We start from the raw sequence: 72,089 nt of genomic DNA, 5'->3' as shown, positions 1-72,089 counted from the left end.
TCATATGTCCAAACTCATGAAATTATATATGTTAAATATGTACAGTTTTTTTTAAGTCAGTTACACCTCAATAGAGCTATCTTTAAGAAAATTCAATATACTACTGAGAAAAAGAATATTATACTTTCTGTGTGATTTGTTTCCCATCGAATTAATGAAAGTTTAACAGGAATAATATTATGGACTGGGAAGAGTGATAGAAAGCAAGTATTCTCATGTAATGCTGGTGTCAGTCTAAATTGGAAAAGCCTTCTTGAAGGGGAATTTCATGGTGTATATGAAGCCTTAGGCTGAATATACATTTTGATCAAGAAATTCCACTTCTGAGACATAGGTACAAACATTTACACACATATTCATGAGAAATATATGCTGGTGTGGTTTCTTAAATGTTTTTTATTTATTTTTGAGGGAAAGAGCATGAGCGGGGGAGGTGTGGGGAGAGGGGGTGACAGAGGACCCAAAGCAGGCTCCACACTGACAGCAGCAAGCCTGATGTGGGGCTCGAACTCATGAACCTCAAGATCATGACCTGAGTTGATGTCGAATACTCAATCGACTGAGCTACCCAGGCGCCCCTATGCTGGTGTTTTTTTCTAAAACATTGCAATTAAAGGGGCACCTGGGTGGCTTAGTTGGTTAAGCATCCGGCTTTGGCTCAGGTCATGACCTTGCAGTTTGTGGTTCAAGTGCCTTGTCAGACTCTGTGCTGACAGCTCAGAGCCTGGAGCCTGCTTCAGATTCTGTCTCCTCTCTCTACTCCTCCCCCGCTCACACTTTGTCTCTCTCTCTCAAAAATAAATAAACATTAAAAAAATATTAAGGGTACCCGAGTGGCTCAGGTGGCTGAGCGTCTGATTCTTGGTTTCAGCTCAGGTCATGATCTCACAGTTTCATGAGTTCGAGTCCCACATTGGGCTCTGCGCTTACAGTGTGGAGCCTGCTTGGGATCCTCTCTCACCCTCTGTCTCTGCCCCTCCCCTGCTCACACTGTCTCTGTCTTTCTCAAAATAAATAAATAAAAACTTAAAAAAAAATTAAATAAATTAAAACATAGCAATTTTAAAAAAATTGTAATATCTCTAAATATTTCAGCAAGAAAATTGACCTCCCCACCACTGAAACTATGACATATTCATACCATGGGACACTATTCGGCCATTAAAAAAAGAGTAAGGTTAGCTCAGGGGTCAGCAAACTATGACCCACAGGCCAAATTTGGTCTGTGACCTGTTTTGTGTGGCCTCCAAACTAAGAAGGTTTTTCATATTTTGTAATGATTGTAAAACACAACAACAAAAAAGAAGTGACAGAGACTACATGTGGCCCACAGAGCCTGAAATTATTACTATCTGGCCCTTCACAGAAAGTTTCCCAACTCGTAGATCTTTATGTTCTGACATGAAAAGATTTCCAAGCAAAGTTCTGAACTGCTGTTAACCATACTTATGTGTGTTTTGTTTGTTTGGTTTGTTGTTTTGGGTGTTTGGGTGTTTGTTTGTTTGTTTTTAGGGATCTCTACACCCAATGTGGGGCTTGAACTCGTGACCCTGAGATCAAGAGCGCATGCTTTACTGACTAAGCCAGCCAGGTGCCCCATTTATGTTTTTTTTTGTTTGTTTGCTTTTCATCTCAGATATGTGTGTTGTACCTATAGAGAGAGATACGTGTACAGTCAAAATGTAACGCAGAGGCAAGGTAAATTGGTGTCCGTAATTTCCTGACAGGAAATAAGTTAGGAACTGAGGTGAACATTCACTTTTTACTCCATAAGTTTGTTTTGTTCTCATCTTCTGCAAAGTGAATATATTCATGTGTATTACTTTTATAATTTAAAATAATAAAAAGATAACAATAAAAATGCCCTGGGAGCGCCTGGGTGGCTGTCGGGTTAAAGGCTGATTTCGGCTCAGGTCATGATCTCACGGTCTCTGCATTCCAGCCCCGCATCGGGCTCTGTGCTGATGGCTCATGCTCTGTCTCTCAATAACAAACATTAGAAACTTTTAAAAAATAAACATAAAAATACCTTGACCAAACATTCCGGAGTGCATGTGGCAGATTAGCGCTAAGCATGCATTCTAATCTCTCTCTAGTGTGCCCCCCCCCATATGAGATGATGAAAAGATTAAAGAAAAAAAAAATCCTACATTTTCCAAACCCCCTTGAGCTAAAGCCCTGGCTATGATTTAGGCTCCTCAAATCAGATTATGAGGTAAGAGCCCTGCTTTTGTTGTTTCTATGCTCCTGTTTCATAAGTGGTCGCAGAGGTATGCGGTTTATCTGCAAAGGTATGTGGTTTCTCTCCGGGCACTGCCGTCAGATGGCAGGGTCTACTGTCATAGGTGTGCTGTGGTTCTGAAGCCGGTAGCTGTGGAGGCCGACCTCCAATTCGCGATGCCTTCATGACGGAAATAACAATGGCATGACCTCCCGACCAGCAATCCTCGTGCAGCTTCCCGATTGAGTAGATGGCCTCCTGCCCACAGGATATGCAGCAGCTTCCGGGGTGTCCTTGTTCTGCGGTTTGGCTTTGAGACTCCTTTCTAGACGCTCAGTATGCAATCTGTTTCTTCAGCCCTCCAAATTGTGATGACTCTTCTACCAAAACCAGCTTGAGTAGATTCTGATCTCTCTGACGAACCCCAACCTTTATGGCAACCCATCTACATCCTGTGACAGAGGGCTCTGACAGTAAAAGCAGTAATCCCAGGGGCACCTGTGTGGCTCGGTCGGTTAAGCGGTTAAGTGTCTGACTCTCGATTTGGGCTCAGGTCATGCTCTCTTGGTTTGTGAGGTCGGGCTCTGTGCTGACGGTGCAGAGCCTGCTTGGGATTCTCTGTCTCCCTCTCTCTCTCTCTCTCTGCCCCTCCCCTGCTCTCTCTCTCTCTCTCTCTCTCAAAATAAATAAACATTAAAAAAAAAATTCTAAGAAAGAATTCCAGGGAGGCCATACATATCCATACTAATCGTCACAGCAACATATGAGATAGGATTTCCATTTTAGAGATGAGAAAATAGGCAAAAAGGGATGAAGTTACCGGGTGAAGGTCATATAATTATTAAATAGCAATATAAGTAGGAATTTGAGTCCATTACCATTGAGTACAAAACCCACGCTTTCCATATATACAATAGCACGTTAAGTCCACTTGGCTGTCACGATCCTCAGGCTCATTAAGGTGGTGGTGACACCTGTTGCTGTTACCATTATTGTTCTAAGTACAGTCCACACGAGATTAGAAACAGGACAGAGGTTGCATGTAGGTAGCTTTATATGATGCCTTGGTTTCTGTATTCTTAAAGTATACCAATAGTTTTTGATCTTTTGGGGGTCAGATTCCCCAATAAGAATCTGATGAAACTACAAATCCTTTCTTTTTTTTTTTTTTCGTTTTATTTATTTTTTGAAAGTAATCTCTACGCCCCACGTGGGGCTCAAGCTCAGGACCCCAACATCAAGAGTCGCATGCCCCACCTGCCGAGCCAGCCAGGCACCCATAACTAGAAATGCTCTCTTGAAAAACAGTCTGCATCCAGTTTTAGGCACTTTATGTCCCCAAGTTAAGAACACATTCAATAAATGCTATTTCTTTGAGTTTTCACTGAGTCCTAAGGTTCTAACAGCTTACATAGTCTTAAAGTTGCTCTCTCTGAATTTGATTCCTTTAAAGAATTAAGTTACACTATCACCTGGCTGAGTTTTTCTTAGCAGATTCACCTTTTCAAATCATTCCCAATGCTAGGCTTTCTTCAGGATGCCAAGGAGCCCTCACCTCTGTGGCATTTTCACTGTAAGTTTCTACCCAAGTTCAACCATGATGGCTCCCCCAGTCTCCCATCATATCTGCCATCATGCTTCGCTTTATGGGGAAATATCCCTTTGTGTCTGCTTCACCAGGGAATGGATTAGTGTGTATCCACTCAGCCAAATTAAGCAATTTAGAGTACATGGGGAATAATCACAGCTGTCTTAGCATAATGCATAATTTTCTGGGCCACACCAGTCAAGACAGACAGTGTCTAAAAGGAGGGCTTCAATTCCATTCTCGCCCGTGCTGTGGGAATTCCAGGCCTCCCTCAAATTCCTCCCAAAGGTGCTGCTCATCTCTGGTGGGTGCCTTCAATGTATTCTTGAAGCAACCCTCCATTTGCCTCACTCCACATTTACATCGGGCACCAGGGCCTCCGAAGCTACCTCGATGTCGCCAAGATCTGATGTCCTTCCTGCTCTCACCCCGTGAGTCACTGCGTCCACTGCCTTCCCCAGCAGCATCCAGTGAGGAAAATACCCTTTTGGGTGGAAGTAAAAATAGTGAAGAGCAAGCTCACAGCAGTGACTTCTACCTTTCAAGGGGCTGTGTCCATGCACAGTTCATATCAAGAGACAAAGAATTGTCTCCTCTGCCTCTTTGTACATGCAGACGCCGGTGAGGGAGAGCAGAAAGGAAGACTGAAATTTCAAAAACACAGCATCTCTAGGTCGCTATGCGGCATGTTACAAAGAAGGTGGTGCGTTGCTTTGGTGGAGGTATAAATTCGACATCAGCTACAAGAAGAAAGGCCTGAAGAATGAAAGGAGGTTAGAGAATTTAAATTGGTGGCGAGGCAGGTAATACAGAGAGTGGGTGTCTTGGTTTACATTTTCCCAAAAAGCAGCCCCCCCAGGAGGGGCGTAGGTGCAGGCAGTTTGTTTGGGAGGGGTTGCTAGGAAGCAGAAGAGAAGGCGGGAGTGAAGGGAGCTCTGAGCCAGAGAGCAGCCAGTGAAAGATATGCTAATGAGCGGATTACCGGTGTGGGCAAGTTTGTCTGGGTCCCACTGGGACCCCTGGGGAGCTGTGTGGAACTGCCCCAGAATTGTCCCAAGCAGGGTTAGAAAGCTGGGGTGGGGGGAGTGTTATGTACCTGTCTATGTCCCTCATCAGTTGGAGGTTGGCGCCGACGCATTCAGCCCCTGGGCCTGGGCCTTTTAGGCAATGAAGTATTTAGGCCCTTGAGGTGGAACCCACGGCCCTCTTGGTAACTGGCCACCAAAGTGGAGGGTGGGTAGGGAGTGCAACGGGGGCAGGATCAGAGGTGGCCATGGGAAGAGCCTGTGGGACATCAAAAGAGCAGGGTGCGCTCAGATGAGGCTTCGGAGTACTCTCTCCCGCCCCTTTGCACGTCTGAGGTTACAAGTGGATCAGCTCTGTCCATTTCCACTCGATGTTAAGTGCAGCTCCTCCTCCCAGGACTCAGGAGCGCAGCCCAGAGAGCAGTCACAGAGGACAATCTGAGTGACAGACACCCACCATGCTGTCCTCAGAAAGCCCCTGGCCCCCAGCACTTGCTCTCTCACTGTCTTTGAGCCAAATCAGTGAATTTCTTTTCCACGAGGCTCCTGATGCCCAAAGCCCCGCCCCCGGCACCTGCCAGCCTCCCAGATCATGCCGCAGCAAGTCTGAATCCTGGATGAACCCAGCTGAGGCTGTTGAGGGATCCCTGCTACCTTGGCAAACCTGCCCGTAGGGTAAATGGGCTCAGCCTCCCAGCAGCTGGCTGAGGCTACCTCACTGGAATAAACTGCCATGTCAGCAGTTCCATTCGCCCTCAGAGACAGACCCTGCAGTGAGCCAGAAAGAGCTGTTTTTCTATCCACTGGAAAATATTTCTAAGACAAAGCCTGGTCCTCTGAAGCATTAGCTAGGATTTGGTGCCACGGGCGACTTAATCACATTCCTGCACAGTGGGCTCCACGGAGGGAGAGCTGGCAGAGTTGCTAAGTTACCACTGCAGTGCCTGCGTGACGTCAGCACGATCAGGGCAGGTCACAAATTCCAGATCCTGCCTCCAGATGGGGAAGGAGTCCCTAATATTCCATCGCGCTCGCTTCTCAGAATTTCCAGGCGTGGACTGAGTCAGATTTTCTAACCTTTCCTTTCCTCAATCATGTTCTTTGAATGCTTACCAAGGCCTCTTGTTGAGACTTCCTAATTCTGCAGTGTCTCATCCTGCGGCTGCAGCCATTCTTGTGAAAAGATATGTAAAAATCTTCTTTGGAAACAGAACAGTCGTGCAGCTGTTCCTGGAGTCAACAGACAAAAGCCAATGATTACCTGCCACTGTTCCTGCCACAGGAGACACAGAAAACTATGGGACACAGGGAGAATGCACGGTGGGTGACACGAACTCCTCCCTCAGCCACATAGGAGACATGTTGTCACCAATGTCTCGCTGAGAAAAGCTGCTATCAGAATTCATTAAGCATCTTTTAGATTTTGTTACACTAAAAAGTATCCCATGGGCCACCCGGCTGGCTTGGTCCTTAGAGCATGCATCTCTTGATCTCAGGGCTGTGAGTTCAAGCCCCACCTTGGACGTGGAATTTACTTAAAAAAGAAAAGAAAAGAAAAGTATTCCTAAGTCAGATGGGCTGAGTTCTGCTACAGTAACAAACCTTAAAATGTCAGTGGCTTAAAACAGGAAAGATTCATTCCTACCTCACTACCCATCCATCCTGCCTTGGCTGGAAGATTTGCTCCAAGTTTACTTCCTTTGGGACTCGGGGGGCAAGACAACACACCCTCTGGAACACTGTCTCTCTGGCAGAGGAAAAGAGAGAGTATGGTGTTATGGACCAAATTATGAAAGAAATAAAAAAAGAGAACTCCCTTTTCTCCCTATAGAGTTGCTTCACGTTAAAAAAAAAAAGGCAGCAAACCAACCTTTCTGAAACCTCACTAGTTACTAGTGCTATTACAATGGCTTTTATTTTTTTCTATTAGTGTCTTTCCAGCTCTTTAAAAATAAATTTCACCGTCTCGGATCTCGGCGCTCAAAACCCTCCCTCACTAATTAAACTCCAAATCATCTGGTCTGCATCTTCTTAAATTTTCCAGTGACTTCCTTGTTGCTTAAACCAAAGAATACCTTTCCCATTGTGACCTACTGATCATCTTTGAAATATTTCAGTCTGACATCCCTACTTCTCTTTAAATCTTTTAGTTTAGTATTAGGACACTGGAGTATTTTAATTACCCAGGTATCATAAGATTGAAACTGTAAGTACGTCAGCATGCATTGATAACTAACACAACAATTTTTCCATGATCATCACCTTACTCACTACTAACATAAGATTTTTGACCCACCCACTTTCCCATTGTCATACCTGGTAAAATTAACAAGGGTTCCTTTACTTATCTAATACCCAGTGCATATGAAAATTAATCTGATTGCCAAAAAAGCAGTCAGGATTCAAATAAGGTCAACACATTTTATTTGGTTATGTTGTCCCTTAATTCTCTTTTATTTTATAATATTTTTTCTTAACCCTTTCTTCCTCACACTTATAGATTTGTTGGCAAATCATTTATCCTTTAGAATGTAACGTACTTTGAATGTGGCTGATTGCTTTCTCATAATGTCACTTAACATTTTTTTTTAATGTTTACTTATTTTTAAGAGAGAGGGAGAGAGAGAGAGAGAGAGCGCGCGTGAGTAAGGGAGGGGCAGAGAGACAGGGAATCATAGAATCTGAAGCAAGCTCCAGGCTCTGAGCTGTCAGCACAGAGCCGAACATGGACTCGAACTCCAATTCACAAACCATGAGATCACGATCCGAGCCAAAGTCAGATGCTTAACCAGCTGAGCCACCCAGCCACCCCTCCCATAATGTCATTTAACTTTTTATCCATCCCCTGCATTTTCTAGAAAGCAATAGTTACATCCAGAGACTTGATTAGATTTGGTTCAATATATTTTGGGCAGGATTATTCCACAGTGATGCTGGGCCATTATCTGTACTAACATTAATTGTAGACTGCAGTTTAAAACTTCTTTGCAAGCTCTTAAATTATATTCCATAAGGATGTGCAGGCAAAAGATTATATTTTAAAGTCTTTAAAGTGCTTTTTTTTCTGTGTGTGTATATGCTACCAGCTTGACATACAGTTAGGTTCATTAATTTCAGTTTGTTTTCGATTTTTTTTTTTTTTAGGTAAACTCTATGTCCAGTGTTGGTCTTGAACTCATGACCCCGAGATCAAGAGTTGTGTGTTCTGCCCACTGAGCCAAACAGGTACCCCAGTTCATTTTTAATATTAAAGGATTGTTCTTGAAGGACACCAGAATATGTCACCCCAAAATATGCCACATGGACATATTGGATAATTTGTACTAAAGGCATTTGAGAAAGAGCCAGTACAAGAAAAACACTCTGACCCTCCTATGTCCTCCTGAAAGCAGGAGATACATTTCTCATGTGAAAAGATGCCCTCCCTGTGCCAGGAGGAGAGAAGACATTCTTACTGGAGACAGGGGATTTGGGGCCAAGAGATGGGTACACACAAACCTTGTTCACCTAACTCTTATCTTCCTAATTAATACTTCACCATTTCCCACCCTTAGCTGAAACCCAGTTTTTCACACATTTCTGCTTATGTTGTCTAAAAGGTATAAAAATGTCCTGCTCTGGTCACGTCGAGGCTTCATTCCCTTGTGGAGGTTCCACTGTAAGTGTAAAGACTTAATAAAATTTTATACTTTTCTCTTGTTAATCTTTCAGGGTTATGTCAGTTTAACTCTTGGACCCAGCCAGAGACCCAAAGAGGATATTTGGGTCTTTAATATTCTTTTCATTTGATTCAATGTTTTTAAATTATTTAAAACAATATGGTTTTTAACAAAGATTCTTTAATCAAACTTTAGTCAGTGGCTCCTGGGTGGTTCATTTGGTTAAGCAGTTAAGCAAGCATCTGACTTTGGCTCAGGTCATGATCTCATGGTTCCTGAGTTCGAGCCCTGCGTCGGGCTCTGTGCTGATAGTGCAGAGCCTGGAGCCTGCTTCACACTCTGTGGCTCTCTCTCTCTCTTCTCCTCCCCTACGTGCGCTCTCTCTCTCTCTCTCTCTTAAAAATAAACAAATAAACATTAAAAAATTTTAAAATAAAAAAAAATTTTAGTCAGGCTCCTGAAACTTCTCCTCGGCCCATCTGTGCACTTCCTTATAAAATCTGGCATTAGCAAGAACCTTGCTAATTCAGCTTAGCGAGAGTCCACTCTCCTCTGTGGGTAGGATCCAAACCACTGTTTGTCTAATATATCATGCAATTTGTCCTTTCTAAGGTGAGTCATGCTGGGTAAACCATACACAAGGACTTGAGAGGTAGACTTAGGAGCAACCAAGCAGCCATATTGCTGTTTCCAAAGTCCATCTAAGTGGATTAAACATCCAGCTTTTTCCTATCCAGTTCTTTCTGAGACTGAAGTTGTTACTCAGGCCTTGCACATCTCTTTTATGACTTCCCTAGAGGTCATCCTGAAGAAGTTCTCTCCCTTGAGGAGGATGAATAAGCCTGCCAAGGTCTAGAGCCTTGAAATGGGACCTAGGGGCATAGTCCCAAGGCTTGGAAATCGCTTGGTTTCTTGAATGTTGGAGACGAGTCTGCTAATTTCACACATGTATTAGCTATTTATCATGGTGGGGAATTCTCCTAAGGTGACTTAGCAGGAGTTTTGCTAAAACTGACTTCTACAAGGAAGAATCATTATTGAGGAAAAGGTTCATGGGGAACCCTAGTAATGTTTAGTCAAGCAAAGAATCTTGGTCAATATCCACACACATACATACATACATGCATGCATACCCTGTCTTCCTCAAAAGATAGCATGCTATAATGCAGTTCTGGACCCACCTTTTAGTACTAACGTCTATCTTGCTGAACACTTTCTGTGAGGACAGAGAGATCCTCTTTCTTCCTTTTTCACCTGCGGAAGACTCCATTGTGCAGAAGCACCATTATCCCATTGACTTCGGTGAGTCTCCTATAGAGCAGAGCATTGAGTTAGCTTGTACGATGGCACCAAATGGTTTATAATTTTGGGATGTGGTTACCAGTTCTACGCCACATACGTATGACATTTCTGTGAACGGCTGCCATAGAAAACGTTTCCTTCCACTTAAATTATGTCATAGTTGGAATAAGCAAGACGGAATGCTGGGAAAGCAGTAACCTTATCCGTTGCATGGTTTGCACACCATCCTGAACGTTGTTGCTGTGCAAGAAGGTGTCTTAGCACACGGCCAGGAATTTTCAGAGAAACCTGTCTCCAAAGTCCAGTGAGACTCCACTGAAGATGAGGCGAATACACATTGTCTGGGAGTGGTCTCTGACGTCTTACTGCTCTTTTACAGCTTAACTAAAAACAAGTTGATGCTAACGCAGACTGGGCCGATGCAAAAATGCTCCTCAGCACGTGAACGGTGACCTCACTCGGGGCTCTTGGCAGTGACATCCCCCTGAGGGTTTCAAAGTGACCGTTAGTCACGTGACCGCCACAGGTTCAGGGGAAGGGCCTTGTGTGTGTTTCCACCATTCAAAATCTTCACACGAGCCACCGAGTTTGTTCCCATTCTGTGTTGGGATACTGCCATTGTAACCCCAGCACGAGTAGAGAAGCAGGAAACGAGGAGCCAGGCCATCAGGACCTGGCAAAGCTCCACTTTGCTTTCTTCTTTTTTTTTAATTTTTAATGTTTTTTATTTATTTTTTGAGAGAGGGAGTAAGCAGGGGAGGGGTAGAGAGAGAGGGGGCAGAGGATCTGAAGCGGGCTCTGTGCTGACAGGCTGACATCAGTGAGCCGGACACGGGGCTCGAACCCACGAACCATAAGATCACGGCCTGAGCTGAAGTCAACTGCTTAACTGACTGAGCCACCCAGGCGCCGCCCCCCCCCCCCCCCCCCCCGGCCCACAGCTGCACTTTTCTGAATCTACATCCTACCTGACATAATCATTCGGAACGTGAGATGGGATACAATTACATGATTTCTCTCATATCCCAGAAGCAACCTCAGGAGGTTACAAGCTGTTACCTGCGACTCTCTATACATACAGGCCACTCTTGTGCTTCCAGCCTTCTGAAGAAAGTCCACCGACTTTCCTTTATGCCTTGCCTTCTTTTTTTTTTTTTTTTTTTTTTTTTTTTTTAACGTTTTATTTATTTTTGAGACAGAGAGAGACAGAGCATGAACGGGGGAGGGGCAGAGAGAGGGGGAGACACAGAATGGAAGCAGGCTCCAGGCTCTGAGCCATCAGCCCAGAGCCCGACGCGGGGCTCGAACCCACGGACCGCGAGATCGTGACCTGAGCTGAAGTCGGACGCTCAGCCGACTGAGCCACCCAGGCGCCCCTATGCCTTGCCTTCTTAATCACGTCTGAGCTACAATCCTCCTGAATAATGAATTTATCAGACAATGAGTTTAGGGAAATAATGATAATACAGAATGTCGGCTAATGAGCTATAAAAATGATTGTCTTTGGTTTCTACTCCAAGGACAAAGCAAGATTTTCTTCTAGTTTGTTTTCTTTCGTGATAGCCCTCTAGTGTTAGCCAAATAATCACCACATGCCAGGGACTGTATTAGACAAGTCAATTTATGTGTTTTTTCCTTTTTATTTTTTTATTTTATTATTATTTGTGTGTGTGTGTGTGTGTGTGTGTGTGTGTGTGTGTGAGAGAGAGAGAGAGAGAGAGAGAATGCACATGAGCAGGGCAGAGAGAGGGAGGGAGAGAGAGAATCTTAAGCAGACTCCATGCTCAGCAAGGAAGCAAACGCAGGGCTCGATCCCTAGGATGCCACAAACCGTGGGCCTCGAACCCACAAACCGTGAGATCATGACCTGAGCCGAAATCAAGAGTTTGACTCTGGGGGCGCCTGGGTGGCTCAGCTGGTTAAGCGTCTGACTCTTGGTGTCGGCTCCATCATGATCTCACAATTTCATGGGTTCTAGCCCCACATCGGGCCCTGTGCATCGGGCTCTGTGCTGACAATGCAGAGCCTACTTGGGTTTCTCTCTCTCCCTCTCTCTCTCTCTCTCTCTCTCTCTCTCTCTCTCTCTGCCCCTCCCCCACTCGCGCTGTCTCTGTCTCTCTCAAAAATAAATAAATGTTAAAAAAAAAAAAAAGAGCTTGACACTCGACCAACAGAGCCACCCAGGCACCCCTTTCTTTTTCATTCCATTCTAACAAAAACACTGTGAGGTAGATTCTCAGGTTTTTTGTTTGTTTCACAAACAAACTTATTCAGGTTACTTCACAAAATGCGACTTTGTTATAATGATCCTTTGAATGATGAAGGTGTCATCATTTTTCAAGGATTCTAATATGGTGTGAGAAAAGTGAGCTACACTTGGGATAACATATAACAACAGACTCAAAGCAATAGTGACCTAAACTCATTCAAGGCTTATATCTCTCAAGAAACAGTATGTTTGGGGAGGTAAAATGTTGCTGACTTCCCTTGAGTGCCTCAAGAAGTTCAAGGCTTACGGGTGCGTGGGTGGCTCAGTCGGTTAAGCATCCGACTTTGGCTCAGGTCATGATCTCACGGTTTGTGGGTTCGAGGCCCACATCAGGCTCTGTGCTGACAGCTCAGAGCCTGGAGCCTGCTTCGGATTCTGTGTCTCCCTCTCTCTCTGACCCTGCCCCCCTCATGCTCTGTCTCTCTCTCAAAAATAAATAGACATTAAAAAAAAAAAAGCTCAAGGCTGAGACCTCCAGGATTCTAGACTTTTTGTAACTTCTTCCCTGCACTTCTTGTTCCATTATAGTTCCAAAAAGCGGCTGAAGTTTCATTCATCTTGTTGACCTTCCAAGGCATACCTCTGAAGCACAGCCAGCTTTCCTTGAAGCCCCAGCCAATGTTTTCCACATAAATCTTAGTGGCCATTCTCAGCTTCAGGGCAAGCTGGGAAATATAGTGTTTTATCTGGATACACTGCTGTCCTAAATAAAATTGTGGCTCTGGTGATGAGAAAGAAGGAAGGAATGGATTTTGAGGAGGCAATTGTGGTCACTGCTGCTAAGTGAATAGGTGCTAATAGCACCTCATCAACAGATAATTTAACTGGAAAGTACCTAGGGCAAGGCATAATAGATGACGAGTAATAAAGAACATAAGCATGTATTGAGACCTTACTGTTTATGTGCTTCACAGATACTGTCTCATTGGAACCTGACGACAACACTGTGATACAGGTAATATCATTATCATTCGCCAGATAAGAAAACCAGGGTTTGGGGAATTTGTGAAACTTGCTGAAAGCCATTCAGCCAATTAGTGGGAGAGCAGTCAGAACTAGAATCCAGGTTCTCTTAAAGCCCAGATTTTGCAGTCAATATGTGCTGGTTTCCCCTCTTGCCCTGCATCAAATGACTAATCACTAAATCTAGAGTCTGTTCTAGAGAGCAAGGACCCCTCCTAGAAAATGTGTGGTCAACACCTTTCTCAGGACTCTTGATCTCACAGTGCAGTGTTACTTAATCAATCTGACTCTGCTTTTTCTCCCAGCGAATGATTTTTCAATACCATGTCCATGTTCTGTTTTGGCCACGAGTGCCCCGGTCTTAGCATTGATCACCTTTATGTGTACTGGCACCGTAATGGTTTGGGCGAAGTTTTCCCAGGTAAGTTCCCAAGTGTGACATTTACTGCAATACTTTGGTAGCTGAAATCACAGGAAAGAAAATAAAATATTAAGTATGCTCTTTAAAGTGCCATAAATTTGTATTCATTGGCATTGGCGAGAGCTCCTGAATTCTAACTGAAGCTATAAACTTGCAACTCTGTTGCTAACTGACTCTGGAGGATGCAAGAGAAGCTTTCATTTTCCCACCTAATATGCTTATAATTCAACAAAATTTCTTCTCACTTTGCTTCCTGGACCTCATAAAATTTAAATGGAAATATTAAATGGTTTAATAACTGGGCAACACCAAATAGCATGCTTGGCGTGACTTAGCATTTTAAAAATATGGAGTCTCATTATATTAAATGTGTCTCATTATTGTAATTATGCTGCTACAAATGTAGTGGATAACACATCACATCATTATTTAATTTTATGGAAAAAGCTTTCTGAGTTATTTGTTGACAGAAAAAGTACCAGATTCTGTTTCTATTTGCTTAAATTGCAGCCCGTGCTAGGGTTTTGTGGGGTTTTTTTTTTATTTCCTGTGCTAGGATTTTATATTTCATTTCAGTAGTTCATAAAATACGCTTATCTCTGGGATCCAGCTTGATAGTGCTTTATTTTAGCATAGGATCCCAGGAATTGCTTTGAAGGTAGGACTCTCATTTTCTAGGATGGCAGTAAAATTGCCACTTTTTAAAATGCCTTAAAGAACATCTGTAGAGTATGATATTATGCAGTCATTAAAAATATGTTTTTGAGTAATATATAATGACATGGAAAAATGCTCACAGTGTAAGTAAAATGGTCAGGTCACAAAATTGCAAGTACAAACTAATCTCGCATAATATTTTTAAAATATAGAAATTTGGGGGATGCCTGGGTGGCTCAGTCGGTTAAGCTTCTCACTTTGGCTCAGGTCACGGTCTCATAGTTCATGAGTTCGAGCCCCACGTTGGGCTTTCTGCTGTCAGCACAGAGTCCTCCTCAGATCCTCTGTCCTCCTCTGTCTCTGCCCCTCCCTGGCTCATTTTCTCTCTTTCTCAAAAATAAATAAACATTAAAAATAAATAAATAAGTAAATAAATAAAATATAGAAATTAAAAAAAAATTACAAATAGAGGCACCTGGCTGTTTCAATCGGTGGAGCATGCAACTCTCAATCTCTGGGTTGTGGGGTCGTGCCTTCGAGCTCCATGCTGGGGGAAGAGATTATGTACAAAAATTAATTAATTAACTAATTAATTAAAGTATACAACTATGCCAAAATGTCATGGGTTTACTCTCTAAATGGTGGAGATTGGAGTGATTTTAATCGTCATGTTATGTTCTTTTCTATTTTCTGAAAATTCTATGATAATCATTCTGATTCTTTAATTGAGAAATGTTAATTATTCTGGCAGTTACTTTGAATGGGTGGGTGGTGTGGAAGGTATTATGGTGTGGCATCGACTACAAAGCAACAAAGTCTAAACAAAGCAGCTGATATCTCATTCCGAGGTCAGTTTCAGTCCAAGGATACCCAGCATCTTCAAAGACTGTAGTAAAATTAATGGCCTGGACCCCTTTCTAGCCTCTCCGGTAACTCCACCTGGACCTCTGCCTCTCCTGGCAAATCAGGTTGTCCTGGGCAGGACCTTCGTGTTCCGTTCTTTCTATCCACATTGCTGCTGTGAAGTTGGCCCGTTGCTCCCCGCACTGTCTTTCTTCGTGCTGGCTACTTAGCCTGAGGTCTTCTCTGCCTGACCTGTCCACTGAAACATATTTTTTAAAAATAATCTCTATGCCCTATGTGGGGCTCAAACCCATGACCTCAAGGTCAAGAGTCACATGTTCCACTGACTAAGCTAGACAGGCATCCCTTTTCGAATGTCTTTTCAAAATTCAGTATGAGACCAGGAGTTCTACTGTAATAGGTATATAGTTGCACTTTGGAAGATTTAAAAGTTCTTTTCCCCTGCTGGGTATTTATCCAAAGAAAATGAGAACATGAATTTGAAAAGATATAGGCACCCCTATGCCTATTGCAACATTATTTACAATAGTCAAGATATGAGAACAACCTAAGTTTCCATTGATAGATAAATAGATGAAGAAGATGTGGAATACACACACACACACACACACACACACACACACACACACACTTGAATATTACTCAGCCATAAAAAAGAATGAGATCTTGCCATTTGCGACAACATGGATGGGCCTAGAGGATATTACGCGAAGTGAAATGAATCAGACAGTGAAAGACAAACACCATTTGATTTCACGTACACGTGGAATCTAAAGAACAAAACCAATGAAGAAACTAAAAAACAAAGGCAGAAACAGACCTACCAATGGGGGGAACAAACTGGTAGTTGCCAAAGGGGAGGGGGGGTGAGAAGATGGGCAAAATGGGATGAAGGGCTGTGGGAGGCACGGGCTTCCAGTTATGAAATGAATAAGTCACAGGGATGAAAGGAATACATCGTGCAGAATACAGTCAATGGTATTTAATAGCATAATATGGCAGCACGTGGCAGCTAGACTTGGGGTGAGTACAGCATAATGCTAGACTTGTTGAATCACTGTGTCCTTTGCCTGAAACTAATGTAACGGTATGTGTCAACTACACCGAAAGTAAAAAAACAAAAAAACGAAACAAACAGTGAAAAACGTTCTGGAGATCTAGTTCCTGACAGTGTGAATACTGAACTACTGAATTGTATATCTAAAAATGGTTAAGATGGCAAATTTTATGTTATGTGTTTTTTAACCACAATTTTATAAAAGAAAAACAACTTTCTGGGGCGCCTGGGTGGCTCAGTTGGTAAAGCGGCCGACTTCGGCTCAGGTCATGATCTCGCGGTCCGTGAGTTCGAGCCCCGCGTCGTGCTCTGTGCTGACAGCTCAGAGCCTGGAGCCTGTTTCGGATTCTGTGTCTCCCTCTCTCTGACCCTCCCCCGTTCATGCTCTGTCTCTCTCTCTCTCAAAAATAAATAAACGTTAAAAAAAATAATTTAAAAGAAAAACAACTTTTTAATTTTTTAAAAAACAAATGCTCCAACAACCACAGAAAAAACCGAGTGCTCCTGAGCGCATCTTGCTGAGTCTATGAGGTTATTGAAACATATGCCACCCCCAAATATGCCACTTTGGTGTAAGGATTATTTTGAGTTGAAAGCAATTAAGAAACAGCAGACGCGGAAAGGATTCTTTGTTCTCCCTCCTTCTGCTTAAAGACAGGACATAAATTCGCCTTTGTAAAGGTAACAAATTTCCCCTTTATAAAAGAGTCTCGGGGCGCCTGGGTGGCTCAGTCAGTTAAGCGTCTGACTTTGGCTCCGGTCGCCATCTCACAGTTTGTGAGTTCAAGCCCCGCGTCAGGCTCTGTGCTGACAGCTCAGAGTGTGGAGCCTGCTTCAGATGCTGTGTCTCCCTCTCTCTCTGCCCCTCTCCCCTTCATGCTCTCTCTCTCTCAAAAATAAATAAACTTAAAAAAAAAAAAGCGTCTCCCTTCATGTACCAGGAAGAGCACCAATCCCATTCACAAGGGCTCTGCCTCATGACCCAATCACCTCTCGTAGGCCCCCCCTCTCCTATCACTTTCGAGGTGGAGAGTTAGGACTTAACATCTGAATCTTGCCGTGGGGGGTGGACGCGAACATTCAGACTATAGCACTTACTAAAACAACCCTTATCTACCATACATTTTTAGTCAGCTTCCCGAAATGTATCACCCCTAGAAGTCCGCCTCCCCCTCTTCCTTTGTCTATCACTTCTCCACAATGAAACACCCTTTGTTGGGGCGCCTGGGTGGCGCAGTCGGTTAAGCGTCCGACTTCAGCCAGGTCACGATCTCACGGTCCGTGAGTTCGAGCCCTGCGTCGGGATCTGGGCTAATGGCTCGGAGCCTGGAGCCTGTTTCCGATTCTGTGTCTTCCTCTCTCTCTGCCCCTCCCCCGTTCATGCTTTGTCTCCTTCTGTCCCAAAAATAAATAAACGTTGAAAAAAAAATTAAAAAAAAAAAAAAGAAACACCCTTTGTTAAAAAGTATGTAAGTTCCCAGGCCTAACTGCTTCTTTTTATGTCTTACTAACAATTTGACTGCACATCCACTGGTTGCCGTCTGATATAATAATATTTCACGCAAATAACTATCCAGTGACAAGGCTCAGGACATGCTACCCCAAAATATGGCACCTTGACATATTGAATATATTAAGCATGAAGGAATTTGCAAAAGAGCGTGTGCAGCAGGAAGAACCTTCTGACCTTCTCCTGAAGCAGGTCCTGACACCCTTGTGGGAGAGGCGCCCTCCCTGTACTTGAGGAAAGTATATCCATCTTGACATCCATGACACCAGGAGGAATTAGAACAAAGGGGCCTTGCTGTTCCCCCAGTTTATACACTTTGCTCATACCCTTCTTTGTCCTAACACATTTTTTCATGACTTTTCATTCTTCATCAAACCCGGCATAAAACACTCTTCAGGTCTTTATTTCCTTATGAAGGTCCCATGACCTTAAAACTTATATTAAATAAATGTGTATGCTTTTCTCTTGTCAATCTGTCTTTTCTCACAGGAACCCCACTTAAATGGATAGGAGAAAAAGATACTTCTCTACATCAGCAATTAGTAATTGAATTTTAGTGAAACTGATCTGTCTGCAGAAGGTACAATTTAGGCAACTACTAAATCACATCATTGCTGTAATGCTTTTACTTCTTGAATCAGTCTCTCATTTTATTATTATTATTATTTTTTAAAGATTTTACTTTTAAGTAACCTCTACACCCCATGTGGGGCTTGAACTCACAACCCTGAGATCAAGAGTCACATGCTCTACAGCCTGAGCCAGCCGGGTGCCTCCAATCTTTCATTTTTTGGATTAATTAATTAATTGAGTAATTTTTTAAAATGTTTTTATTTATTTTTGAGACAGAGAGAGACAGAGCATGAGCAGGGGAGGGGCAGAGAGAGAGGGAGACACAGAATCCAAAGCAGGCTCCAGGCTCTGAGCTGTCGGCACAGAGCCTGACACAGGGCTCGAACTCACAAACTGCGAGATCATGACCTGAGCTGAAGTCAGACACTCAACCGACTGAGCCACCCAGGTGCCCCAAGTAAGTAATTTTTATAGAGAGAGAGGTAGGGGGAGAGGGGCAGAGTGAGAATCCTAAGCAGGCTCCACACTCAGTGCAGAACCCCACCTTGGGCTCGATCCCACGACCCACTCTGAGATCACAACTTGAGCTGAAATCAAGAGTTGGATGCTCAACTGACTGAGCCACCCAGGCGCGCCATCCCAGTCTTTCATTTTAAAACAATTTTTAAAAACGATTTTCAATTTTATGGGGCGCCTGTGTGGTTCAGTTGGTTAAGCGTCTGACTTCGGCCCAGGTCATGATCTCATGGCTTCTGAGTTCAAGCCCCCTTCGGGCTCTGTCCTGACAGCTCAGAGCCTGGAGCCTGCTTTGGATTCTGTGTCTCCCTCTCTCTCTGCCCCTCCCCCACTCATGTGCACTCTCGCTCCCTCTCAAAAAATAAACATTAATATGTGTGTGTGTGTGTGTGTGTGTGTAATGATTTTCTATTTTAAAAGTTTTATCCAAATTCAGTTAAAAAAGAAAAAGTTTTGAACTAAAAATTTACATTTGCTGAACAAAATATACCACACCTTGCAGCTCTCCCTTTCTTTCACTGTTTCCCATTTTGAATATAACTAAAAGCTCCAAGTGGTGGCATGGAATGTAGAAATGGAAACGACTTAAATTCTGCTTCTTGATTTTTAGCATGTGCTTTCGCTGTGTGTTTCAAATCTATAGTTTAAATGTAAGCGTACGTAGTATCACAGTGAGGAAACAGGAACTGTACCGATTTGGAACCATTACCAATTTAATCTCAAAAGAAAGCAGAACTGAGGCCACGCATGGCACTGGGGATGTCTCTATAATTGGGAGCTTTTCCAGTTTACTTCCATGTAAACTACATCGTCTATTAAAAAATAAGTAACGGGAGACAAAACATAAGAGACTCTTAAATACAGAGGGTTGCTGGCAGGGTGTTGGGTGGGGGGATGGGCTGAAGGGGCTAGGGGCATTAAGGAGGACACTTGTTGGGATGAGCACTGGGTATTATATGTAAGTGATGAACCACTAAATTCTATTCCTGAAAAAAAAAGTTTATTAATTTAAAAATGAAAAAATAACAAAAATTAAAATAAGAACAAGTAATAAACTTTCATGTAAAACACCTTGTAGGGGTGCCTGGGTGGCTCAGTCCGTTGGGCGTCCGACTTTGGCTCAGGTCATGATCTCGAGGTCCATGAGTTCGAGCCCTGCGTCAGGCTCTGTGCTGACCGCTCAGAGCCTGGAGCCTGTTTCGGTTTCTGTGTCTCCCTCTCTCTCTGCCCCTCCCCCGTTCATGCTCTGTCTCTCTCTGTCTCAAAAATAAATAAACGTTAAAAAAAATTTTTTTAAACACCATGTAAAATAAAATGTGTGTGTGTGTATATATATATATGTACATAATATATTGGATATACTATATATATGTAAAATTAAACTCATAGTTCTCAAAGCAATTCTTTAAACCTTAAGCCAACAAAAGGATTTTTGAGAGGAGTGTTTCATCACTGACCTTGTTCAGCATTGCTGGCACGCGGTGATCACACAAAAAGCAGAAGGGCTTTAATTGGTTTCATTATTGTTTTTAAATTCCCTACGGACAGTGCCCTCCCTATTGCCTGCACCTGGGCAGTCCGCGCCCCATGTCCCTCCTTTGGCATATCGCTGATCCTAGTTAAGCAGGTTAAAGTTGGTTGTGTTAATTTAATCATATTTTATAATGCGTTCAGATTTTACTAGGGAAATGCAGAGGATTCATTTTTATTTACAAAAACAAACAAACCTAAAATTCCTCATGTGGTTAAAAATGATTGCCTGATGACCTCTCTGTGTACTCAATTCCCCTAAATTGAAGAAATTCAACAGGAAAAGAATTAGAAAGGAGCACGGGTTGAAAGGGCAAATTCCTGGAGGGTCAGATGGATATTGTCCAGGAGTCGGGAGGGCAGGAGAATGGGACGGAGCCGGAAAGCAGCGCCTTGCTGCCGGTACCGGGAACCACCGCTACCCAGCCTCCTCCGACTGTGTCCTTTTGGGACGCAGACCCATTGTTATCCGCCTCTGTCCAGTTTTTCACGAGGAGATGATCATCAGGACGGCGATGTGACATCTCCTGATTTTTAAATGATGGAAATTAATTCAAACTCTGGAAAACACTGTGCAGCAGGAACAAAACGCGTGTGCAGCTGCAGCAGGCCCCCGGGCTACCAATTTCCTAATGAAAAATGCAAATAGTGATTGAACCAGTTACAGAAGTCGAGAAAATATGCTTTATTCTGTGATCTTTTCCTTCCCCAAAATGTGACATTTTAGAAAAATACAGATGTACTGACATCATACCCATAATCAGCAGTTTAACGAGAAAAGTAGCATAATTAGAGTAGGTGGTTGGGAGGGGCCTGAATTCCCAGAGCAGTCCTTTCTCTTGAATCAGGACCAAGCATGGTGTCACCCAGATGCCTGTTGACTAAGTGACATACAGCAGATTGATTTAACCACTGGCAAACCACATTTCTTTTTCCAGGGCAGTAAGTGAACAAGGTTATTTACTTCCCTTGGTTACAAAAAGAGGAAATACTTCTTCCAAGAATTAGAGTGGCTGCGACCAGTTCTCCCAGAGAAATTATTAACCCAGAGCCCTGAAGCCTTTGCCCACACGCCTCACTGCAGAGGCCTCACTGCAGCAGCTCGACGCGGGGATCTTCTGAGAGGGGGTCGCTCCGCTCTGCAAAAGCTTCAGGCCCTCAGCATCTGAGATGTCGTAGTGAAGAGAACCAGTCTAAATCCTTCTATGTAGATCTCATTTGATTTGTCATTTGGCATATTAAAAGAGAAGGTTTATTCAAATAAGAGATAACAATACAAGCCGTTCCCCACATTTCCGCAGGTAATTAGAGCTTTGTGTATTTTAATTAAAAAGATGTATAGCTAAATCCTCCAACAGACTTCCCGAGCATCCTCCAGGCTCAGTTCCTGCAGGGGCCATACGGAATTAAAAGCAAGAATTTGGAGAAGGGCTTTGTCCTTAATGGCCTTTCAGAATTCCCCGCTTTAAGTGGCATAAAAGCTGCCGGGTATGGTCAGGTTAGCCTGGCTCATCAATGTGACCTCTCAGAGCCACTGAGTCTGCGCCTGTGAGTCCATTTCAGAGTCTAGGAAAAGCTTTGCATGGTTCCAGCCTCACTGCTCAACCAATAAAGGCCCCCAAATTTAATCTCTGACCCTGAAGAAACAGGCCGAAGAAGGGCACTTAAACAAAGAGACAGTCGTCTCTCTCTATGACCAGAGGAGAAAAAATGAAAAGAAGTGAAGTTTTCCCATTTTTCACAAACCATGTTTTTTTTTTTTAAAGTTTATTTATTTTGAGAGAGAGAGAGAGAGAGAGAGAGAGCGAGCAGGGGGGAGGGGCAGAGAGAAAGGGAGAGAGACAGAATCCCAAGCAGGATACAAATCTGGGGCTCGGATTCATGAACCTGAACCAAAACCAAGAGCTTAACCAACTGAGCCACCCAGGTGCCCCACAAAGCAGCTTCTTTAATAAGAAAATGTCTGCTTGTATATTATCTCTTTTCCAATGTTCTAGGCTGAATTCTTTTTCTTTTTTTCTTTTAAATAAACAGTGACAACAAAAAGTTTAGAAATTATCGTTAACAAAATCAATGTGGCCTCACTGTATTTTCCCAAATATCTACTTCTGAAATTTCTATCATCAGAGTACTCGGGTGTTTGGGGCAAGTAACCTATTTTAACATCAAACAAGAAAGGAAAAGAATAACGATCTTGATCTTATCAAAAGAAGGGAGACCAAGTGGCTGACCCTAACGTTTTTTCTGGTGGGGTTGGGGTGCGGAGAGGGGATGGCCATATTAAAATTGCCTGACCCATTCTAACTATTAGAGCTTCACTAAATTAATACAAAGCTTTTCTTTTAAAATGTCATCTTTTCCAAAGAACAATTCTCTAACAGTGAAATTTCAAGCATCAGTGAAGAAAAGTTCTTTAAGAGAGGCATACCGTTAACCAAAAAATATGATAGAGGCACTTCATATCTTCTCTTCTGGGCCAAGGTGGCCCTACAGACCTGCTTACACACACATGCCCCTCTCAAAGGACCCCTTGAAATCCTACCCCCAACAGGCTTCAGAGAATTTGCAATGATTTAGAATGTGGTGACACTGTCCTGAAATCCTTTTTTTTTTTTTAATTTTTTTAAACGTTTATTTATTTTTGAGACAGAGAGAGACAGAGCATGAACAGGGGAGGGTCTGAAATCCTTTTATGTGGCAGAAGTTATTCCTGCCCCTTCCCCCCACTCACTCAATTCCAGAAACATCTCTTCTCATAGACAGATAGGCTAATGGTTAAGTCTCTTTAATTAAAAAAAAATTTTTCTTTAATGTTCATTTATTTCTGAGAGAGAAAGAGAGAGAGCACGCTTGGGAGGGGTAGAGAGAGAGACAGAGAACCCAAAGCAGGTTTGGTGCTGTCTGCACAAAGCCTGATGTGGGGCTCGAACTTACGAACCAGGAGATCATAAGCTGAGCTAAGGTCAGAGGCTCAACCAACTGAGCCATCCAGGTGCCCCCAGTTAGTTAAGTCTCTTAAAAGCATGGTGTTTGGAGACTGAATGCTCAGGACAACTATGCAACATCCAGTAGAGGCTCTGTTAAGCCATCTCCATTGATGTGTGACTCACCAGCTCAGCCAATACACCTAGTAGCCTGGCTGATGTCCACTGCATCTATTGCATGCGTGGGGTGGCAAGTAAGTTATTTCTAGTACACGTGAGCCCTTCAGCTTCAACTGCTTTTGAATAATGGATCAACTATAAGGCATCATGTTACGATGTCCAAGGGAAGCTCTCTCAAATGCACGGCAAACTATAGGGTTCATTAGCGGAGAGCTTTTATTTACTGCTCCTGATTGGTAGCAATTTCAAAGCTAAGTAAGCATATGTTTCACTTCTGTCGTTTCAAAGCTAAGCAAGCATATGTTTCACTTCTGTCAGAGGTAACTAAAACATTAAAACAAAAATGGTTACACTGGGGCACTTGGCTTGGCTGGCTCAGTCAGTGGAGCATGTGACGCTTGACCTCAGTTGTGAGTTCGAGCCCCATGTTGGGCGTAGAGATTGCTTACAAATAAAATCCTGGGGGAAGAAACGCTTACGCTTTCCTGGATTTCAGTGCTTAAACTGTGCTTGGTACCTAGTAAGCGTTTGCTAACTGTCCTTTCTCTTATCTTCTCTATGGTTTGCTACTCAATGCTCCCTGCTCTATTGCCAAAAAATACGGTCAAAACTCTGTAAAATAACTAAGTCTTCCCCAAATTCTCAAAATGTCTTTTGTGGATGAAATTGTACTTTGGTATGATTACAGAAGTTTACATATAACTATTTTTTAATGTTTTATTTTTATTTTTGAGACACAGAGAGAGAGAAAATAAGAGCGGGGGTGGGGCAGAGAGAGAAGGGGACAGAGGATAGGAAGCAGGCTCTGCTCTGACAGCAGAGAGCCTGAGGCGGGGCTTGAACCCATGTACTGCAAGATCATGACCTAGGCTGAAATTGGACGCTCAATTGACTGAGCCACGCAGGTGCCCCATACCTACAACTACTAACAAATGCTAATGTTGCTGATACAAAAGAGTAGGAACTGGTGACTAGATACGAATCTCCAGCAGAGCGCTCTACGACTACCTCCTCCAAAGACCATATTTATGCTCAGATAATACCGAAAAGAAATATGCAAAGATTATTAACAGTGGTTATTTTCTGTGGAATCAAGGGATCGGGAAAATGTTGGAGAGGGTATATCCTTATGGGGTTGAGGGATATATATATATTTTGAAAAAGCATGTGCACACATCCCCTAGGGTTATTCTGATATGTTCCCTCCTCCCCCCGCCTCCCCCCTCCCCCCCACCACAAGCATTGCTGCTTTAGATTTTCTAGACTTGGTCATGAAAGGGAGGAAAAATAATTTTCCCTCTACCTTTCACTGTTCTTGGCTAAGGCTCCCCCCTGTTTAAAAAAAAAAAAAGATTAACAGGAGGAGAAAAAAAAACCCCACTATTTTAATTACATATATACGGGAGCCCCTCTAGAATATGAGACTCGAAAGACCAGAAGACTGAGGATTACATACCATCCAGACAGAGGTAAGGAAAGGGATTGGGGTCTGGTGCTAAAAGCCGGGGAAGGAAATTCACGGGAAGGTGAGAAGAGGAAATGTTTGGTAAACAAAGGTTGCCTTGCCAAGCAGACAGTCTCTCAGGTGAAAAAGTCATCTCTGGTAATAGCTCGCTTCCTGATACAGGCCCCCTTTCTAATGTAAATTTCCTTTATAAATATAGATTTCCCTTACAAAAGGGTAACTTCCATTCTGTTTTCAGAGCTTCTTCTGTGTCTGCAGATTCTTAAAAACAACCAGCTCAAAATAATCTTTATGCCAAAGAGGCATGTTTCGAGATGGCATATTCTGCTATCCTTCAGTCAAATACAAAATTGCCTTCCTCTCTGGCAGCTCACCTAAGGCTGTTCAATTAGCTGGCCTAACAATGTTTTGTGACCTAATGTTCAATTTCCAATATCACATGATCGAGCTGCTGTTAGAGCTTACAAAAAACACGTTAGCTCTGCAGAGGGAAGCTAACCACCTCAAGGCTTGCCTCCATGTTTCTTATCCTGTGAATTTCTGAATTCTGAGCCTTACCTCAGATACACAGATGTGCTCACATCTGCGGGACCACAGAAGATGAGGGATAAAAAAACCAATCCATCAATTTCCTCAGCTCCTAAGAGCTTTCTCTGGCAACCCATCTAGATAAAGAAATAAAAACTAAAACACCTAATTAATGTGTGATTACAATTCTCCACTGTCAGAAACACACTGGAACCCGGTAAGTAAAATCTCTCCTAATGAGCCCTACAGTTCGCTGTGCAGTTGAAGAGCTCTCCTTTGACATTCTAAGGTTCTTTTCATTCCACCGTCAGAATGAAATTTAACTTGACTTCTCATAAGCAAAAGCCCATCAAACAAAGGAAGGATGGGTGCCCCCCCATCACTTTTCAGCCTGCGGCACTGCAGCCAATAGCAATGGTTTCCATTCAAAAAACAAACCTCAGTTATACACACATACACGCTGAGCAAAAGAATTAATCTGTGCTGTTTGTTCATCGTTTACTTTTCTCCTGGAATACATGATGCATTTTTGTGGAGGGTGGTGGAGGAAGGGAAGAACCACATTCAAATGAAACCCAACATCACTCTCCTCCAGTGTCATTTCAAAAGCCAGATAAAAGCCAAATGAGGAGGCTGGGAAAGAGTGTACAACGTAGCGGTTCTGAAAACCACCCTCCATTTCATTCTGGAGCGGGGAGGTCACACCCAGGCATCAAAATAGCTTCTCTCCTCAAAGTAAATTAGCTGGTAAGTGCTTTCTTGTTTGTTTTCCTCAGACTGACACATTTGCCGCCGACCTGATGAGGATTTTCTGCAGATGATTTATTTACAAAACAGTATTTTGACTAAGTACCAGCTGGCAGACCAGAAAAAGAACTCCTGATAGTTTAGGAAAAGTTCTATGTGCAGATTCATAGTTTTGGTCCTGTCACAGTTTTTAGGGAAGGTCATAACCAGGTTTGCTACTGCTGCTGATTAAAACCTCAAACCCTGAAGGAGAGAACATGAGGGTGTCGCTCGGGTGAGGGGGTGGGAGGGCACAAAGAACTTTGAGTAATTTCCTCGGCTTTTACCTAGAAAATTACAGCTCATAAATGTGGATTTTAAGTAGTTGTGACTCAGAAATAATCAAACATCATTTGTGGAAAGGCCACTTAGAGAAAACTAGTAGGAGAAAATGGTGCTCTGAGATGAAAATTGATTTCGCCCTCCTTAAATGACAAGGTAGGGGGGAAAGTTCTAAACTGAGCTGTAAATGTGGTTGGTTGGGTTTTTGTTGTTGTTGTTGTTGTTGTTTTCCTCCCTTTTAAAGACGAATAGCTTGTGGTTCTTCAGAACAAACATTTCTTTGTTGTTGCTGCATTTTTGAACTCTCATAATCAATTGCCTGTTAGGATAATTGGTACCTGGGCTCTCCTAATGAAGGACAAATGACTAAATGCAGGGAAATTGCTGGGAGAAAAGGTTTACCTAACGTGATTGTTCTTTTGGGAGGTGGGAGCCAGCTGCTTTTGGTCTAATAGTTTATCCTTTCCTCCCAGTAAAAGCTAATGAAAACCAAATGAAAATTTGATAACTTTCACCAGCAATTATTCTTTCAAATTGGCCCTTTTTCGCTTAAAACAAACTCATCCGCCCAAGCTTCCACAAACTTGTTGCTTAATGAATGCACCAGTGTGGTTTTTTTTGGTTTGTTTCTTTCTTGTGTGGGGGAAAGAAATAAAAGACCAATGGACCTTTCTGTGGATCTTCAATTACTTAGTTCAAGTAATTCCTCTGACTGAATTAAATTCTCCTCACGTTTTCACATCTTCCTGACGCTAGATGCTTTTTCAGTTTTCTCATGGTCTTTATTTATGATTTTACCTGGGACTTCAGTCATTGAGTTTATAACAGAATGTCACATATCTTGTTACTTTACCACTAATTGTCATCTGAGGTAGATATTTAACTGAATATTCCCTTTTCAAAGGCCACACACCTATGGGCATAATTTTGAAAAGAACGCTGTATGCTCAAAGTTCTTTTTTCCAAATCATTTATAATTTTTAAAAAATCAGAAGCTGTCAAATATCCAATGGTAGGAGGCTAGTTAAGGATTTCTTATATAGCATCTCAGTGAAATATCTTGCAGTCATTAGGAAATCATAATTTGGAGGATTATGTAGCATCATGAATGGGTGCTTATAATATTAACTTTATTAATAATATTAATTATGTAAAAAGTAAATGCAGTTGAAAAAAACTGAAGTATTCAAAATAGTAGTGGTAATGAGCCTATAATGAGCTTATGATGTGCTGATGGTAAACTGATGGTATGTTAGGGAGGGAAAACTTTACTCTCTTAGGTTCAGTTCTGAAGGCCTGCAAATTAAACTGACTAGAGTGGGGCACCTGGGTGGCTCAGTCAATTAAGCGTCCGACTTCAGCTTGGGTCATGATCTCTTGGTTTGTGAGTTGAAGCCCCGCGTCGGGCTCTGTGCTGACAGCTCAGAGCCTGGAGCCTGCCTCGGATTCTGTGTCTCCCTCTCTCTCTGCCCCTCCCCTGCTTGCACTGTCTCTCTCTCAAAAATACATACACATTAAAAATTTTTTTTAAAAAAGAGATGGTTAGAATTTGGGTTTATATATCATCTTAATTAGGAAGTTGAGGGAAGGAAATCATAAGTTATGATTTCCTAATTTATATACCATCCCTTAATAAAGGAATGGGAAAATAAATGATTTTTTAGAAAGATAACTGACTGGGCCCTTGTCTGTTTAGGGGTGGTGTGCAGACGTCACCTCTAATAAGGAGTCAGTCTTCCCAGGTTGCTCTCCAGGAGGCGCTTTATGACAATTGAGTTATTTGGGGACCTCAGGTGCCTTCTGCTCAAAATAATTTTTAGGGGTGGCTGGGTGGCTCAGTCAGTTAGGTGTCCGACTCTTGATTTTACCTCAGGTCTTGATCTCAGGGTCATGAGTTCAAGCCCTGCATTGGGCTCTGTGCTGGGCATGGAAGCCTACTCAAAATAATAATAATAATAATAATAATAATAATAATTGTTATGCCACACTGGTGGATGCTGGGCCTCTTCATGTGATATAGCTCTTCTTTTTTTCCTGAACTTTCTCTAATAGTCTATTACTTTAATGATTTAAAAACTCTATCATATTGAAAATTCCTATTTTTTCTTCGGTCTTCAGCTTTCATAAAAACCACAAAAAAAGTTAAATATTTGATCTCATGGGGGCTCTTCAGTTCTAATTCACCTGGTTTCTTTGATAACATTGACTAGTAAAGGTTTCTGCCTTATAAAACTTCTAATGAAAGTAGTGAAGTCTGAGTACAGTAACAGCTGATAGCATAAGAAGTTAATAGATAGATGGGGCGCCTGGGTGGCGCAGTCGGTTAAGCGTCCGACTTCAGCCAGGTCACGATCTCACGGTCCGTGAGTTCGAGCCCCGTGTCGGGCTCAAGGCTGATGGCTCAGAGCCTGGAGCCTGTTTCTGATTCTGTGTCTCCCTCTCTCTCTGCCCCTCCCCCGTTCATGCTCTGTCTCTCTCTGTCCCAAAAATAAATAAACGTTGAACAAAAAATTAAAAAAAAAAAAAAGAAGTTAATAGAAAAGACATAGCTGGTTAAATGAAGATTACTAACATCATTCTCTCTTTGGTTTTTTTAATTATATTTATTAATTAATTTGTTTATTTATTTATTTTGCGAGAGTGTATGTGTGTGCATGCGTGCACAGAGGCAGAGGGAGAGAGAGAATCCCAAGCAGGGATCCTCGCACTGTCAGCGCAGAGCCCGACGCAGGGCTCGATCTCGTGCCTGGGAGATCCTGATCTGAGCCAAAACCAAGAGGGACGCTCAACCATCTGAGCTACCCAGGCACACCTAACAGCATTCTCTTGAATTGCACAGTTTCCAAATATGCTTCAAAGGTGTGAGGGCACATCTTTACAGTTGCCATTTTGATTTTGCCTGTCACCGCAGAGCTCTAACACCAACGAAGCTTTTAGCTTGTTTCATGGCTTGAAGCAAACCTTTGGGACCTCAGTTCCCTTTTCTCTAAAATAAAACTGATGGGCCACGTTTCTTCCAGCACCACAGTCCACCTCCCCCTGCCTCCTTTTTAAATGTCTGGCTGAGTCACTGCTCAGTGAGATCTATATAATGGATGCTCATTACATACAGTGCCACATACAGTGGACACCCAATAAATACTGATTGAGGCAACTCTTTCACTCAGATGGTTTTTTCATATTCTTCAATCATCATAGTATGTTCTGATTATTCCGTTGATACTCAAATAAGATGAAAAATGCTCTTTTTTTTAATAAATTTTTTTTTAAACACTTATTCATTCTTGAGAGACAGAGCATGAGCAGGGGTCGGGCAGAGAGAGAGGGAGGCACAGAATCCGAAGCAGGCTCCAGGCTCCGAGCTGTCAGCACAGAGCCCGACGCAGGGCTCAAACCACAAACCGTGAGATCATGACCTGAGCCGAAGTCGGAGGCTCAACAGACTGAGCCCCCCAGGCGCCCCGAAAAATGCTCTTCATTGTTAAAGAAAATCGTGCCATTTGGAGCCAAGTATACATGATTCAGGCACAAGTGTTTTGTAAGACATTATGCCGTGGTACCGTCAGCCCAATTAATATATTGGTCAAATGATTAATTAGCAGGTGGAAGGGTAAAGGTTAAATAGGGCCTGGTTTTGCCTGTGGAAGAGTTTCTCTCTGTGAGGGGAACTGACCCGGGGGAAAGACAGCCATCTGATGTGGACCTCATTGGCCACTCTTGTTCATTATTAAAACATCAATCAACGAACCCCTGTGAACTTCGGTGTTTGAAATATGACACGCAGCAGCTCTCTGAAGGACATGTGCAAATAAACACATAATTTGGGATAAAGGAATTCAAAAATCAAATAAATAAAGTGTGATAGGACTTTTGAATGGTTTAAATATTCTTTTGTTTTGCCTTACTCTGTTTCACCTCCATGTGGAAGATGGAAGTTGGGGGGCACCTGGCTGGTTCAGCTGGTAGGGCATGATCTCGGGGCTGTGAGTTCGAGCCTCACGTTGAGCATAGAGATTGCTTAAAAAAAATAAAACCAGCACCAGGGGGTGCCTGGGTGGCTCAGTCGGTTAAGCATCCATCTTCGACTCAGGTCATGATCTCTCAGTTTGTGGGTTCAAGCTTGAGTTGGGGACTCTATGCTGACAGCTCGGAGCCTGGAGTCTGCTTTGGATTCTGTGTCTCCCTCTCTCTCTGCCCCTCCCCTGCTCATACTCTGTCTCTGTCTCTGTCTCTCTCTCTCAAAAATAAATAAACATTAAAAAAAATGAATAAAAATAAAAATCTTTAAAAAAAGATGGAAGTTGGAAATTATTATTTGCCATTTTGCCAGGGAGAAAGGGATTGTTTGTTTATCATTAGCTAAAAGAAGGTGCCTGTTCATAATCCTATTCAATCAAACAGTTATTGATGGAATCCTTGGCTAGGTTGGTAGAAGAAGACATAAGAATTTTAAAGGAAGAGTCTTGCCCTTGGTAAGCTTAAAGCTATGCTTCCTGGGAACAGAATGAAGTTATTAAACCAAAAAGGCTTGTTCGTTTATCTGTTTTTAATTTTTTTTTTAACGTTTTTTAATTTATTTTTGAGACAGAGAGAGACAGAGCATGAACGGGGGAGGGGCAGAGAGAGGGGGAGACACAGAATGGAAACAGGCTCCAGGCTCTGAGCCATCAGCCCAGAGCCCGACGCGGGGCTCGAACCCACGGACCGCGAGATCGTGACCTGAGCTGAAGTCGGACGCTCAACCAACTGAGCCACCCAGGCGCCCCTGTTTTTAATTTATTTTTTTAGAAATCTCTATGCTCAGTGGGGCTCGAGCCCACAACCCTGATATCAAGAGTCGCATGCTCTACTGACTGAGCTAGACAGGAGCCCCTAACCTAAAAACGTTTAGAAGTATGGAGTGCTAAGGCGCCTGGGTAGCTCAGTTGGTTAAGCATCTGACTCTTGATTTTGGCTCAGGTCACGATCTCACAGTTTGTAGGATCGAACCCCGCCATCGGCCTCTGCACTGATGGGGCGGAACCTGCTTGGGATTTTCACTCTACCTCTCTGCCCCTCTCTCTGTCATGTGCATGCTCATTCTCTCTCCCTTTCTCTCTCTCAAAATAGATAAACATTAAAAAAAAAAAGTATGGGGTGCCTACCGAAGGTGGAGTTTAGAAAAGGCAGAGAGGGATGTGAACAGGCATATTCAGGTTAACAGTTCATGGAGGAGGTGAGAGTCAGTGTCCCATGACACAGTCAAAGTGAGATGGCAAGATTTGGACTTGACTGAGTAACTGATGGGATGTACCCACCAGAAGTCCTCCTGAGCCCTAGGAGCTTGTGGAAGCACTTGCTAGGAGGGAGGAGCAGAGACTTCTGACCCATGAGACAAGGGATGTGAGAGCAGCATGCAGGTGAAAAGCAGAGAGCTGTTTCCACTAAAGCATCAGGGCACAAGAAGCCCTGTTTATGGTCTCTGCTAACAAAAACAACAAAACAAATATCAGTGAAAGAGAATTCTCCATTCCACGACCCTCACTTCATGCCAAAGCCCTACCCAGCTTTGACGCAACAAGCATTCCCATGCTTGGGCAGTGCACTGATAAGAGTTGTGGTGCCCAGGGAGTGCGAACTTGTACTCAAACACGTGCAATAACCTCCTGGAGGCCCCGGGAATACTTTTGGGTGAACTCTTCTCAAGTGTGATACATTTTTCGGGCAAGCACAGTGGAACTACATCAGAAAAATGGAGACGCCCCAATGAATCCCGAATTAACACCCTAAATACGACCCCATTTGTGTCCACTGTCAACAGGAGGGATTTTCAGGTTACAATAGGAATATATTTATATAACACTTGATGTTTTTCACTGCTGTTTTCAGTAATACTGCTGACTACTCTCCTTAGGAATCCACATCTAACTCAATCCGGCAGTGAAGGCTCTCACTGAAGTCCTGAAAACCTGTATTGCCAGTGTGGCTGATCTGCATAAAGCATTTCAGAATTTAACCAATCCATTAATACAGCTGGGCTCAAAGTCAGGCTGACCCAACGAGGACCAGGAAATTCCCAAGTGGACTTTGTTTTGAGTGTTCTTTTTAAACTGAAGACGAAAGGAGAGTAGGAAAAGGGTTCAGGCTCACCAGTGGGTTAGGCGGACTTTTTAGGACACCAAAAACAAGAGGCCTTGTTGGTGTTACTGTCGAAAAGGCAACCTCATGAATACAAAGTTCCAGCTAAGGTGAAGCCAAGAAGGTAATTCATTTCATAAAGTCTAACGCATAAAGAAGTCAATTGGGAGGGTCCTAGTGTTCCCTCAGGAGTCATGCAGAAGCGAAGCAGATTTCACTGGTGCTTAAAATGGCTTCCAGGGTTTCTCTCTGAAGTTCTAATTTTGTATTTTCTTTTTATGCCCCCCCCCAAAATGTTATTAAAGAATTGTCTATGGGGGCACCTGGGTGGCTCAGTTGGCTGAGCGTCCGATTTCAGCGCAGGTCATGATCTTGCAGTTCACGACTTTGAGCCCCGCATCAGGCTCTGTGCTGCCAGCCCAGAGCCTGGAGCCTGCTTCAAATTCTGCGTCTCCTCCTCTCTCTGCCCCTCCCCTGCTCGTGCTGTCTGTTTGTCTCTCTCTCAAAAATTAAAATAATAATAATAATAATAATAATAATAATAATAAATGAGTCAGTTGGGTTTAGTTCTGCCATTTCAAATATTTGACATAATTGCATATAACAGACCTCACTATTCAACAAAACGTGATCATTATAAACACACGTAATATAATCATTCCAGAAGTGTTTGAGGAACACTAGGGGGTGCATCAGGTCTTGGGATGAAGGCAGAGTTGCTATGAAAAAGGGAGGACTTCGTGGAGAAGGACTTTGAAAGGAGGTCTGCAACCTGGTAGCTTGGAAAAGAGAATTCAAGCCGAGTCTAAAAAAATATGTGTGGTGTTGAATTTTCATTAGGACCACACTGTCCCTAATTTCATGAAAAATAATTTGTACGTACAGTTGGATCCCCGGACCTGGAACATAGTGCTTATGGATATGACATCCTTAATTTTTCATAGAACTTTCTCATTGGTGGTTTGTAATGATGCACTTCTGTTTGCATAGAAAAAAAATATGGTAATGGAGTATTCTGCCTGATTATATAATTAAGAGTTGACATAGATTTTTCAATTAGGTTATACCCTTTAAAAGTGCTGTTATTTGACTTGACCATTTTTGACCTAACAAAATGGCAGTTTCTTATGCTTCAACAGAAAATATGGATTACTAATTTAATAAAAAAAAATGGTAGGATACTTACGTGTATAATTACTTGTTTTATTTTGTCTAAATATTTGTTAGATTTGTGTATTTTATTTATATACACGATATAGTTAACTATGTTTAACACTGAAACCTTAGTACACATACTATAGTTTGGATGACTGAGAAAGCACTTTCTCCTCCAACACTAAACTTTTATTGAGCACCTATTAGGTTTTCCGCAGGCTGCTCTGTACTTGAGACATACGTGTGAGTAAAACAAGAGGTGCCTGGGTGGCCCAGTTAAGCGTTCAACGCTTGGTTTCAGCTCAGGTCATGATCTCACGGTTTGTGAGTTTGAACTCCCACATCAGGCTCTCTGCTGTCAGCCCAGAGCCCACTTCAGATCCTCTGTCTCCGCCTCTCTCTACCTATCTAGAGCACTCTGTCTCTCTCAAAAACAAGCAAACAAACAAACACACAAGAAAGGATGATTAAAACATAATCTTTGCTTATAAGGCTCTCACAGTTTAGTAAGGGAGAAAACACTTCCACAGATAATTACTACGGTGCACAAGGTTTAAGAAGGAAGTGCCTGAAATCGGACAGACCAGAACTCTTGTCTGAGTTTCAACACTATTGCTAAGTGCCCAAGCTCTCTTTGCCTCATGGAAATAATAATAGTATCTCACAGGGTTGTTGAGAGAATTAAATGTGAAAATGCATGTAAAATGGCTTAACATCGTATTGTACTTCACAAATATGCAGGAAATGTTAGGTATTACCACAATGTGTTAAATGCTATTATATGGATAGGTGTGCCTGGTATTTGCTTCCTTTTGCATGTGGTTAGGTGAACTGGTTTTATTTCTTTTTTATTTATCTGGGTTTTTTTTTTAAAGATTTTATCTTTAAGTAATCCCTATACCCCATATGAGGCTCAAAGTCACAACCCTGAGACCAAGAGTTCCACTGATGGGACCAGCCAGGCGCCACTGGGTGAACTGGTTTTAATTATGAGTTACTCATGAAATAGTGAACTAGTTTGCTTTTGTAAGATTTTAGAGGAAAATTTCATCACCTTTTCCTGGAAGACCCATTGTCAACCAAAAGTCCTTGTCTAATTAAGTGGCTGAACAGATTTAACACATCCTTCAGGAGGGAAGCTAGCTTTCCTAAGCACTCAACAGTCTTTTAACACCTCTAATAAAAAAGAGGAACTGAACACAGGAACTAACAAATTTGATGATAATCAAGAATTTAAATTCTCACCTCAAACTCACCTTTGCCCTCTCAGATAAAAATTATTGTTAGTTATTGTCAAGATGCCATGGGCATAAATGTCTTCTATCAAAAGCCACTAATGTAGGCTTTCAGCCAGGCAATAAATATTTTTGAATTCTACTATTTGCCAGGCACTGAGCTAGGCTCTAGGGGTATAAAGGCAAGCAAAAACTACAGCCTGTTGGAGGAGAGACATTTATTATGTATTCAAATATATAACTAACACTTATAAGTAAAGCATATAGAGCAGTGACCTTGATTGAGACTGAGGGACAGGCTGGTGGTGGTCAGAGAAGAGTTCATTTAGAATGAACTGTAATGAACTAACATCTGAAAATACCGCTTACCCTTCAGTAGAGCCGGTGATTTGCTCCCCAATCAAAAACAACCAGCAAGTTCAGGAAATAAAAGCTTAGTCAAATCAATTGTTTAGCTACATAATGAAAAACACTAAGTTGATATAAATTATTTACTCTTGGGGCACCTGGGTGGCTCAGTCAGTTAAGCATCTGACTCTTGATTTGGGCTCCGATCATGATCTCACGGTTTGTGAGTTTGAGCCCTGCATTGGGCTCCACTCAGATGGTACAGAGCCTGCTTGGGATTCTCTCTCTCTCTCTCTCTCTCTCTCTCTCTCTCTCTCTCCCTCCCCCTCTCCCTCGCTTCTCTGCATTTCCCTCAAGCGCGCTCTCTCTCTCTCAAAATAAATAAACTAAAAAAGCAAATAATTATTTACTCTTACCCGATCAGACAGCTAATGTTAAACATGACTTTTTTGTTTGACTGCCTTTCTGCCCCACCTGGGCTTTTATTTCATTAGCCCTATTGAAATAGCCCTTCACCTCTGGGGTGATTTTCTCATTATCAACATGCTCACATACAAAATGTTACTTCAGTATAGTCCTTCACATGCACTAACCAAGAAGATGGGGGAAATTTTAGAAGATAGTAAAATGACCGAGTTCTTCTTGCCTTACCTGGGAGAGGGGCTTTGCTCTGGAATGATATTTCATGTATAAACATGACGTTTCTCCATAGTTTGCCTTTCTTTTGTTTTTTTTTTCCTTTGTTTTGTTTTGTTGAGAGAATGAATAGGGCAAGTATTCTGAACTTCAGTTCACACTTAAAATTGCTTATATCAGAGGAAGGATTATAATATATCAAACACTATAAAAAAAGATTTATTCAGAAAGGTATTGCGTTTCCCAGGACACGAGGAGGGGAAGATGACCGTAGAGAGTGTCTGTCCATTTTAAACATTTATTAAAATATTTACGAGAATCTTCACGTTCTGGGGCACCCGGCTGACTCAGTCAGAAGAGCATGCAACTCTTGATCTTGGGGTCATGAGTTCGAGCCCCATGTTGGTATAAAGATTACTTAAAACAAATAAATAAAATTAAAAAAAAGAATATTCACATTCATTTATTTCAGCCTCAAATAAACAAAAGCTTGATTTTTAAAAACTACATCTATTTTTTTTTTGCCATGTGAAATGGAATCTGCTCAAGTCCACTGAGTGTTCTTCAGTAATTTCGTAAAGAATGACCATTGCCTCCATTTTAGATTTTTTCTTAAGCAATCGGTAAATAACTTACTCATCAAACTTGAGAGAATGCCCCAAAAGAATTTCTTTTGAAAAGCTGGTCTTCTTCTTGCTGAGCCAGACAATTCCTGTGTTTTCTAGCCAGTTGGATGACAGCAGGTCAGTGAGATCACAGCAAGAAGTCCCAGCTATGTTAGACCCGTCTTCAGCACAAGAAATGAACTCATCTACACGAATCATTTGGTGCAAAATAAATACATTCCTTCAGTAGAACATTATCACAGGATCAGAATGTCCTACTTTGGAAAGGAAGGAATGAGCCCAATGCAGCTTTACAGTAACAGCAGGAAACCATTATTTTGTTGCTCACAGTGGTATGTTTCAGCCAATGTTTTCTTAGAATGAAGCATAAATCCAAAATGTTAGCTAAACCAAGCCTGAATAATATCAAACGAGCCCTCTGATTACAGCCGGTGATCATTACATTAGCGGGAAGCCTAAGAATTTGCAACCTCTCAACAAAGTCATGCTAGTTATGTGAATTATTTCATAATACACCCTAATTCAAAGATTAATAAAGTAAGATAATAATAATGATATATCACAATTCTTGGCTATAAACCAGGCACTGTGCTAGACACATACGTATCCTGTGTATTTTTTTTTTTTTTAAGTAAACTCTGTACCCAATGTGGGGCTTGAACTTATGATCTGTAGATCAAAAGCCACATGCTCTCTACCCACTGAGCTAGCCAGGCACCCCTATCATTCTTCTTCTTTTTTTTCTTTTTTTAAATGTTTGTTTATTTATTTTGAGACAGAGCATAAGCAGGGGAAGGGCAGAGAGAGAGGAAGAGAGAGAATCCTAAGCAGGCTCTGCACTTTCAGCTAGGAGCCTGACACGGGGCTTGACCCTATGACCCTGGGATTGTGACCTGAGCCAAAATCAAGAGTCAGACGCTCAATCCACTGGGCCACCCTGGGGCCCCCTTTTTTTTTTTTTAAGTGAACATAACCTCAAGATTATATCATCTTCATAATAAAACAAATATGACATTTAGAGCTAGATCACTTTCAATGCTTGCTTCTCTTAATAGCCAGCATTCTCTTCGATCTACAGTTGAGATCAACACATTCAAGCCTCAGCACTTCTTTGTAATTTTAACCTTTTTCTGAAAAATCAGTCTGCCCACCTTAGCCTCTGCTTCCTGTCATAATGCTGCTTTCCCTGGGCATACAGAGAATCCTTGCCCTTCTTGTGATGTGTCACTTTGTGGGGCTGGTGCTTGCCACACTTCTTGTAGAAAGTCCGGTGGGTTTTTAGGAATGTTCACCGTGTTTGTGAGAGCTACATCTGTACAGAAAGTATCTTGTTATTATTGTTTAAACAACCCAGCAATGGTTTCTTGATGGGGTTTCTCCCCAGATCACAGATGAAGAAACTGAAGTTGGCCGTAATAATTAAAAAAAAAAAAAAAAAGATGTGGTATGTGTGACCACTGTCTTTGATTTGCCATTATCGGGGAGGAAAAAAATATCTTTTCCTCCTCCCCTTCTAAATTCTCAACTGGGGTCCCCTGCGACAAAAGACAGAATATCGAGAGAAAAACATACAGATTGCTTAATACAAGTTTGGCATGACTCGGGAGCCTTCATAAGGAAATGAAGACCTGAGGAAACCGTTATACTGGAGTGTTTTTATCCTGACCAAAAATGAGAACTTCTGAAAATGTGTTAAGACGAAGGGTTGTGAGCGGAGAGAGTAAAGTGGGGGAAACATGGCAAGGTTTGTTGCTCAGATCCTTCTCAGAGTCCCTACTTCCTTGGAGGTAAGGGTGCCCTTTCCTCAGGGTCTATGGGGGGCATCTGTCACATGAGACTCCTATGACCTGCTTCAAGGGAGACAAGGGAGGTCAGAGAGTCCTTTCTGCTGCTGCTGTTTCTCAAACTCCTTCAGCTTAAGCTATTTAATACACCAAGATGCCATATGTTGGGTAGGATGTCCTAAACCTTACCAGTTTCTACGTTGGATTGGGAACAAATGTGAAATAGTACTTACAAATAAGACAATAGGAAATAGACATACACTAGAAATAGAGGGAAAATGGGATTTAGAGGTCTGGAGACCCAGGGAAAACAATTATAATAGTGACAAATGACTATGTATCAGACACTGAGCTCCACGTGATTGCCTCATTTCATCCCCACAGCTACCCAATCAAGTAGATATTATTATGATCCCTCTTTTACAGATGGAGAAATCGGGGCTTGGAACTTTCGACTAACTTCGCAAGGCCACACAGGTAGGTAATAGGTGGAGCTGCAATTTGAAACCAGGGTCTGTCTGACTCCAGGGCCCTAGTCCTTAACGACCATAAAATACTGCCCAGAAATGCTTATGATGGTTTGTGGATTTCACCAAAGCACTAGATGAAGAGGGCCTGGTGGGAAAGAGGGAAGTTCAACAACTGAAGAGATGAGGGTGACAGAGAAAGAAGACAGACTGGAAAGGAAACATAGAACCAGAATTCAACTCTACGTAAACACCCTTGATATATTTAGATGTGCCGAGGGAGAGTGGGGGGCAAGGGCAGTGACAGACGAGGCATAACTGGAGCGTCTTTGGGGGCTGCTATGACTTCTCTTCATCCCACGATGGTGAGCCAGGTAAGTGTCCTCGGGCCAACGAAGGCCTGCCGTGTTCTCAAACTGCAGCGTTGATCCGGCAAAGCGCCACATCTCACCAGTTTATTTAGAGTTTGGGGATGGCTAGAGCATGAGCTTGGCTCTCTTCCTCTGTTTGAGTAGCTGCAGCAGCGATTAAAGTGGCCTCAGTGTGTGGAAAAAAAAGTGAGAGAGAGAGAGATAAAAGGAAGGCTGCACATACTTGAACACTCTGTTAATGTTCTGGCTGTGCAAAGCAATTCTATTAATCTTGCTTTCGGTCTCTCGATTCCAACAGTCATATTAGGGACTCGGCTTCTAATACACAGTCTTTCAAGAGGACAGATAGGGGTGCAGGGAAGAGAGTCTGGGATCCCGAAAGAAAGAATTTGCCTCCGCAGTGCCACACTTGGGGTGCTATCAGAATTCTCTCCTCTGAAGCCCTTCCCCACTTGCCTGGAATTCACTGAGCCCCCCACCCCTCTGAGGAAGTGCTTCCCCACCTTGATGTTTAGTCCCATCATTATCCTAGGACTGGAAGGTAAATGTAGGCCTTGGAAATTGAGTGGACCGGAAAGAAACTTCATACACACTTTTTAAAAACCTTACCACGCCGCCAAACGAGAATTCAAAGTATCACGCATATATAGGCCATCAGGAATGTTGACATGAATTTAGAAACAGTCGCAAAACTGGTCAGTAATTCACAGGACAATAATCAACTGCATTCCAGTAGACACAATTCATTCATATTTCTACGGACAAGGATCATTTGTGTTAAGCTGTTGACAATGTGTCGCTCAGACAGCGACAGGGAGAGAGAAGCTGAGAAGACACACCAGATAGGAAAGACGCTGAGAATCTTTCTTCCCCTTTCAATGTCTCTCACAATTGCTGCTGACAGGCCCTAAATCCTAAAGAAATTAGGACATTTCCTCATATGTAATTCAACATAAAAAATATGGGGCGCCTGGGTGGCTCAGTCGGTTAAGCGTCCGACTTCAGCTCAGGTCACGATCTCGCACTCCGTGAGTTCGAGCCCCGAGTCAGGCTCTGGGCTGATGGCTCAGAGCCTGGAGCCTGCTTCCGATTCTGTGTCTCCCTCTCTCTCTGCCCCTCCCCCATTCATGCTCTGTCTCGCTCTGTCCCCAAAATAAATAAACGTTAAAAAAAATAAATACTAAACTAAAACTCATAAATTTTGTTATAAAATTAAAATAGTTTTTTTTTTTCCAGAATTTTCTTACTGCAAAATTGTACATTAATCCACCGAAGTGAAGCCTTTGCTTTGCTGGTACACTAACTTAGTCTGCTTTTGGAGTTATAACTCCTCCTCCAGTAACTTAGCTTTTGGACACACCAGTGACTTCTTTAGTAAAGTCCTCTTTCAGGCCAGTGGGCTGAGCATTTTCTTTTCTTTTGAGAGAGAGTGTGTGAGGGGAAGAGACTTGGCACAGGGGGAGAGAGAGAGAATCTCAAGCCGGTTCCATGCTCAGTGCAGAGCCCAATGCCGGGCTCGATCTCACGACCCTAGGATCATTACCTGAGCCGAAATCAAGTCGGACGTTCAACCAACTGAGCCACACAGGTGTCACTAGGTTATTTTCTTTTTTTTTTTTAAGTTTTTATTTATTTTTGAGACAGAGAGAGACACAGCATGAGCAGGGGAGGGGCAGAGAGAGGGGGAGATACAGAATCTGAAGCAGGCTCCAGGCTCCCAGCTGTCAGCACAGAGCCTGATGCGGGGCTCAAACTCACAGAGTATGAGATCATGACCTGAGCTGAAGTCGGGCGCTCAACCGACTGAGCCACCAAGGCGCCCCGGGTTGAGTATTTTCTAATGAAATAGATCGAAGAAGAAAATGGAAGAAACATTATGTGGTACTATCACTGTAAATGGGTAAGGTATCTGAAATAAAACCCAGCCATAAATCGTATTTTTCCGGACACCTACGTATCACAAATCATGTCTCATGGTATAGTTCTGTATTAAGACCACTGTACTGATTTTAATTCTCACTCCAATGTGTCATGAGATTGAGGAGTGTGTGTATTTTTTTTAAGCAGTATAATAAGATGTCACCCTGGAAACACTTTAGATATCTGCTGGGTCTGTTAGTTAAAAGGATACATTTTTATTATTCAATATAAAATAATAATTTTAAATTTAATTACAAAATTGAAACAAATAATTTTATATTTAATTATAAATTTAAACAAATTATTGTTATTAATTATTTTAATGTTTATTTACTTTTTTTTTAATGTTTATTCGGGGAGACAGAGAGACAGAGTGGGGGAGGGGCAGAGAGAGAGGGAGACACAGAATCTGAAGCAGGTCTCCAGGCTCTGAGCTGGTCAGCACAGAGCCCGACATGGGGATCGAACCCATGAAGTACGGGATCATGACCTGGGCCAAAGTCGGATGCTTGACCGACTGAGCCACCCAGGTGCCCCAATGTTTATTTACTTTTAAGAGAGAGAGACAGAGAGAGAGAGCATGAGCGGAAAGGGGCAGAGAGAGAGAGGGAGACGCGGAATCCGAAGCAGGGTCCAGGCTCTGAGCTGTCAGCACAGAGCCCAATGTGGAGGTCGAACTCATGAACCATGAGATCATGACCTGAGCTGAAGTCGGACACTTAACCGACTGAGCCACCCAGGCGCCCCCACAAATTATTTTAAATAAAAGTTGCCTAAGGAGCAATCAGCTTTCTAGATTTGAAAATGAGGTGGGAGGGTACTGGGCAGGGGGCTAAAGACGAAAAATTAAAAAGGCTCTTGGTAATACTCTGGTCAATTTGCCTCAACTCTGAGCTGGGAGTAGAAATGTTAAGTACAGTACAGTCAAGTAAAATGTAAAGGGTGCCCTCAAACAACAGCAGCTTGTGTCTCAGGGTGACACTTGCCAGTTGGGACTGAGCCCCCGTTAGCCACCAGCACCATCAGCAAGCCCCAGTGGTTTGCTGGGAGGTCTTGATCATGGGAAGGCTGTTGTTTTGTGGTTAACACTTCCACCCAGCTCCACGTGGGCAAACATCCAAATAAGACGAAACTGATTGCCAGGCTACTGCACTCTATTTCCACATCTGTTTAGGCTCCAATCGGGTCTTGCTCCAGTCCTGATTTCTGCATTCTGACTCCTGGCTGGGCCGTCTCCCGCAGCTTTATTTATTTCTGGCCTTACTGAGTGAGTGTCGATGCTTTGCTTTGCTTAAAAACTAAGCTATCTTCTCCGATGCGTGGCTTCCTGTAGCTGGCTGACTTCATTCCTCCATGCGTGGTGGAGCATCAGTTCTCCGGGATTCAAGTCGGCTCTGTCCTGTGTGGTGAGTCCTTCCCTCCGAGGCCCCCAGGAGCAGCTGCACCTCGTTCCTCAAGGTCACTGTATACACTTAATCTGCCAACGGGCTTGCTTCCTGAAGGATCTGCTGCTCCCTCCCGGAGCCCAGCAGCACTACCTCAAGCTTCCCTGGCTCAGCTTTATCCAGATAAACTACTGGGTTGCTGAAACAATTCCAGAATTCTGATTCTCCCAACTTGTAATAAGAAAGAGAAAGTAAGCCAAACAAGTAAAGCCAAATTTCATGTTGACCATAATGACAGGAGTTCATGGTTAGTAGGTATAATTATTTAATTATACCAAAATCATCTTTGTTTAAGCTCTTCCTCACTCGTTCTTTCCACAGATATTTATTGGGCCTATTCCATGTTCTGAGAATTGTTCTTGCAACTAAGGATATAGCGGAGAATTTAAAAAGACAGTTTTGGGGTGCCTGGGTGGCTCAGTCAGTTGAGTGTCTGGCCCTTGGCTTCAGCTCAGGTCCTGATCTGATGGTTTTGTGGGCTTGAGCCCTGCATCAGGTTCTGAGCTGACCGTTTGGGGCCTGCTTGGGATTCTCTCTCTCTCTCCCTCCCTCTCTCTGTCCTTCCCCACTTGTGCTCTGTCTCTCTCAAAATACATAAATAAACTGAAAAAAGAAAAAAAAGAGTTTTGGGACTCAGAGCTTACACTGTATATCTAATGGGATTTCCCTGAGTGAGGAGGTAAATAATGATTTAAAGAGTGCTACTTTAGGGGTGCTTGGGTGGCTCAGTCGGTTGAGTGCCTGCTTTGACTCAGGTCATGATCTCAAGGCTCGTGAGTTCGAGCCCTGAGCCAGGCTCTGTACTGACAGCTCAGAGTCGGGAGCCTGTTTCAGCTTCTGTGTGTGTGTCTCTCTCTGCCCCTCCCCTGCTCACACTCTGTATCTCTCTGTCTCTCAAAAATAAATAAACACTGACAAAAAATTTTTAAAGAGCGCTACTTTAGACAAGGGTGTCTAATTGGCATGCTGATATGTATTCTCTCATTTAATCATAGATAAATTCACCATTCAATTTGTGGCTCCTATCTGAAATCAGTACATCATGCTCCAAAAAGTATAGTCTTGCAAGCCTTAAATACTTGAGCCATAACAAATATCCTAGCCTGTGTATTTTTCCAATTTTTTATGATGACAAATTTCAAACATTCAGAGAAGTTGAAAGAATATCGTGCAGAGAACAATTACATACTTATAATCTAGATTGATGACTAACATTTTGCTGTATCTGGTTGACCTATAATTATTTATGTATTTTAAATGTATTATTTGAAGATAGTTTCAAGCTTGCAAAAAACTTGCAAGAAGAAGGCAAAGAATTCTTTCAAATCCCTTTTACCTATTGTTAAAATTTTGCTCCATTTATTTTTGTATTCTGTGTATGGGTCCATGTAGTTTTCCTGAGAGGAAGTTGCACAACTCATGCCCCCTTCTCCTCATATATATATATATATATATATATATATATATATTAATGTTTGTTTTTGAGAGAGAGGGAGAGGGAGAGGGAGAGGGAGAGGGAGAGGGAGAGGGAGAGGGAGAGGGAATCAGAGGATCTGAAGCGGGCTGTCCTATGTGGGGCTAGAACTCACGAACTGCGAGATCATGACCTGAGCCGAAGTCGGACAGTTAACTGAGCCATCCAGGTGCCCCTACCTATATATTTTAGTGTCTATTTCCTAAGAACAAGGACATTCTTCCACATAACCATTGCATACTTAATAATTAGAGGACATTTAAGTTGATGCAATACTGTCAGCCAACCTCTAATCCATGTTCCAGTTCTGTCAATTGATCCAATAATGTTCTTTTGGGCCTTTTATTTTTCTCTCGTATAGGATGCAGTCAGCATCAGATGTTACATTTACTTGCCATGTCTCTTTAGTCTTTTAATCTGGAACATTTCCTTAGCTTTTCTTTGTCTTTGATGACACTGACATTTTTGAAGAAAACAGAACATAAAAAAAAAAAAGTTCCTTATTTGGAGGTTGTCTGATGTCTATCATGTGTCATAGTTTGGGTTCTTCTAAAAGAAGACTCAGGGACAGCTTAATGATCGGATATGAGGCTGTGCCCTTAGGATCCATTCCTGTGTGTAGAAGGTGGGGAGACAACTGGGCAGGGGGAGAAATTGAGCTGCAAAAGTAGGACCGTCTCCATAGGTGGACCTGGGAAGCTAAAATGGACCCGTAAGAATTATCCCCCACTGGGGCATGATGGCCAGGGCTTCCTACTTCCATTTCAGCCATCACTGGAGGTGAGCCACTCTAGAAGGGCGTGGCCCTGGGAAGGGAACTCTGTGTAGTAACAGCAGTCCCTGAAGGGCTGCTAATTGGACGCTGTTTCTTTTTTTTTTTTTTTTTTTTTTTAAATTTTTTTTTTTTTGGACGTTGTTTCTTGATGGCTCCCCAGGAGCTAGGGCAACATTTTACCTGGAAAGGGGACCTAGACTGTGCCATAAGTATACCTCGATTAAAAAAAAAAGAAAAAAGATAGGAACACCTGCATCTGACTCTTGGTTTCGGCTCAGGTCATGATCTCACCGTTGGTGGGTCTGAGCCCCATGTGAGGTCCCGCACCGACAGTTGGAGCCTGCTTGGGATCCTTCTTGGGATTTTCTCTCTCTCTGCCCCTCCACTGCTTGTGCTCTCTCTCTCTCTCTCTCTCTCTCTCTCAAAATAAATAAATAAACAAACCCAAAAAGATAAACATAAAAAAAAATGTTTCATCAATGGTCACAGATTACTTTGTTTCGATCTTTTTTCCCCATTTTCTTTAAAGTTTATTTATTTATTTTGAGAGAGTGGGGGGGCGCAGAGAGAGGGTGAGAGACAGAATCCCAAGCAGGCCCTGCACTGTCAGCGTAGAGCCCAACTCGGGGCTCAAACTCACAAACCATGAGATCATGACCTGAACCCAAATCAAGAGTCAGACACTTAACTGACTGAGCCAGCCAGGCGCCCCTCTTTTCTCTTTTAACATGGAACTATCTTTCTATTTGTTTTTCCTTGACAAAGACTAAATAGACCAGGCCTGATGTCTTGAAGAACGTTCCTATTTTTCAGTGTTTTTCAAATTTGAGTCTTGTGACTTAATGTCACAAGAACGGAGGAAAATAACACAGTTTGCTTTTAATTCGATGATTTTAAGTATTAATACAGAGAAAGTAATTTTTTAAGATATGCACTACCTTTGCTAGAAAGCCATTGAAGGCCTGCTTTTATATTCATTATTAATAAAGGAGAGTCTTAGAGAAGTAAAGAGATAAAATCATTTATTACACCAAATTTATTACCCATATTTAAAATTGAGTTAACACAGTATTTGTGTGAGTGTGTGAGTATACATAGCCAGATACTATTTAACCTTCACATTTTCTTCTCTAACAAAGAATGAAAGAAAAAGCTGCTTTGTTGGTTTTTTTTTTTTTGCAATTTGCAAGTGAAAACAGGAAATGAAAGAATCATATTATCTTGTCCCATCATATTATGTTGTACCATAATCACATTATATTATATTGTTACTAAAGCTTCTTTAGTTCCTTAAATGTAGCACTCATTATAAGCAGCTCTAATCCTCTTAAAATATTATGACTCATTCATTATAACAAATTAAGGAAGACATGAGACACAAGGATCTTTTCAGATTATTTCCAGACAAGCTTCTTTAACTAATGTCCCTCAATTGAGCTAGTTATAAGTTTTCTGGTGGAAAAGAATTACCTCTGCTAGGTATTAGTCAAATACTTTCAAAATTTGTCAATGGCCACCACCATGACAAAGGGACAGGGGTATCTTCCTTTCTCCTCCCTACTTTCTTCCATCCCTCCTTTGTCCTTTTTCCCCTGTCTTTAATGGAAAGAATTCACTGCTAAAACTATATGATAGTGCTCATTTTCCACTCAAACTAAGATATATCCCATAAACATTAAAGGAAATCTTCAATATAGGAGCCACAAGTGCATATGAGATAAATATAAAGCTACAGACTTGCTACTGTTATGTGTAGGATAAAATATAATACAGATTTGGTCAACTTTGCCTATTTTGAGCCTATATATTTTGATTCAGCATCATTCCTTGAATATTCATTGTGTTTAAGCCCCTGAACTGGACCCTCTGATGAGTCACAAATTTGATTGATTGACTGGTTGATTGATTCACTTATTTATTCATTCATTCACTTTTATAGTCTCTACAACTAAAGCAAGTTTAGGAAGGAGAAGAAGGTGGTGGAAAAATATGTGTGTTTCCATAGGAGCTTAACTAGTAAGTGGGCTACATTATTATTCTTAGATTCCATAAGCCTAATTTTTAAAAGAACACCATGCTATTTGAGGCACGTGGTTCCCATATGCACAAAATATGCCTATTCCAACTCCTTATTCAGGTGACATGAGCAAAAATAGCAGAGTAAGGACCTCTGAAAGTTCTCTCCTCCAGAAAGCAACAAGAAACTGGCAAAATGGTCACATTCAACTTTTACATAACTCTGGTATTTACCCAAAAGCTTGCAGCAATCTGGGAGTGTTCATTAAAAACAAACAAGGGGTTGCCATTTGTAACTATGTGGATGGAACTGGAGGGTATTATGCTAGGAGAAATTAGGCAGAGAAAGACAAAAATCATATGACTTCACTCATATGAGGACTTTAAGAGACAAAACAGATGAACATAAGGGAAGGAAAACAAAAATAATATACAAACAAGGAGGGGGACAAAAGAGACTCATAAATATGGAGAACAAACTGAGGGTTACTGGAGGGGTTGTGGGAAGAGGGATGGGCTAAATGGGTAAGGGGCATTAAGGAATCTACTCCTGAAATAATTATTGCACTATATGCTAACTGATTTGGATGCAAATTAAAAAAATAATAAAAACAACAAAAAAACCCCAAAAAACAAACAAGGGGTGGGGTGCCTGGGTGGCTCAGTTGGTTAGGCAACCCATTTTGGTCAGGTCATGATCTCACGGTTCGTGGGTTTGAGCCCTGCGTCAGGCTCTGTGCTGACAGCTCAGAGCCTGGAGCCTGCTTCGGATTCTGTGTCTCCCTCTCTCTGCCCCTCCCCAGCTTGCGCTCTGTCTCTTTCTCTTTTTCTCTCAAAAATGAATAAACATTAAAAAAATTGAAATAAACAAACAAGGCCACCTAGGTGGCTCAGTGGGTTAAGCGTCTTGACTTTGGCTCAGGTCACGATCTCACAGTTCCATGAGTTCGAGCCCCGCATAAGGGGCTCTGTGCTGACAGTTTGGAGCCTGGAGCCGGCTTCGGATTCTGTGTCTCCCTCTCTCTCTGCCCCTCCCCAACTCGCGCTCTGTCTCTCTCTGTCTCTCAAAAATGAATTAAAAAATTTTTTTAAATAAAGATACATAAAAACAAACAAAAACAACAAAATTCAAAACTACTCAATCACAGTAAAAGAAGTGAGCTGTGTGGCATTTTTAACTTGCCCTGGTCTCATCCTGCTTTGCAATAGTCTTGAAAACCAGCAGCCTGCATTCGTTCTCCACGAAGACTAGCAAGCAGCCAGGCAGCAACTGAAAGGAACAGAAAGCAGTTGTGGAAATCCTTCAAAGCTTCATCCCCAGAGAACTGTTCTATGACCTGTCTGGTGGCTTCTTGGAAAAACTCACTTGCAAGACTATCTATATTTGACCTAAGTCAGCTCACCTACTGTGAAAAGCTTTTTCCCCAGAAGCATTTGTCAAAAATAATAACAGGCAGTTACTTAGCTTTTCAGCTGCCTGAGGTGATGGACACCAGTGGAGGGAAAGCATTAGACTAACCAAAAGCTTTAAAAGAAAGACTGAGGAATGAGACATACAGAGAGGCCTTGAAAAGCTCTGATGTGTACCTGAGAATCCAGAAGGCCACATGCAAGTATAGGCTGTGCTCATGCCCAGGGTTCTGTACATGACCAAAAAAGCCAGGAAAAGGCCCTAAGCTTTCACCTCTGGATGACCTTGAAGGTTCTGCAAGCAGAAAATAGAGGCTAAAGCGGAGCTGAAAAGTGTGCCCCCAACATGCAGACAGAGCCCCTCACCAAAACCTGGGAGACTTATTGGTTCCAGGCATTTAAGGAAATGTCCAGGTCCTACATTATATATTCTGAGCTTTGCATGGTGGTAACAACAAAGGAAAGGTTGCATAAGCCATGGGACAGTCTACAGCTTTGACGTCTCTCTGGATTCCTGATCCCTCCATTTCAGTTCAGGCCACTAAGAATTTTCCTTTCTTTCTTGCCAGTTCAGCCATAATTTAAAAAGATGATTTTCGGGGACACCTGGGTGGCGCAGTCGGTTAAGCGTCCAACTCTTGATTTCAGCTCAGGTCATGATCTCGCGGTTCCTGAGCTCGAGCCCCACGTCGGGCTCTGCACTGACGGTACAGAGTCTGCTTGGGATTCTCTCTCTGTCTCTCTGTCTCTGTCTCTCTATCTGCTCCTCCCCCCCTTGCATGTGCACACTGTGCCTCAAAATAAATAAATAAGCTTTAAATAAATAAAACTTTGTCAGCACAGAGCCCGATGCTGGGCTCGAACCCCCAAACTCACGAACCCACAAACCGTGAGATCATGACCTGAGCTGAAGTTGGATGCTTAACTGACCGAGCCACTAGGTGCCTCTGTTTAATCTAGTGTTTTAGAGGTTTTGTAGTGAAAAGTGCTTTAAAAATATCCAGAGTAGCTAGAGTACCATACTGCCAGCAACATAACTCCACCAAGCTTTTGAGCTACTAATAGCCTTCCTAAGAAGGTTCTACCTACAGGGTCACTTCACAACTGAACGAATGTATTAAGGCACAAAAAGTTATGTAGACTGCAGTGACTACATTGTTGGAGAGTTCCATGGTCTTTTTCTGCTATTCAGCTTCAGAGCCAGGCTCGAACCAGCTCCTTTTCTCTCCTTATCTTTGAGGGGCCCCACCAACTCAGACACCTTCTGCTCCCGCCATAGCTGACTCTGCCCACTTCTCTCGTCGCACATCTCTCCAACTGCCATACTTTTTGCTCCACAAACATTTAGTTTTATCTTCAATCTTTTACTGTTAATCACTAGAAGAGAATAGCAAATAACAGAAACACGGTCAATATGAGAAATTTACAAGCATTTCATAATTTTACGAAAGGTCTTAGAATCATGGTCCTGATTTCCTTCTAGAATGAGTTTTTGTCTTTCTGATTTTATTCTTTTAGGGAGTTGTTCTCTATTTAGGTGAAGGCCCCAGGGATCCTGTTTTCAAAAATGACCCTTCTTCCTCAATTGAAGACACACGGGTCTGTGGATGCTATCAAGGCAGAACAATATGTATCCGTCTCCTCTCCAGAAGACATTTGGTACCTCTGAGAATCACCAGATTGAATTATCCCCAAATCAGTCGTCCTTTGTCCTGATCAGGAATATTATGGCCATTATTTATAATCCTATTATTAGATGATCAAAACACCTACATATAACCTAGACTTTGATAGTGGTCCTACTTGGTTAACGCAAGGCTTCATTTCCTTCTGCAACATTGATTTCATAATATGTTAGGGCTTTTTCCTCTTCGCCTTTTATTTTTTAGCCTTTTTCCCTATTTTCCATCTTATTGTCTCTCTGTGCTACATTTTAGGCACCTGCTTCACATATATCTTCTTTTTTTTCCTTTTTAAGTTTATTTATTTATTTTGAGGGAGAGACAGCACAAGTAGGGGAGGGGCAGAGACAGAGGGAGAGAGAGAGTCCCAAGCAGGCTCTGCACTGGCAGAGAGAGGGGCTCGAACCCATGAAACCATGAGGTCATGACCTGAGCCAAAATCAAGAGTCAGACGCTTAACTGACTGAGCCACCCAGGCGCCCCCAGATATATCTTCAGGTTTACAGTCTCCCTTTGGCTGGGTCTACGCTATTATTTTATGCATCCAATAACATAAATTTCAATATTAACTTTGTAATTGCTAGAAGTCCTGCATGGTTCTTTATAAAACTTTCTTGGCCAAAGTAAATATTCTGCCTAAAATCCTAGTAATGTTAGTGCTTCTGTCTTTAGTATTTAGGTATTTATTTCGACCCATCCTCCTCGGCATTCAGATATTTGTAAGTGCTCCACTTTACATTTTTTTCATGTATAAAACGAAAGGAGTAGATTTAAATTGTCTCTGACATCTCATTTCACTTTAATAGACTACAATTCTGTGATCTTTAGCCATACTAACTTCACTGTCTTTCTTTCTTTTTCTTTTTAATGTTCATTCATTTATTTTGAGAGAGAGGGAGTGGGAGAGGGGCAGAGAGAGAGAGAGAGTCCCAAGCAGGCTCCACACTGTCAGCACAGTCCCTGACGCAGGGCTCAGTCCCGCAAACCGTGAGATCATGACCTAAGCTGAAATCAAGAGTCCTACGCTTCACTGACTGAGCCCCCCGGGTGCCCCTACTTCACCTTCTTCCAAAGAGATTAAAGAATGAAAATTGGTTTGTAAAGGGAGCACTCCCATTTCCCCAACTAAAAATGGCAAGTTGCAACAGATGAAAAGAAATAGACATGGCAGCCACATCTTTGGGAGTCAAAATGAGAAATAAGAAAAGTGTTTCCCTTCACAGTACATTACACGTGAAAGAAATTTTATACTGTCCTCTCCTTTTATCCTTCATGCCACCCCACCCCTCCAAGAACACTTAGTGAAGGCAGCACGGCATATATTCATTGATTGGGAAATTACCGCTAAGCCACAGAATCAGAAATGTACATTCTGACCAATGGCCAGGAGAGCCATCGAACTGTATCCGGTACAACATTAGAGTAACCCAAACAGAGTTTCAGGGTTGGTGGTACTTTAGACATCATCAAGCAAGCCCAGTCACACTGAATTCCTGGTGTCCTCCTACAAAACCCTCGATCTGTGGTTGCCTCATTAAACATCTCCAAGTATGAGAAATGTGCCATCATCTGACCCAGTTCTGTACTAGTATGAAAGCTCCACGGGTTCTGTTCACCACAAGTCACTACTCTTTCTTCAGGGCCCAGAACACATAGCAGATGCTCAATAAATATTTTAAAAGATGTTTTCTGATAAAGGGCTCCTGGGTGGCTCAGTCGGTTTAATTAAGCGTCTGACTCTTGACTTCGGCTCAGGTCAGGATCTCACAGTTGGCGAGATGGAGCCCTGCGTTGGGCTCTGCGCTGACAGCACGGAGCCTGTTTGGGCCCTCTCTCCCTCTCTCTCTGCCTCTCTCTCTTTCACTCAAAATAAATCAAAATAAACATTAAAAAATAATTTTTTTGAGAAATATTTTTTAAATGAATAAATGCCAATTTTTAACCACTATAGTCTTCAGAAAGTTTGCCTTCTGTTGAGCTCAAATATCTGTTTCTCTCATGTCCTTAGTTTTGCTCTCCAGCCAGATAAATTTCCCTCATCTGCATGCCAGACCTTGACCCGCTTGAAAAAGTGATCCTACCCAGGGGCGCTGGGCTGGCTCAGTCAGAAGAGCAAGCCACTCTTGATCTTGGGGTCATGAGTTCGAGCCCCATGTTGGGTGCGGAGATTACTAAAAAAATAAATTAAAAAAAGGTTATCCTGTTCTTTCTTTTCCAGAATAAATAGCTTCCACCAATTGATTCAGTGTTCCTCAACATGATACAGTTTTAAGCTTTCCCTCCACCCTGTTCTCTCTTTTCTGGACATGCTCCAGTTTACCATCGTTCCTCTTAAACTGTAATTCTCAGAACAGAATACAACAACCCCGGGTGCAACCTGACCAGTTCAAACAGAGTTGGACAAACACTCCCTCAATTCTATTAAAAGAGCTCCAGGGAAAATTCACAGGGTTTTGTTTGTTTGTTTTTCTTCTTTCTTTCTTTTTTTTAAGCAGTCACATCCCTTTCTTGATTCACATTGAGCTCACGGTCAAGGAGAAATCTTGTGTTGATGCAGAAATTTAGCACGTCTAAATGTTGGAACCCGTTGCCCCAGAACACTAGTCTCCGTGCCTTTGGCGAGTGCCACACACTGTGGAAATGTGAGTAGAGGTGGTTGAGTGGGACCTTGCCCAGGTGGGCTACATCGACTCCCTTCTCTTGGGTGATAAGAAGGCACCCGGGTGGCTCAGGTGGTTAAGCGCCCGACCATTGACTTCGGCTCAGGTCATGATCTCACGGTTTGTGAGTTTAAGTAAGCCCTGCATTGGGCTGTCAGCGCAGAGCCTGCTTGGGATTCTGTCTCCCTGTCTCTGCCTCTCCCCCACTTGCTCTCTCTCTCTCAAATTAAATAAAAATAAACTTTAAAAAAAAGTATATTTTTTAAAAAAGCCCTGCAAAAGCCATTAGTCCATTTTTCTGTATCTCTTTGATGTAGGCTTACCAGATCCATCTAAGGAAAAAACTTCAGGGCCCATAACTGCTACCTAAGCACATTACCAGCTAGGAAGACCTGTCAGAGAAGATGATTTGCTTTGTACAGTAACTGACATAAAGTTCAACGTGGGTGTTGCTTAACAAGTGAATTCTGAAGTGAGAGAAGAGAGATCATTTCTAACGAACATTCTGAACACTGCCTTACGGTCTCATTTTCCAGGTGCGTATGGTGGAATTTGATTTTTGAGAAGTAATAGAAAGGCCATTCTGGATATCTCTTTTCAGAACCTTCAAAATTTTATTATCTTAATGGAGACAAAACTAAAGTGTCTTCAACCCAAGCTATCTATGATTACTGTTAATGTGATTCTGCATGGTGGTTTTGAAGATAAATGTAGCAGTCAGAGAAAGACAAATACCGTATGATTTCACTCATATGCGGAATTTAAGAAACACAACAGATGAACATAGGGGAAGGGAAGAAAAAATAAGATGAAAACAGAGAGGAAGGCAAACGATAAGAGACTCAGATACAGAGAATAAATTGAGGGTTGCTGGAGGGGTGTTGGGAAGGGGGGGTAAATGGGGGATGGGTAGGGGGAGGAGCTAAATGGGTGATGGGCATTAAGGAGGGCACCTGTTAAGATGAGCACTGGGTGTTATATGTAAGTGATGAATCACTAAATTCTACTCCTGAAACCATAATTACACTATATGTTAACTAGGATTAAATTAGGAAAAAAAAGATGAATTTAAAATTGCCGTGCCTTTTCTGCTTTTAATAATTTTTGATAGTTGGACTTTAGGCTTAAAATGGTTTGTCTGATTTTGTCTTGTTAGAGAAAATCTGTGATGAACAGAAAAGATACAGGAACCTGTTCTAAAAGTAGAATTTAAATTTTTTTTTATTAGTATTATATTAAGTGTTTTGTTACTGAGTTCCTTCCAAGTTCCTTGCCAGGAGATTAACTGCTTGTGTTATATTTCAATGAAGATACATTATGTTACTTGGATAGGTGCTGATCTGAGTACCTGTGAAACCCTTGGCTTTTGAGTTATCCAAAGTACTGAGCAGTAGGAACAGTGGATACATACATACGTCCATTCTTTCTCATGAGCCACCATGCTTAATGACCTTCACAAGACCCCATTTCTTTTCCTCAAGTACTACACCTCTGTTTCTGGGTCAGCATGAGTCCTATCAAATATGAAAGAAAGATACTAAATAAATGCAAATTCTTTTACTGTATAGTTACTGGGTCCGGGACCAATTTACAAAATAATGTAGTTAAGAGGCCTCAGAAGTGGTTCTTTCCTCTCTCTTTTCTACCGCTCTAGAGCGTTAAGTAAACGGAAAAGATGCCAATTATAAAATGAGCCAAGAACAAGGGAAAGCTCTTAAAATACAGTCATAAGTTTTACCACTGAACTGCAATCTATTGCTTCCTTCCTTCCTCCCTTATTCCTTCCTTCTACCCTCTCTTCCTTTTCTCCTTCCTTCCTTCTCTCCCTCCTTCCTCCTTCCTTCCTTCTTTCCTTCCTTCCTTTTGTCCTTCCTTCTTTTCTTTTTCTCTTTCTTTCTTAGTCAAGGAAAGAAAAGGAGAAAATATAAATGCTTTCTCTCCTTACCTTCTAGCTATGCAAACTTAGGCAGGAAGAACTAGTTAGGAAGTGGAGATTCTATTTCTCCTGCAGCTCTCCAGCTGTTTTGGGTACGGTTGCATGTTTATAATTTTTTTCTCACAGATGTTACATTTTATAAAATCTGACTCATTAGGGTGGTACTAGTATCTTTAGATGGAAAGAAATCCCTGAGGGCTGGATGATTACACAAGTCTGCTTCACTAAAGACCTGAAATATTTGAATAGAATATTTCCCAGAAAAAAAAAAAAGAAGCAATAAGAATTTGCCATAATTAAATAAATCAAAGAGCAATGATTTCAAATTCTTTTTTTTTTTTTTATGGGAAGAATGAAGGACGGATAATATTCTTGTTTGGGGAGGCTTGATTTTTATTTGCAGAATGTTTTTTTTTTTTAATCTTTTTTTTTTTTAACGTTTATTTATTTTTGAGACAGAGAGAGACAGAGCATGAATGGGGGAGGGTCAGAGAGAGGGAGACACAGAATCTGAAACAGGCTCCAGGCTCTGAGCCGTCAGCACAGAGCCCGACGCGGGGCTCAAACTCACGGACCGCGAGATTATGACCTGAGCCGAAGTCGGCCGCTTAACCAACTGAGCCACCCAGGCGCCCCTGCAGAATGTTTTTAATTTGTGTGGACTTTTCATTCTGGAACTTGGGTCTATAATTTTGTTTCAGTGTGCAACAAGCCCCCCCCCCCCATTTATTAGAAGACACTTTTCGAATGCCCACTCTGTGCAAAGCACCGGATTTGGTGCTGCTTGGAGTAGTAAAAGACCTAGAATACACTGTCCTGCCATCTTTTAGCTTCTCATAAAAGTCTACAATTAAATGTCACCGGGGCGCCTGGGTGGCTCAGTCAGTTGAGCGTCTGACTCTTGGTTTCAGCTCAGGTCGTGATCCCGCCATTTATGGGTTTGAGCCCCACGTCAGGCTCCGCGCTGCCAGTGCAGAGCCTGCTTGGGATTCTCTCTTCCTCTCTCTCTGTCTCTCTGCGCCCCTTGAGCACTCTCTCTCTCTCTCTCTTTTTCTCACAAATGATTAAATAAGCTTAAAAAATTAAAAAAAAAATTTTTTTTTCAACGTTTATTTATTTTTGGGACAGGGAGAGACAGAGCATGAACGGGGGAGGGGCAGAGAGAGAGGGAGACACAGAATCGGAAACAGACTCCAGGCTCTGAGCCATCAGCCCGGAGCCCGACGCGGGGCTCAAACTCACGGACCGTGAGATCGTGACCTGAGCTGAAGTCGGACGCTTAACCGACTGCGCCACCCAGGCGCCCCAAAAACATTTTTTTAAATAAAATTAGATGAGATGCCTGGGATCCCAAATGGGAAGGGGACTCATCCAAAGTCCTGCATCTGGCGACACACAGAACTAAGACTTGGTGTCTCCTTAGTTCCAGTGCTCTTTCAACACACCAGGCTACTTAGTACCTGTGGACTTAAGTGGCAGGGCCAGCACCAGGGTGAGTCAACTGATGCAAAATTGTACAAAGTACCAAAAACTGCATTAATCAAAATGAATGCAAAAAAAAAATCTGCTGAACAAAATACCAAAATTTTAAGTGAAGTCAGGATCTGGCCCTACACTTGTCTGACCCCGCCTCGCTTGCCTCACCCTAATCTTGGCCCTGTGCCGTGCAATCTGAACTTTTGGGTGGACCAAGGGGGACAAACGATAAGGAAACATTCCCATAAGTGGGATAGTTGTAAAGTATTATTGTAATTGTAAGTTGCAAAGGAGTCCTTGAATTAATTTATAGAGTGAGATATCCAGATGTTCAGAGATAGATCACAAACTATCCACAGTAGTGTATTGAGGTAAATGGCTCTCATTTGTTTTAATAAGAAACAGACTGTAGGGCGCCTGGGTGGCTCAGTCGGTTGAGTGTCAGATTTCGGCTCGGGTCATGATCTCACAGCTCGTGAGTTTGAGCCCCTTGTTGGGCTCTGTGCTAACAGCTCAGAGCCTGGAGCCTGCTTTGGATTCTGTGTCTCCGTCTCTCTCTGCCCCTCCCCTGCTTGTGCTCTATCTGTCTCAATAAATAAAGAAACATTTGAAAAACTAAAAAAAAAGGGGCGCCTGGGTGGCTCAGTCGGTTGAATGTCTGACTTCGGCTCAGGTCATGATCTCGTGGTTTATGGGTTCGAGCCCCGCGTCGGGCTCTGTGCTGACAGCTCAGAGCCTGGAGCCTGCTTCAGATTCTGTCTCCCTCTCTCTCCGCCCCTCTCCCCTCACACTCTGTCTCTCTCTCCTTCAAAAATAAATAAACGTCAAAAAAGAATTTTTTTTTTTAACTAAAGAAAGAATGGTGTTAAAGACCCCTTCTTTGTGCGTGCATCAGTGCCTTCTGGAACATCCCCAACCAGCAGCCTGCCTGTGCCGAGCCCCCTTAGTGCCCACCCAATGCGACGTATCTGTTTGCTCCATTTGCTGTTTGGTAGATTTTTTAACATTCTCTGTTTTGAACAGCTATAAATTCTTGCTTCTACGAAGCCAAATTTTCTTGGCTGTTATGCCAACATTTTTTTGTCCTAGCTCCAACATGAGAAACACAGTAATGTCTTACTTTTTCCTCCTCTTAAAGTATGTGAAGACAGCTATCAGACTCCTTCAGTTTTCCTTTCTCACTGGTTTCCTTCAGCCATTCCAGCAAAGATGTAACTTTTCAAGGGCCCTCGGTCTCCTAGGTCCTTCCTTTTACACTGCTTTCACCCTCCGGTGGTCTTTTCAGAATCTGTTTTGCCGACCTCAACAAACTACTCCTGATACAGATTGACCATGACAAAGTGGAGAGCTGAGGTTGCCAGCTTTGCAGTTATTAGCATGAAATAATTTTAAATGTTCATGACGAATGGCTCCAAACCATCAAAATAATGATTCTGGCACCCAACTGTTTGGTAATGACCAACTGGAAAGACTTTCAACTTAGGCTTTATTTTATCTTCCACGACTACACTTCATCCCACACTCCCTCCTACGTCCTCCCAGTTTGGTGGGGGGGTGGGGGGGGTGGGGGGGAGGCAAAACTATTGTCAGGCATTATATAAATATATATTGTAAGGCATAATCTTCCATGAATGGGAGGAAGTTCTAGCACCGTTGCCCTTCCCACCACCCCGCACATTTTTGCCGTTGTGTTGAAAAAAACATTACTGTTGCAACCAAAACCAGTTTCTCTTCCACCTCCACGACCAAGTTCACTTACTACCTCTCTGAATGATAAACAGTATTGTTTTGTGAAATGGCTGCAACTTGGGTCTGTTCTACAAGTCCCTTGACTTTTGTTCCTTCTCCTGCAGGAGAATAGCCTTCTCTTTCGTTCACAGAGGAAATATCTTAATATAAATTAAAATAAGAATCCAATGGCTGCCCAGTCTCCACCCTAAACCCAGTATTGCCCCTATTCTGTAAATGTCATTGACAATATGTGATTAAGAAGCAAAATGTCTTTAGTGCCAAGTAATGATGAAATAGAATAGCAAACAGGTATGGTAGCTGCAGACTTCCACTGTGTGGCCCAAACTTTTCTGAATTTAAGCCATGGGTGGCATCTATTTATGAAAAGTTATGTACTCTGTGAGGTGCTCTAAAATCCATTCTTCAGGAGACACAACACTGCCAGGAGACACTAAAAAAGGATTAAAGCTTTGGTGTTGATTGTTTATATGAATGAAAATATCCCAAAACTGGGAAAACTCGGATCTCCAGTAGTGGTCTAGTCATATGCTCTACAAAAATATGGTTACACAAGTCCTGTGCCATCAAGGTTTTCTTTTTTTATTTTTATTTTTTAACGTTTATTTATTTTTGAGACAGAGAGAGACAAAGCATGAACGGGGGAGGCTCAGAGAGAGAGGGAGACACAGAATCTGAAACAGGCTCCAGGCTCTGAGCTGTCAGCACAGAGCCCGACGCGGGGCTCGAACTCACGGACCGCGAGATCGTGACCTGAGCAGAAGTCGGCCGCTTAACCGACTGAGCCACCCAGGCGCCCCAAGGTTTTCAAATTCAGTACCCATATTCCTTCTGCTAAAAAATTACTTGAAAAATCCCTTTTCAAAGAAATACTGATTTGAGGAATTCTCTTTGCTGTGACTAAGGCTTTGAAACATTACATTATTGATGATGGTGATTCTCCCAGACTCTGAATAAAATTTGGAAAAAAGTGAGATAAAGACCTAGACTATGTTGGGGTACCTGGCTGGCTCAGTTGGTAGGGCATGTACATCTTGATCACAACTCTTGATCTCAGGGTCATGAGTTTGAGCCCCATGTTGGGCATAGAGCTCACATTAAAAAAAGAAAGAAAGAAAAATGTAAAAGACCTAGACTATATCTTTATTCAGAGGTAAATAAGTAGCTTTATAAATGAGAGAAGTAAGAAGACTATAATGCTCTATGGTATTCTATGTTTTCACCACTCTTGGCCAGATTTGGGGATAATAATGGCAGCCCCCAACTCAAACACCTTCAGAAAACAGGCATCTAACAATGTGTGAACTCCATACAGATTCAATATTTTGAAAAATAAGAAGCCCACAAAACAAAACGAGTGTCTGTTTATTTATTTATATTTTTTAAAGGTTTTATTTATTTAAGTGATCTCTGCACTCAGCATGGGGCTCCAACTCAGGACCCCGAGATCAAGAGTCGAATGCTCTTCTTTTTTTAAATGTTTGTTTGTTTTTGAGGGAGAGAGAGCGTGCAAGCAGGGGAGGGGCAGAGAGAAAGGGGGACAGAGGGTCCGAAGCAGGCTCTGCGCTGACAGTAGAGAGCCCGACGCGGGGCTCAAACCCACGAACCTCGAGGTCATGACCTGAGCCAAAGTCGGACACTCAACCGACTGAGCCACCCAGGTGCCCCAGGAGTCGAATGCCCTTCTCACAGGAGCCAGCCAGTTTCCCGCTCTGGTTAGTCCTGAACTGGTGATAATCCATAGCTACAATTACTGAACACGCTTAATGTGCCAGATACTGAGCCAAACCACCTTTTCAGGATTTCCTTTTGTGATTATCACAGCAACCCTATGAGTTAGTGCTATTACTATGCCCATTTGTCAAATGAGGAAACTGAGGTTTTGAGGGAATCGCTGATTTGTCTAAGATACCACAGCTAGGAAGAGATGGGACTAGGATCTGACAACAGGCATTCTGATTCCAGAGCCCATAGACCACTTTATTGCTGGATATTTATTTCTTTATTAACTTCTTTGCGAGAGAGAGAGAGAGAGAGAGAGAGCACAAGAGTAAGCAGGGCCGGGGCAGAGAGAGAGAATCTCAAGCAGGCACTATGCACCACGCCCAACGTGGGACTCAGTCCCGTGACTCTGGGATCCTGACCTGGGCGGAAATCAAGAGTCAGATACTCAACCGACTGAGCCGCCCAGGTGCCCCTATTGCTGGATATTTAAATTATATCTGTGTGTTAATTAGCTGAAAGTCTTGCAGAGAAATTAAGCCTAAAAGTTTCTCCCTGACCCAAGGTTAACCATTCTCTGTTTTCTCCCAGCCGTCCACAGGGCCATACGGATTGCACAAATCTGGATATTATCTTCTGGGTGGAGCATTAAAACAACTGAAACGTAAGTAGACATTGACTTTTCAAATATGTGCTTCGTCTTCTTCAACTGTCCAAGCGAAGCGTGGGGGTTACACTTCTAGTCAGCCGGCAAGTGCCTTTTATGAAAAGACCTTGATCCCAACAGAACGAAATAGGTATCATTTCATTTCCACTCAATTCACTTGTGGTTTTTTTTCCCATAAAGGAAGAACTCTCTCCCAACCCCACTGCCTTTAAAAGTGAATAAAACATCTGTATGCCTAAAATTAGTTGGCTCTTCTATCTGAGGTGGACCTTAATGCCAGCTGCATAAAAAAGTTATTGTGAAGGTTAAACGCAGTTTAGCGAGGCTTCCTGAAAGCTTCTATTAATTTCCGAAGTGAACGTCTCTCAAACGATGTCTCCCTCATCTTTATTCTCACTCTCATGCCTAAGGCCCTTCCCTCTTTGTCTTCAATCGTGGCAACATTCTCCCAAACTGCTGCCGGATGATCCTTACAAAAACAAAGCTTTGGCGATGTCACTCCCAGCTACACACATTTTTATTCGTTCCCAACTGGCGACGGAATGAAATCCAAATACTTAAGCACGACATTCAAAGGCCTTCGTTACCAGAACACTCCCTTTCTTTGAGCCAAACCAAAATACTCCCAGCCTCCTAGTATGCCAAGGGCGATCGTTATTTATCTTCGTGTCTGACATTAAGTAGTAGTAAACGACATAGGAACGACAGATAGGCAAGATGCTTCTCTATTCAGGTGTGTGTCATGCCAGGGCTTGGGATGGGAGAAGCTCTGTGGCAATCACTATTCTACCACCTCCCAAACAACGGGAGCCATCAATCTCACCCCCAGCCTTTAATTTCCATTTAAACTTCCCTGGCTTCCCTTAAACAATCAACAGGTGCCTTTAAAAAAACTTTGCCATACTTCAACATCTTCCAAGCAGAGACTGTTCAACCAAAGGGTAGCAAAATACTCTACTGGTGTCAGACATCTTGGGTATAATCTGGGGTGTGGTATCGAGTTTACATTTGATAGCTAGTGGAAAATACTGAGCAATGCTCCCAAATAACTCCCCCCAGCTCCCCTCCCTCCCCCGCCTGCCGACACACACATACACATATGCTTTTCAAAAAAAATCTCTCTTCCCTAAGAAGACAGCCCTTGAAAAATAAAGTTTTGCTGGGTCACCGATCTGTGGTTTTCACCAGAGTTTCTCTGTCATGTCCATTGATCTGTTCCACTCATTTCTGTCATTCATTCAGAAGCAAAATACATGTCCCCTCAAGGTTTTCAAAGGAGACACATTCAGCTCTTCAATTCTTTTTTACCAGGTTTTTAGGGAACCCTACACGGGCAATCCACATAGACAAAGATCAACAACACCATATCCTTCTCTCTGTTCAAAGGAGTTTAGAGACTAAATTCTCTTAAGATTCTGTTAGGTGTACATTTTTGCAGTGGTCCATAAAAATCCATCTAACTCATCATTGTGGAACTAAATTAAACCCCCTTGCACTCACCAAATGTTCTGCCAGAAGGAATCCTTGTGTTTTGTCAAGGTAGATACACAAAATGTTTCCCTCTATCGCCAAGCCACAGTTAAAAGTTTAAAAGTTTAAAGCCACATTTAAAAGTTTAATGATACACATTTCTACCAGATGTCCTTCCCCCAAATCATCTGGGTTTTACAGACTATTTATCACCACACTTTTCTGCCAGGATTCTTGCAGTGAAATCTCTTTGTTCAGAAAAGAGTTCAGACTTTACTATCTATTAAATCTGAATTGATCAGAGACCAATTTATTTAATTAAAAATACAGTTCTCTGCTCCAGGACCAGACATTGGCCACTTGAGTATCTGGGTAAATGTAACCCAGGAATGTGATAACTTGGGTCCTCTCAGAATCCGAATCCCTGCAGTAAACATCGCTCTTCATACTGTTTGGAAACCAAACCACAAACCTCAGGGGTAGTCCTCCGACCTTTGCTCCACACCGAGCATTTATCACCCATTTCTAACAGACTTGATGGATCTGCATATATGCACACCCACCGCGTAGCCTGGCACCTAGTTAAGTGGCTACTCAAGAGCTTTTACGGTCACATATATCTGTTAGTCTTTATCTCAGGCACAGTTATTTATTTGCCTTTCAGCAGCACATATGGTTTAAGACAAATACAGTAGCTATTTCCTCTTTTCATGCAAGTCTGAACATCTCATCTTGACATTCTTATTGTGCTGTTCCAAGCATTTCCAAATTGAGAAAGCTATATGAGGTCTCAGTGGAAAGTCACTGCCAGCCAAGACTGTTTGCCTCTGCCTATGTAATAAATGACAGGGTTTCCTTTAAGCCCGGGTTCAAAGACTTAATTCGCTTGCTATTCATCTCCCTTTCTGGTTACGGCCCAGCAAGGCTCATTTCTATTGCCCAGATGTTTCTCCAGTTTCACCACTGAGTCTGATTGCCAGCCTTCCATCACTTCTCAAAAAACATGTGTGTTATGTGTGTGTGTGTGTGCATGTACCCACATGATTAGATTGAGGACACATTTTTTCATGCTTTCTTTTTGTCTCTCTTTTTGCTCTTTGTTTTTAAAAAAAAAATTTTTTTTTAACATTTATTTATTGTTGAGAGACAGAGAGAGACAGAGCACGAGAAGGGGTGGGGCAGAGAGATAGGGGGACACAGAATCCGAAGCAGGTTCCAGGCTCTGAGCTGTCAGCACAGAGCCCCACGTGGGGCTCGAACCCCTAAACCGTGAGATCACCACCCCAGCCGAAGTCAGACGCTTGACCGACTGAGCCACCCAGGTGCCCCGAGATTGCAGGTGTAATTTTGAGATTGCATTATCCATACTTTATTTGTACTCTGTCTCGTATGTGTACAGTTTTATTTTGCAATCATTTTATTTCTTTCTAGATACAGGGCACAGTGTTAAGCAAAGATTACAAATTCAAGTGCTGACAGTATTCTTGAAAGTATCATAAATGAGTGATTTGGAAATGGTGGTGACTATGGCAAATCAGAAAGTACATTTCTCATCTAAAGAGGAATGGAGGGGCGCCTGGGTGGCTCAGTCGGTTAAGCGTCCGACATCGGCTCAGGTCCTGATCTCGCGGTTCGCGAGTTCGAGCCCCGCGGCGGGCTCTGTGCTGACAGCTCAGAGCCTCGAGCCTGCTTCGGATTCTGTGTCTCCCTCTCTCTCTGCCCCTCCCCTGCTCACGGTCTGTCTCTCTCTGTCTCTCAATAATAAATAAATGTTAAAAAAAAAATTTTAAGAGGAATGGAAATGCTGCTTTGGGTAAGAGAGACTCCCCCCTTACAAAGGCAGCTTCTTCCTCTTTCTGCTGTCCCTAAGGGAAGATTCCCCGCTTTCTCTCTGCCAGTACGTTTCCAGGAGCCATGACCATTGCTAAGAGTAGCTCCTTCCTTGAGGGTTTCTTACAGCCTCCCTTCACGGGAGGCGGGCACTGCTAGGTCTCCAGCCCAGTGCTTCAAGGCAAGGTCTAGAGGAGCTAAGTTAGTTAGGATACAGGCCCCGCTGCTTTACCAGGAGCCCAAAACAATAGTGGGGCAAATATTTTCTCACTTAGTCACGTAGAGAAAGGAAGTCCGAAGAGGTAGGGCCTCTCTGCTCCTTGAGGTCATCTGACGGCCCAAGCTGCTTCTAGCTTATGAAAAAAACATGTTTCCCTCATCCACGTGGTACGAGATAGCTCCTCATTGGATCCATGTCCCAGCCAATGAGAAGAGGGAACACAGGGTGGTAGAGGGCCTTAGACTCTGGGACAGAGGGCCCCTTAAAAGCTGGGGGTCCTTTTTGACGCTCCTCTTTCACACCTGATCCACCAAGGAACCTATGGATTCTGGCTTCCAAACAGAGATAGGATTCAGCCCCGGGACACCCGGGTGGCTCAGCCGGTTAAGATTCCGACTCTTGGTTTTGGCTCAGGTCATGATCTCGTGGTTCGTGAGTTTCAGTCCTGCCGTGGGCTCTGCGCTGACAGTGTGGAGACTGGGATTCTGCCTCTCCTTCTCTCTCTGCCCCTCCCCCACCCCTCTCTTTCGATCTCAAAATAAATAAACGTAAAAAAAAAAAAGGAATCCAGTCCTTTCTCATCACTTCTGCTACCACCCTTATCCAAGCCACTCTCCTCTCTGACCAGGCGTCTCGCAATAATCTTCTAACTGGTCTTGCTACTTCTATATTCGCTTGGCCGCACTGCCACCACCACACGCAAGAGTCTATTCCCAGCAGAGCAGAAGGAGGCATTGTTTGATAATAGAAACAGATTACGTTTCACCTCTGCTCAAAATCCTTCAATGGCGGCCCATTTCCCTTAGAGTGTAAGCCAGAGTCCCTCAGCGGCCTTCAACCGTCCACACAATCTGACCTCCCCCGCATCCTTCTTGCTTCCTTTCTTCTACTCTTCCCCTTGCTCCCATCGCTCACCCTATTCTAGCTCTACTGGCATCTTTACTGTTTCTGGAATATGTCAGAGGCGCTTCTGCCGTAGGCTTTTGCACTGGCTGTTCCCTCTGCCTGGAACACTCTCGCCTACAAGATCCACATAACAAACTCCCTTACCCCGTGCCCCCCGTCTTTTGTGGTTGCCATCTTCTCAAAGAGTCCTTCTCTGTCCACTCCACTGAAAGTTAAAAGCACCTTACCTCTTCCCTTTATTCTGTTCTTTTCCCCCCAGTTTTTTCTATAGCCCTTACCACCTTTTAACACATCATGTCATTTGCTTTTTTATTGTCTATCCCCTTCTGCTAGAATCTAAAAACTAAGAGGGAAGAAATAATTGTCTCATGTAGTGAAGAAGCACAATTCACTAGAATAGTCCCTGAGAAATGGAGGCGTTTACTAAATACGTACTGAAATGATCTTGTGGTTCATGAGTTCGAGTCCCACATGGGGCTCTGTGCTGACAGCTCAGAGCCTGGAGCCTGCTCCAGACTGTGTCTCCCTCTTTCTCTGTCCCTCCCCTGCTCATGGTCTGCATGTCTCTGTCTCTGTCTCTCTCTCAAAAATAAACATTGAAAAAAATTTTTTTAAATACGTACTGAATGAATGAGTGATTACAATTCAGAAATGGTGGCTGCCAGCACTAGGTTAATGTTATGGGTTGAATTGTGGCCGCCCCAAAAAGATATATTGACGTCTTAACCCCCAGTATCTCACAATGTGATCTTATTTGGAATTAGGGTGTTTACAGAGGTCATCAAGTTAAAACGAGGTCATTAGGGTAGGTCGTAATCCGGTATGACCAGTGGCCTTATAAAAGGGGGAAATTTGGACACAGAGACTCACACAGGGAGAACGCCATGTGGTGATGAAGGCAGATATTAGGGTGTCACATGTACAAGCCAAGAAATGCCAAAGTTTTCCAGCAAACCACCAGAAGCTAGGGAAGATTCTCCCTCACAGACCTCCCTCAGAAGGAAACGACCCTGCCTGCACCTCACTTCAGACTTCCAGCTTCCAGATTGTGAGACAAAAAATTTGTTTTAACATTTTCGGATTTTTTTTTAAGTTTATTTAGTTATTTTAAGAGACAGAGAGAGAGAGCATGGGAGGGGCAGAGAGAGAGAGAGAGGGAGAAAGAGAATCCCAAGCAGGCTCAGCACTGTCCGTGCAGAGCCCGCTGCGGGGCTCGATCTCACGAACTGTGAGATCATGACTCGAGCCAAAATCTAGAGTTGGCTGCTTAACCGACTGAGCTAGCCAGGCGCCCCTAAAATTTTAAGATTTTAAGTTTAGAGCACTTGGTCTTGTCAACCCTATGAAACTAATATAGTTGCTAGATAGGTGGGTAGGTGTGAGACTTGGAAACTTAATTAGGTCCGGAGGTGCCTATAAACTAAAGCAACATATCAGCAAGGTATAAGAATTACACAAGATTGGGGCGCCTGGATGGCTCAGTCGGTTGAGCATCCGACTTCGGCTCAGGCCATGATCCCGCGGTCCGTGAGTTCGAGCCCCGCGTCGGGCTCTGTGCTGACAGCTCAGAGCCTGGAGCCAGTTTCAGATTCTGTGTCTCCCTCTCTCTGACCCTCCCCCATTCATGCTCTGTCTCTCTCTGTCTCAAAAATAAATTAACGTTAAAAAAAAAAAAGAATTATACAAGAATACGTCCTTAAGGGTTAACTGTCTGTCCAAGTTCTCAGGAGGACAGTTGCTGAACTCTGCCTTACTTGTCTCTTTTCTCCATCCTACCCACACCCCTCACCATCATCACCACACAAAAACATCTGCTCTAAATCGTAGGGGAATTCCTAGATTATATTTCCTGTGAAGGTGTCAGCTGGGCAACATTTAGCAACTCTTGAAGATCTTTCTCCAGCTTGCACTAACTGGGCGTTGTGTCTAGTCAACTCATCTGCTTTCTGGAAGATTGGGAACCTCTGTGAACCTCAGGGTTTTCTGTTCGAAGGGATTCTGAAACGGACGAGCTAGGGCACTCATTTGCAAGGTGCTGCCCCCCTCCACCAAGAGAACTGGGAAAAGAGGTGGTTGGTGTCGTTCGGCAGGTCCTATGATCATTCTGGCCCAGTAGGGTCAGTAATGGCATTGGAAGGGAGAGGTTTCTGACTTTTGGTGAGCATAATCGTTGTAGTGCAGTTAGGGGTCTTCCACTGGCTTTCTGTGTTTGGAGAATGAGGTTCCTTCTGCCTCCTGCTTAGGATTTTGTAAGGTGATTTAGACTGCCACCTGGGTGGACCGTTGGGCTGCAGAATTCCTAACAGCCTAAAAGGTCATAACCACCAGGAAGGTGAGGGTGTCCCAGTATATAGGCAGAAAACCAAGACAGGGAGTTAGACATTAGGCTAGAAAAGATTTGACACAGAGGAGGGTCAGGGACCAGAAGCGGTGGGCAGAGTTAGATCCCAGACCTGCAAGCAAAGGGCGGCAAGAAAGAAGCCAATTCTTGCTCCCTGAAGTAGGGTACATGAAGGAAAAGACCGGGTGTCAAGAGAAAAGCCAAGATCCTGGGGGTGCTCAAGGTCAGAGAGACTCTGGCGATGACGGTGACTTGGGGGTGAACTCACAAACTCTCCTGTTGCCTTTGGTTCTGAACGGGGTTTATAGCAGAGCCAATCATTTCTTCAGCCCTTGTTAAGCACCTGTGATATGTTAAGACTTTGCTAGGGACCATGGGGTTCAGAGGTGACAGGCATTGTTCTCAAGGAATTGAGAGTTTGGTAGGGCAGAAATCAATGATAAACCAATGACAATATAGTATATTAAGTACAATAAGAGCACAGTGTCGTACACTATTGTAGTAGCTAAGAGCTCAGGCTCTGTTTTCAACAGATCTGAATTTAGATCCTGACTCTCCGGTTATTGGTTGTGTGATCCTGAGAAACTCACTAAGCTTCTTCAAACATCAGTATCCTTTCTTGTAAATGGGAATAGTAATAGGACCACTTACCCACTTTATAAGAGTCTTATGAGAATCAAGTTATATCATACATGCCTGGCACCAAAACAATTCCCAATAACATTGACTATTATTTATAATAATAGTTCTTCTTATTATAATTATCTGGGGGAAGGTGATGTCAAGAAATGTTTCTAGGAAAAAGTGGCATTTGAGCTGAATATTGAAAAATAAAGAAGGGTGGCTGGGTCTGGGAGGATGCTAATGAATTGCTTTTAGTTAAAAAAAAAATTTTTTTTTTAATGTTTATTCACTTCTTTGAAAGAGAGAGACAGAGCACAAGCAGGGTTGGGGTGGAGAGAGAGGGGGACACAGAATCTGAAGCAGGCTCCAGGCTCTAAGCTGTCAGCACAGAGCCTGACGCGGGGCTCGAACCCATGGGCTGTGAGATCATGACCTGAGCCGAAGTCGGATGCTCAACTGACTGAGCCACCCAGGTGCCCCTGCTTTTATTTTTTAATTATGCCCTGCCAGATTCCTCAGACAATTTTAGGTGGGATGATAAATTCAGCGTTAGCAGGAGTGTGAGATGTCTCTGAGCAACATGGGACATTTTGACCTCTTCATTCTAACCCTACTGTAATCCCAGATCTTATATATTTGCCCCATTCATGATTGTAGCTCCATGAAATAAATGCAACTATTCATCTTTTTTTTCTACTTGATTTTGAATATAACAGACAGAAATAACAAGAAATAAAATTGAGGTTGTTAAAATCGCACCCAGCAAAACTTGACTCTGATTGAAAAGATGCCTTTTCCATCTTCTTAACCCTTGATAGGAGGGGGGAGAAAAGGTCATGAAAGAGAACTTAAGTTTGGGTGAAATTATAATAGACACATTTTTGTATGGACAAACATAAACAAAATAAAATGATTAATAAATCAGATTTTTTCAGGGCTCCTGGGTGGCTCAGTTGGTTGAGCCTCTGACTCTTGATCTCAGCTCAGGTCATGATCTCACGGTTTGTGAGTTTGAGACCCAAACTCCGTGCTGATAGCACGGAGCCTATTTGGGATTCTCTTTCTCCCTCTCTCTGCCCCTCCGACCTCTCCAAATACATAAATAAACTTTAAAGAAAAATCAGATTTTTGTTGTAAATGTAAAAGATCATTAATTCAAATTACTTCAAAGGAATTTCAATAAAATAAAATTTTAAGTAAAGCTTAGCTGCACTCTATGGGAAATTGATACAGAAATTAAATGGTCATAGTCAAGTTTACTCCCAAGGATACCTTTTGGTTGAAAAGCCTTCCATACTGACATAATTCTTATGGACATATTTGCATTCATAAACATAGAATCAAAACATCAATGGATACAAAATAGGGTATTAAAATCTCTAGCACCTGTCTGTGACATCCAGGTGGGCGGATTGATGAAGCAGTTGGAACTCTGTCCATAGCTTGGGAAGTCAGGGTACCACTAAGGGATTTGAAGTCATCACCGTGTAAGTATTCATCTGTTTTCTTTTGTACCTTCCATAAAATAATCGTGCAGAGTAAGAACCTAATATATGCCTATCGAATGTTAGATTCTCTCTAGTCAGGCCTATAGGTCTTACGGAGAGAGGAATTACACCTGCATCGTTTTAATTTGGCATTTACTGAATACTTTACAAAAATCAATTCTTACAGCTTTGAGAGTAATCGGAGCAAACTTGAGGTTCACCAAGATTGGACGTCTGGAATATAATCACAAATCTTATCCCAAAATATACTTTTTCCAGTTCATAAGATGCAATATTTTTAGCCTGGCGTTCCTTATTCACTGAACATTTCCTCTGCTTTTAAACATTGTTTTCTTTCTTTTAAAATTTGCTTCTAGATATACCCTCATTCTCCACTTGACAAGGTCATGGAAGATCTAGACGAAACATTATTTGAAGAATTTGAGAACTACTCCTATACCCTGGAATATTACTCCTCAGAGTCTGATTTGGAGGAGAAAGCCCACCTGGGAGTTGTTCACTGGATCTCCCTGGTATTATACTGTGTAGCATTCATTTTGGGTATTCCAGGAAATGCCACTGTCATTTGGTTCACGGGGTTCAAGTGGAAGAAGACAGTCACCGCTCTCTGGTTCCTCAATCTGGCTATTGCGGATTTCATTTTTCTTCTCTTCCTACCTCTGTACATCTCCTACGTGGCCATGAATTTCCACTGGCCCTTTGGCATCTTGTTGTGCAAGGCCAATTCCTTCATTGCCCAGCTGAACATGTTTGCTAGTGTTTTTTTCCTGACGGTGATTAGTCTGGACCGCTATATCCACTTGGTCCATCCTGTCGTATCTCATCGGCACCGAACCCTAAAGAACTCCCTGATAGTTATTACATTCGTTTGGTTTTTGGCTTCTCTAATGGGTGGTCCTGCCCTATACTTCCGGGACACTCTGGAGTTCAATAACCACACTCTCTGCTATAACAATTTCCACGAGTATGATCCTGACCTTACTTTCGTGAGGCACCATGTTCTGACCTGGGTGAAATTTATTGTTGGGTACCTCTTCCCCTTGCTAGCAATGAGCATTTGCTACTTGTGTCTCATATTCAAGGTGAAGAAGCGAAGCATCCTGGTCTCCAGTAAGCATTTCTGGACCATCCTCGCTGTGGTCATGGCCTTTTTGATTTGTTGGACTCCTTATCACCTGTTTAGCATTTGGGAGCTTACAATCCACCACAGTAGCTATTTCCACCATGTGCTTCAGGCCGGCATCCCCCTCTCCACTGGCTTGGCATTCCTCAATAGTTGTTTGAACCCCATCCTCTACGTCCTAATTAGTAAGAAGTTCCAAACACGCTTTCGGGCCTCGGTTGCTGAGATACTAAAGCACACGCTGTGGGAAGTCAGCTGTTCTGGCACGGTGAGCGAACAGCTCAGGAACTCTGAGACCAAGAACCTGTGTCTCCTGGAAACAGCTCAGTGAGTTATCACTCTTCCACAAATCAGTACAAAGCTTTTATGTGGGTCCCCTGACAAATGCTTTCAGGTTATTTGGTTCCAAGGTACAGAACTAACCGTATCTTTTTGTTGTTATTTTTAATCAATTTATTGGGATTACATTTTTGTGTGGGTATAATAAACCTTAGGAAAGATCTTCATTTTTTTCCCCCCTGCAACTTAAATTATCTGTCATTTTTGTTAATTATACCATATTGGATTAGTCACCACTGGTGACACAGTATCAGCTATTTTTTTAAATCTTAGTAATTTGGAAGTCCTAAATCTTAATATTAAATATATGATTAACTCATTTCAAAAGTGTTAAAATATGTGCTTAAGCTCACTTCAGTTTTGCACAAGGAACCTATTAGACGTGTCTTCAAAATGCAGCATGTACTTAATTTCTTCATTTCATGAAATCTATGTATATACATTTATAAATTAAAGTAATGGTTATAGTAGCTTAACACATTGTGAACTATTAATGCTTAGTGAAGCGTCCCAAAATCTAGTTGCTTAAAATCACAATTTATTACTATTATATCTCATAAATCTGAGTCCGAAATTCAAATAAGGCACAGAGAGATGGTTCATCTCTCCACTTCACAAGGTCTGGAGCTTTAGCTGGACCGGGATGACCCCAGTGGCTGAGGTTGGGAACAACTTGTCTCCTCTGCCCTACGGTCTGTTCTTCCCTTCTTCTCTTCTCTTTTTTCTTCACAGCTTTTCCAGCATGGTACGTCGGGGTAGTCAGACTTCTTATATGGCACAGTGTAAGGCCCTAAGAAGCCAAGGTGGACATTTCTAGGCCTCTTAAAGACTTTGTCCGACCCCTGATGCAGTACCACATCCACTGTACTCTCTCGGTCCAAGTAGCCACCAGGTCAGTTCAGGTTCAAGGGGAGGTGACCCCACCTGTCAATGGGGATATGCTCCTATCCTTAATCCCTCATGGTATCAGTATAATTAACATTTTTGGAAAACTCTGGGTATGTGCAAGTATGCGTGACATTGCTGTAAACGTAAAACCCGACATCTAGAGAGTAGGTAGGCCAGCCCAATCTCAGAAAGATTTCAGAAAAAGAAAGCATGTGTGACATAGTGAGTTATTTCTACCTTCTATTCCTATAACGGTATTGATGTAGGCACCAGTACAAGACCAATGAAGTATACCTTTACGTCAGTGAGTGACCTCTTCATGGTGCAACAGAGGCATGTGGCACTTAACAGTTTAGAAAGTCTAGAGATCAAACCTGCATGAAAATAATGCTAGAACAAGGTAGACGGTAGTAAGTGCCAGAAGAAAGCCAAGAAAAGTGTAGATTGTTCAGAGAGGAAAGAGCACCCAGTATAGAAGTGAACAAACATTGGGGTTGCTTGATTTGGGGGTTTCCTAAGGATCCTGTTTCTGTCCCTTGTCTCTGCTGGTATCCTTGTCTTTTATGAATACAAACTCTGCTACTCACTGCAATTTTTAAAAGCATTTGACTTTCCATAATTTCCGGATTTTATTTTCAAAATTGGGAGGAGGAGATGTATTATTTCTTGAGTCAGTATCCTTTTTCATTTCATCTCTCAGCTTTTGGAAATGCTAGTCTCAGATCTTTATTGGCTCTGTTCTTTACTGTTGGCCCAGACAACAATCAGATCTGGATTTGGAAATTATTCCCCCAAAATGTATGGCATAGCTCAGCATATCCCAACCTGTCACTCCCAAATTTCATGGTT

The 72,089-nt window shown here is 42.6% G+C and overlaps 1 protein-coding gene across 2 annotated transcripts; it reads left to right on the top strand.

The window, feature by feature from the left end:
- Nucleotides 1–25,816: 25,816 nt before the first annotated feature.
- On the top strand, nucleotides 25,817–70,828 carry CMKLR2 (chemerin chemokine-like receptor 2). 2 transcript variants are annotated; one of them, XM_043577614.1, is made up of 4 exons: nucleotides 25,817–25,999; nucleotides 38,648–38,698; nucleotides 59,916–59,988; nucleotides 69,247–70,828. In XM_043577614.1, exon 4 carries the CDS (start codon nucleotides 69,277–69,279, stop codon nucleotides 70,342–70,344), a length of 1,068 nt encoding a protein of 355 aa, XP_043433549.1. In that variant the 5' UTR covers nucleotides 25,817–25,999; nucleotides 38,648–38,698; nucleotides 59,916–59,988; nucleotides 69,247–69,276; the 3' UTR covers nucleotides 70,345–70,828. The 2 variants fall into 2 exon arrangements, with proteins under 2 accessions (XP_043433549.1, XP_043433550.1); XM_043577615.1 differs by lacking the exons at nucleotides 25,817–25,999; nucleotides 38,648–38,698 and adding an exon at nucleotides 52,760–52,977.
- The last annotated feature ends 1,261 nt before the right edge of the window (nucleotides 70,829–72,089 follow it).

Source organism: Prionailurus bengalensis, chromosome C1 (assembly GCF_016509475.1).
Source record: "Prionailurus bengalensis isolate Pbe53 chromosome C1, Fcat_Pben_1.1_paternal_pri, whole genome shotgun sequence".
Taxonomy (NCBI): Eukaryota; Metazoa; Chordata; class Mammalia; order Carnivora; family Felidae; genus Prionailurus; species Prionailurus bengalensis.
This window is presented reverse-complemented; position numbering and strand designations above follow the sequence as displayed.

Excerpts from the sequence above, each read along its gene's own strand:
- CMKLR2 (XM_043577614.1), top strand. The coding sequence starts at position 69,277 with ATGGAAGATCTAGACGAAACATTATTTGAAGAATTTGAGAACTACTCC.